Source organism: Lygodium microphyllum, chromosome 29 (genome assembly GCF_053477565.2).
Source record: "Lygodium microphyllum isolate KBCC chromosome 29, Lygodium_microphyllum_v1.1.10, whole genome shotgun sequence".
Classification (NCBI taxonomy): Eukaryota; Viridiplantae; Streptophyta; class Polypodiopsida; order Schizaeales; family Lygodiaceae; genus Lygodium; species Lygodium microphyllum.
The window spans coordinates 71208874-71261151 of NC_141163.1; the positions used below are offsets into that span (position 1 = coordinate 71208874).

Genomic DNA, 52278 nt, shown 5'->3' on the forward strand with positions numbered 1-52278 from the left:
TTGTAGTTTAGCAAATTTGTCTTATTCCTGTGTTTTATTTGCAGATGTCGCATCGTGATTCATCTAGCAATGACCCAGATTTGGAGCGCATGAATGATACATTAGTCTTGTTCAGCAGAGGGGTCAATGCTTTTTTTGAAAGTTTTCCTAGTAAGGAAGACTTCATGGGAGAGATGACTAGACACCTTGGCTGCTCTTCTAGACGAGGTGTTCAACGTTATGTCTGGAACGCCTCTGACGTCTTTGCTTGGCACTGCTTTCCAAACACCAAATGTCCAAACCTCAATTGCAGGTACTCCACGTGCAGCGCCTGTACATGCATCGGCTGAAGCACAAGCGTCAGCCCACGCACGTGCATTTGCGGAAGCACGTCCATCCAGCGAGGCAGAGGGTAGTCGATAGAGAGGGAGGAGGGAGAGTCGAGGGGGAGGACTAGGCTTGTGTGGGGGTTGCCTAGGAGGTGGCAAGCGATCACCCTCACCGGAAGATCACGTAGAGGAGCCTGTATGCCAGTACTATAGAGTTACAGATACTGGTGGCATCTTCCATGATAATGAAGGAAGGGATGTAATGGCATACATGAGGAGCGTCGTGCATGCGACATATAAAGATTGTTTCATTTACTTTAAGAATCAAAAAAGCGGCTTGTGGCAGGAGGTGCTGAGGGCAGTCCATAGGAGGTACCTAAATGTTGAGGGTCAGCAATTCTCGGATGATTGGGGATGCACAAAAGTGAGGGATTTGCTTCACAACAAAAGATCCCACCTCATGACACACTCCAGGGAGTCATTGCGGAGACAAGAGGAGGGGCGTGGAGCCTATAGCCAACCACCTATGTGCCACCGCATAGAGTGAAAGAAAGCAACAAAGAAAGTGAAGAGTCGCCAGCACACAGAGGCCCGACGCATCCAAATGGAAACTATAGGATCGTCGCATTATAGATCGAGCGATAGAGAGTCGTGGGAGGCAGAGTTTGTAAGTATATTTTGATTTCTAGCTTTTTAAAATTTATATTTTTTCAATTCTTTATATAATTTATTCTAATACATTGTGTCTCATAATTGTTTGTATATCATAATTGTTTTGCAGACTACTATCGTTGATAGAATACCTACTCCTAGAGAGGTAGGTTACCATTGAGGCCATAACCGCGCAGCCACATGGCTTCACTTCTATGAGGAGGGTCTCATCACTGAAGAGCAATACAACCAGGCTATGAGGATTTGACAGTCAGAGGAGATATATTTTTCTTACTTTCCTATTAAAAGTATGGCTAGTTATAACTTTTTCTTTGCAATTGTACGTAAGCAACCTTGATCTTTTGTGTGTGTAAGCGAACCCCGATGTGGAGCATAGCGAGGAGGGGAATAGTGATGCCAGTAGCGATGGTGGTGCTAGCGAAGATGTTTCTTCTTCAGATTCGTAGAGGAGCACCATATCTCCTCTATGGCCTTGTTTCCTTATTTTTCTATTATCCATCTTTGAGCCTGCTGCTTGCGGGCACGCTTTAAGTCGAAAGCACTTAAACTCCCCATGTAAATGTGTTTTATATATAATGAATACATGAATTTTTGTTTTCAATTCTTGTGCCTTCAAATCCATTGTGTTTTTCCCAAATGCACAATTTGATGTATGGGAGGGAGAAAAAAAAACCAGAGATCTTTCGTTTTTTTTTCAATTCTGTGCTTCGCGTCTATTTGCGCTTCTAAATTGCAGAAAATGCGCGTCTATACTCGCGTCTAGAATGCAAAGTACATGCGCCCATAGGCATGCTATATAATTTAAATTAATCAAAATAAATAAATTATATATATATATATATATATATATATATAATGAGATTTTTGGTTTTGAGGTCGCGTCTACTAGCGCATGTAAAAGCGCGTCTATGTATGTGTCCATGTGTCCATCTAATTAGGATATACCCAAGAAATTTCCAAGTTTGATATCAGAATACAAAGGTTTGAAGGAGCGTAGAGAGAATTTAGAATGCAAGAGCCTCAAACATTATATGAAGATATGCTATTATAGCCAAATTTTATAATGTTATGGATTTAAAGATATTACAATATGAGTTTTTTCTTTTAGATATAGAATCATTTAAAGTGAATGTATAAGTTTCATGAACTAAGACCTTAAAAGAGTCACCACTAACTAGGTGTGGTTTAATAACTTGATCTAATACCATACAGTAATAAGTCTAGATAACCTATGATGTGATGGTTCTTTTTTTTTTTAAACCAACAGACACAATTATGTTAAATAATTTCTCACCCCATTTACATTTTTTGTATGTATATGTATATAAAAATATCTTTTGTTTAAAAGTTCCATCTATCTTAACAATATGTGGACAAGATGGATATTGGCTTTGGCCAAAATCAACTAGCTTAACACTTTGAATACTAAATGAACTTTCATATCATAAAACGAAGTTTTATGTACCAAGCTAGAAGTTTATGATTCTTCTAAGACCAAAGATTTAACCTTTGACGAATGGTTTGCGTTTCCAAAAAAAATAGACATAAATAGTATTATATTTAAAGACTTATTTGTTAGCTAGATATAAAGTACAAAATTGGACTTAAACCACTTCATAAGAAATTTCAACACAATTAACTAATGTTCCTGAAATAATAAAAAACATTAAGTAGATTCGATCTCTCATTGATATTGGTGGTGTTTAAAAACACCAAGGTGACTACATAAAACAATTTAAATTTCTAACAAGCATATATTTCATAGCCATGCAAAAGCCCTTAATATAAGGGATATATTTATCATGGGAGTCAAAATTAGTCCATATAGAGTCACTACCTTGTTACATAATGTATATTAGAAAATTACAACTTTTGTAGTTTTTATATAAAACTTTTAGCTGCACTACCATTTATGAAATGTTTGTGATATCCTAACTGATATGCAAGTTGCATTGCTTCCATATCTTTCAAAGTAGAGACTAAAGGAGTCTGCTTTAACTTTGATAATTGCAAGTTATTCGATGTAAGAGATGGATAACATGAGGCATTTGTTGAGGATGTTTATATAATAGATGGTTTCTTAAAGAAAGACATGATTGAAGGTTGAATATATCTTCCATCTTTATCAATCATGGTCTCGCAGTGCTGATGATGAAGATGAAATATCATCATTCTCTAATCTAGTCCATTCATCAATGACAACCTTGAATTGTGCATACAATTCATGTCCATATTGAATTGGCACTTGTCCATATCGATCAAACTTGATGACTTAACATGCATCATGGTATTTTCTTAAGCAAGTCAAGTATGGTAGAAGTTCTTTGATCAAGATAGAGTCTCCACAATCAATATCAAATGTTTTTGGATAAATGCAGTTCTCAATAGGATTTGGACATCCTTTGTGAGGGCATTCATCTATGAGAATAGTCTTGGTATGCTGACAAACATCTTCATATTAATCCCATACATACTTTAGATGCTTGAACATTGCTTTTACTCGCATCTTATCTTTGTCTATATATGATTTTGAGTGGATGTCTATGACATTGTTCTTCTTAGTCCCAAATCATGAAGAAATGATATTTCCTTTTTGCATTCAAGAAAATCCATACATCTTGGTCAAAAAACAAGCCATTGCTTTCCCATTTGAAAACTTTGAAACTTTTTAGACTTAGCAAAGCATCATTGTAAAATAAGACCATTGAGATTAAGTATTATACATAATTATGTTGCATTTATTATCAAGGACACATCAATCACACCATCATGCTCTACTATTGTTGAATCTGTTAGATATGCAACTATACATTTCTTAATTGAAGTTATAAAGAAGAAAAAGAAGCACGTTAGATTCATTTATTTCCTCATCATTCTACTTAATGTTTGAGCTATAAGCTAGCATAGAACACTAAATTTAACTTCATATTGACAAATACATGCATATGCACTAGTTAATAAATGATGTCTTAAGAAAAGAGACATTTGACCATGTGGACAAATCTAACCAAGAGTAATATCATGAGGTAAAGAAAATATATATAATGATTTCTTTGAGGTAAAATCTATTTTAATAAAGTCATTTTTCCATACCTACTTTTTATCACTAATTATAAGTATACTTAAGTTACTAACAATAGAGGATTGTGATTAGTTACAAAAATTATCTTGTTATTATAATATTAAACATACTTAAATTCTAAAAAGGCCATCAAAATGGCATGTACAAAAAATGTGTCTATTAGTCCTAATTATTAAAATAAAATTTAAACATGATACATTTGACCATGTGACCAAAACTACAATCACATATAAGTGACATATGATAATTTAATTGGGATAGCTTATACTCTATTTGGATAAATTTTTCATAGTTTCTTCTTAAGGACTAAGCATTCTATTTTTGAACTAGTTATATCCCATAGATATTTAAACTGATGAATTGTAACAAGCATTTTATCTTAATATTCCGTACACACATCTCAAAAGACACATTGGAGGTGAAATATTTGTTATAATATTTTCTAGTGAGGTCAAACTCCTTTTGGGGGTGCAGTGAAAATTTTTTGGGATATACAATATATTCTTGGCTCTCTTATCCTAAGGTACATTCATAGATATACACTAGTGATGTAGTAAAAGAGATTATAAGATATAAGAGATTTAACCATGTGGACAAATCTAACCAAAACTAACATGACAAGATTATTACACAACACATATATGAGAGTTTAATTGAGATAATATCTAAAATAAACTTAATTAAATTTTGCATAGCTAGCTCAAACTTTTCATTGTGATAAGTATTCTTACACACTAGATTATAATATCTCCTTTAAACAATTGTCCTCACAAAAGATGATATATTTTAATGATCTCTTTAATACTATTTTAGCAAAAGATTTACTTACATATATTTTTTAAACTAAACATGCTTGGTACCTTTTGCAAAAAATTAAAAAAAATAGAGACAGTTTCTTTAAGCAATATCACCAAATAAAGAAATTATCACAAATGCTAATGGAGGTAACGTTTGAAGAAAAAACCAAAATTACATCAATGTGTCTTCCTTGATGAAAGGAGAAGGAACGAAGTTTGAACACTTGAAGTAGCCTTTAATTTCTCTTTCATAATTAGACTTGCTAAATCTTGGCTCGATTCCTCTACGCCCTTGGGTGGTACTTCAAGAACTTGAACTTTAGTAGGAGGAATCTCTTGGGCATTTTAATTTTGTTGGGCACTCTCATGGACTCTCCACAATTGTGCTTCAACCTCTCTTTTCTCTTAATTGTTGCAAACCACTGTAATAGTCTTCATGTGATTTATCAATGCCACCTTAGATGTAAGTCCACTTGCATATACATCAAATACAACCCCATGAGCATCATTCATTGCTTTGATTGTAGTTCTCATAACTTTCTTTTCTTTCTCAAAATGGCATTTTCAATCCTCTAGTCTTCTTCAAGGTCTTCATCATTGCACTCCTTGTCCAAGCCTTCAAAGTCCAAAATGGAAGGCTTGTTGATATTGTTTATATATCACTCAAAATTGATGAATCTTTTTTTCATGGTCGCTAATGTCAAAATCACAAAGGAATCTATAGATCCAAAAGCAAAGGTTCTATCCATTGGTAGGTAGTCAATACTACCAACTAGCATGTGATACTTATAAGAAATGCTTTCAATAGCATTTTTCAAAGCTACCATTTTCTTTCGATCAAGAAATGATAATAGCATGAATAGTTTAGGTTCACATGTCATTTTTAGTAGAGTGGATACAACCTTTCCAAGCTTTATAGAGTCCCATTTCATTCCCTCATCTCCATGTGCTACATCTAGAATAAAAACCCCAATGGTAATTGGATCTTTGTACATATTATGTACAAGATCAAAGGTTTCTAGGTTGCATCCAACAACATATACACGTCAAAGTAAACTAGTGGAGGATTGAAGAGGATTTTATTTTTTTCCAATTAGGAAGTTTACAATATATTTTTCTCTATTTGGTAGGGACCCAGCTCCACACGTGAGCTTCTTTGATACCCATTCATTGCAAATGCCTAAAGTCTTTGTGTAGACTTAATCATTGATATCACAATCATCAGCAAGCTCTTCCCAAGTCTTCATCACACCACTACTTTCTAGAACTAAGGCATTGAAAAGAGTAACTAATTCATCCTTTAGGACCCTATCTCGGTTGATTTGCTTAGCCCTTGTTTTCATGTCAATCATATCTTCCTTATCCTATTTGTTTCTAAGAAAAAGGATATTCATTGAACTCCTCTTGTAGTGTAAGGATGTCTCCATCCTTTAGACCCATAAGGCAACAAAATGCAGTAGGAGAAGGTTACCTTCCCTTCTTTCTCTCTTCTCTTGGGATATAAGCTCACCTCTACACTATCTCTTCATGATTTTGATCCAACTATCAAATATTTCTTAGGAGCTGACAATTATATGGCAATCTCTAGATGTGCAATTTTTTCCAATGTATGCCACAAATCTCTACAAAATATCAAATCAGTGAGTATAGAACAAAAGAAAGAACATCGCACTAATCTTCATAAAAAGTGAAGGTAAGCTTATATGTGATTACCTGTGACATTACTCTTTAAGAGCTTGTCTTAGGAAGCCCTTATTGGGTTTTTGGTGGAGAACCAAATGCTATCCGCTAATCTCTTAATTTTTTAAGTTGCTCAACATAAGGGACATTATTTATAACATTATGTGATTCTATATTTCTCATTTGTGAAAGCTCAATGCACATTTTGACAAGACAATCAAATAATATTCTACCATTTCTTATGGTGTATAAATGCTTGGTTGCTAGACAACGTGTAGTATTACTGTAATGAAGGAGGCCTAGGAGAGAGAAGGAGAGAATGGAGAAAATGTAGAGAGGAGAGAGAAAGAGGAAGAAGATGAGAGAAAAAGAGAGAGAAAGACTAGCTGAAGAGAGAGAAAGACAGGAAAAGAGAGAGAAAGAGGAGGGAAGTCATGAAAGCTAGGAGGAAGGAGAAAAGAGAGACTTGATTATTGATAACTGATGCCCTAATTGGGTCTCTCAACACCTTATATACCCTATCAATATAACTGGGTATTCCCATGCTAACCCGTGTCCTACCCGTCTATCCCCACTCTTTTACATTCCATCCCGACCCCGAAGGTTTTTGCCCTCAAAAACAAAAAGAGGACTTATGGCTCACAACGAAAAAAAAGGGGGGGGGGGGGGGGGGGGGGGTTGCAGAGTACTACTCTGCTCAGCATTACAAGGGAGAATATAGGTATGGGAAAGTACAATCTCATGTGGAATTGGGGCATAGAATTGTGTATATGATGTATATGACATGTGCAAGTTGATAGCATATAAGTTTGGCCTCCAATTCTTGACAATTTGGGGCTGACAAACAGTGGAAAAATATGCAACAAGGATGATTCTGTAACTCCCAATGTCCCTGCGCACAGGCATAAGATGCAATTTCTACAGTAATTTTTCACCGACCTGTAGAACAGTGGTCGCACAGCAAAAAACAGGGCCTTTTCTTGAGTATGTGCGAAAAACTTCCGCCTCCAAAATAGGCATCGAAATGGCCTCGAATCAAAAAAACAGGGCAATCATGGGCTAAAGCCCTCCCCGTAGCATATACTGCCCTCTTGCTACACCGCGAAGGGTCTCTCAATCTGAGACAATGCACTCTTACACTTTTACAAAGACTTGCTCCCAAACTCAAAAAATGAAAGCAACACTGGTCCTCTTACCAGAACACCGCAAACTTGGTTTGCTTTCTTGAGCTCCTTACCATGAACTAGGCTCTAATACCATGTCAAGATTGTGGGAGAGAAGGAATGAGTCTCACTTGTAGCTTTCTTGCTTGCACAATGGGGGAATACACACAGAGGTGGAGGCTGAAAACAGTTTTCCTCTTCTTAGTTGTGTAAGCCAAAAAGAACTCTAGTACATAGAAATGGAAGAACCCTATATATGGGTCTCAAACCAAACTCAACTAACTAAGGTGACATACTAACTGAGCCACGAACTAGAGTAGATAAGGATAGCTGTCATCTAGCTATTATTCATGGGCGGTGTACCAACCGCATCTACAGCTAACAAGTCGGTGACATAAATGCACAACGGTCACCCTGGCATATCACGAGTGGAGCTCGATATCTCAACAAATCCAACCCATAAATGTATTTATGCAGTTTTGCCTCATCACTGGTAGCTTCCACATACATGGATAGGTTCATAAACTGGTCAGTATAATCCCGTCCGGTGAGATTACGCTGGTCAAAATGATACCATTGCCTTGCAAAACTTTCCTTCTCTACCGGGGAGACAAAAACTTGAACCATGTGCATCTTGAAATCTTCCCAATCATGAAATTGTTGGTTTTTCCTTTGAATGTACCTCCACCATGTGTGGGCAAAGCCCTCCAAGTGAAGGGAGGCGAATACAATTTTGGCCTCATCGGTACGGCGGTAAATGAGGAAGTAGGATTTGAGTTTAGAGGTCCATTCCCCTAACTCGGTCAAGGATGAGGATTGCCCATTAAATTTAGTAAAGACAATCTTGTCATGTAATTCATTTGGGCCCTACTGCCCATGCATGCCATGTGTTGCATGCTACCCATATATACCTTGCTACCCACACATGCCTTGCTGACCAAAATGTCCCTGGGCGCCATGCTACCCATGCATTACATGTGGGCCATACTGATTATTAGGGCCTTGCTGTCCAAAATTTCCATGCTGCCCATGCAGTACATGCAAACCAAACTAAACATTGGGGCCTTGTTGTGCCCAAAATTGCCATGTGCATGCTGCCCATGTGCACCCTACATGGTATGCTGCCCAAAATTTGCATTTTGCCCTTGCATATAGCTTCCACTACAAGGGAGCTGTTGTCCCAAGGATGGGTTGGAAGGGTTCGTCATGGGTGAGGGGAGGATGGGTTCATCATGTCGTATAGAGGGCTCACCTAGCTCATAGGTGTTATGGGGAAAACCATGGGTGCTACCAAAACCTTGCTGGTCATGTCTCATCTCCAAGGGGGGAGGGTGGCTGGTCTCACGAGGAGGACCATGCTCCTTGGGCTGAGCCAAGGAGGGTGGGAGGGTGGAGATGAGGGTGCCCATGCACTCTACGAGCAAGTCCATCCTAGCCATCATCTCGCTATGATGCTAATCTTGGTGGTTTTCCATCTCCCTATGCTAGTGTTCCAGCTCTCAATGTCACTCAGCATGATGGGTCTCATGTTGGCACAGTGTGTCATTAAGCATAGCAAAACGGTCCGTCTCGGGGACACTTTCTTGAAGAATGTCTTCACGATCCTCTTGGGCGGAGCTAGGATCATTCATAGATGCACGAGAATCTCTGATCTCACACTGGAAGTCCTCTTGGGCCTTGGCTTTACCCTTATGACCTGCCATACTAGGTGCAATCCACTAGACCCCCTGTCACAAAACTACAATATCTCGAGCTAGGAAGCTTCGATCTTCGAGCTTCTTGATTCGAAACGGAGCCCTTGATTCAAAACGGAGTCCTTGATCTGTAAGAAGCTGGGAATAGCAAATAAGTGTTAATAATGTTGATATTATGCCATGTCACACTGACATTGGTATAAAAGGAGAGAAGATGTAATTTTTCACATCTTTTTGACACATTAATACAATTACAGACTTTCTCTCCCTTCTTGCTCACAGCTTCTATGGCTTCCCCTTCTTTCTTGTCTTTCTCTCTCTAAATCTAGTCTTTCTCTCTCCTCGTCACTCTTATTCTCTCTTCCTACATTCTTTCTCTCTCCTCTGCAGTCTTCTCTCTCCTCTTTCTCTCTCCCTGGTTCTCTCTCTAACAAGTGGTATCAGAGCTTCAGTCTTTGATCCATTATTTTCTTCCATTTTCAGTCCCATTTTCCTATTTCAAAACCAATTTCAGACAAAAATGGTACAAGATAGTGACTAGTGGAGTGCTACAGGGCATCTACAGTTAGCAAGAGACTATATCTGGAGATATCCAAGGTCAGATATGGCGGGTAAAGGCTTAAATGGCTGGATGTCATCAAATTTTATGCAAAATTGAAGGTAACTAGGGTAAAGGATGGTTAACTGGGCCTAGTTTGGGAACAAACTGTGGTTACTTAGAAAAAGAGGGATCTCTCTTTCCCCTTTCCTGGAGTTTCCTACAGGTTTCATGGAAGATCAGCCCTAAAGATCAGTTCATCTCTCTCTAAACCTTGAGTTTCTTGGCCAACTATCATATGGAATAGATTCTCCTATTCAAGACCTTCAGTATAAGCATAAGATTGCTCAGGTTTGCTGCATCCATGGAGCCAGAAGCAGCCCCGAAAATTGCGGCGCAATTTTCGGGCTGATTCCAGCCCTGCCTCCTACTCAGCTTGCTTCCCCTCAGCCTTGGCATTGTTCCTGGTCCATTTTAATCATAATCTTCAGCAAGATTAAGGCTCTTAGCTCCATTCAAGGATTCTTCAGCTCTTCCTAAACCCTAGGTGAACAGTCCATGGGCAGCCATGAAAGCTTCAGCCCAAGCTTTCATTTCTTAACAATTTCTTGAAGATTCTTCATCCTTTTGGCCCATGGAATCATCTCAGCAAGGATTCTTCAACAAATTGCAAGGATTAAGCACGGAATGGTTAAAGATTGAAGATCAAGAGCTTCTATGGAGCAAAAATTTGGGGGAAATGGGTTTAATGCTTCAATTTCAAGCATTTGAAGCTTCAAGATTGGTCTCAAGCACCGGATAAGCAAGCCTTATGGATTATTTTACCAACATTGGACAACCGGGGGCTCTATCAAGCATTTGAGAATTGATCAAGTCATCTTCAGCCATGTCAAAGGTACTTCTCTTCAATTCTTAATCTCTCTCATTAATCCAATTGCTGAGCTTAATCCATTTGATTGAGAGATTGACGAATTGAACATTATTCATCAAATTCTCAGCCAACCTTTGCTTGAATCCATCTATTCATGAATGCAATGCTTGCTTAATGCATATTAGTTCCAATCAGTGAATTAGAGGCTTCAATCTGAAATTTCAGCATAACACTTGAATCCTATTGACTGAATACATTGATTGATGCCTTTGTTTACTCTAATCCAATTGATTGGCTGAAATTCTTTTGCCCAAATTGAAATATTGTAAAAGGGTAAGTACTAGCAATCAGTGAGTCACTGAATTGTATCGGTAAGACCCTTCTCCTATCCCAATTTTTCTTATCTCAATCAATTGCATCTCATGAAAGGCTGAATGAATATTTCTGAATTGCATATCATGCTGATTGCTTAGCACACTAGCCTCTGCCATGTTGATATTCCCACCGAGGAAAAAGGTGGATGCCAGGGGGAAATAGTGGGACAAAAGAGAGGTGACCCTCCCTCACTATCAAAGATCCCAAAGGGGTGCAACCAACCAACCCGGGGGAAACTTTGCCCACCTCCCGGTGATTCGGAGCCCTGTAGGGAGCCTGTCATGACATTTTATCCCTCGCACAGATACAGCGAGTGGAGGATTGAAGATTGAAGACTTTCCAAGGACTCAAGTACCTACAGGACCAAAACAGAGTAAAACAGGGAATTACAGGTCACTTACAAGGTATTTACAGGTGGTTACCCTTCATTGCTGAAGCACAGGTGCAGGTACTACAGGGTACCCACATGTCCTATATACCCTTTTGCAAGGTTTGGTAGCCATTTGGGGTTACTATCTTGCATTACAGGGTCAAAACAGGGCACTTACAGGTCTAGACAGGTTGCAGGACTGGACAGTTCAGACTCTGAAATCCAGCTACAGAATTTTCTATCCTAAACCTGTTATAGCGTTCTATAGCTCATCTCGAAGAGGGCATTGTTAGCTTCGATTCGCACAAAAAAGTTCTGAAATCGGAGTTTCCTAGCCAAAGTTATAGCCGTTTTATTGACAGGGGGTACTGCAGGACTGCACTAATATAGCAGGACATAAAGGCAAAAATAAGGTCCAGGAGGATTATGCTCAGCAAATCAGGGATTCCATGATGGATAGCACACTTCAAGAGAACCCTGAAGAGCTTCAACAACAAGGAGAAATTAGTATACTCACTGATACTTTGTGTGCCCATGAACAAAGACATAGGGAACGACATGAGGCCATCTTGTCAAAAATGGAGCAGATGGTTCAATCTACTGATCAGACCAAGGCTTCTATTGATAAGTTGGTAGAATCCCACGACCAACTCATGGCACAAATCTCTAAATTCATACAATTGCAAATGGCATCAAAAGAAGTTAATGAGAAGGCTTGTTCAAACAGTGGCCCTTCAGTCCCACTTCAGCCATCTAACCAAAATGGTCATGGAAATGGGATTATTGGAAGAAGAGGCATTCCAAATAGTCAGTATGAAGTAGGAGAAGCTTCACAAAGGCATGATGACTATTTGGGCAGTTTGAATGGGGCCAATACTCAAGTTTTTGGACTGCATACTCAAAATTCCAGGGGTACTTTACCAACAGGAAGATTACATGGTAATTCTCAGCCACCTGTTGGAAGATTTCAGTCTCAATTTGGAGGTTCTATACTTGGAAATCCTGATCAGCCAATTTTGGGACAGCAACCCCTTCATGAAAGAGATTTCAAGGACAAAATTGTTTTAGCCAAATTTAATGGCCAGTCATCTTCACCATCAGACTTAGAGGAATGGACCTCTAAGATGGAGTCCTACTTTGATATATATCCTAAAACTGATGATATGAAGATTCACTTTGCTTCCTTGCATCTAGAAGGATTTTCCCATACTTGTTGAAGGTATATCAAGAAAGAGAATGTACTTATTGAGAATTGGGAAGCTTTCAAGGCACTTATGGCTGAAGTCTTTGTTTCGCCTCTTGAAAAAGAGAAGCTAGCACGGAGATGGTATGGTTTGGAACAAAGGGGTCTAAGTGTAAGAGAATATACAAACCAATTCCTCAACTTGACCATGTATGTGGAAAGCATCAGTGATGAGGCCAAGCTTCACAAGTTTATGTATGGTTTAGAGCCATCTTTGTCGGCTGATGTTATGGCGCAAAATCCTACTTCACTTTTCAAGGCTATTGAGCTTGCGGAGCACTATGGAAGAAAGTATAGGAAAGAGTCTTCATTTTAGCCAAGTTATGGACAACCAAGGACTGTTTTAAAGCAGGGACAAGTTGGTAACATTTATGGCAGCAATCATATGCCTAGTGGGAGCTTACGGTGTCGAAGAGATCGTGCAAGAGCTGCAGAACACAGGGTTCAAGGTACAGCAAGAAATGAGGCTAACAAGAAGAACGCAAATATTGGATGTCAAAGTTCACTATATTCCTTGTCATAATCATAGAGTTACAACAAAGAAACTGAGCAAACCCATGTTCTTGATATGCTGTCATGAACAGTTTTGGTATTTCAACAAGTGATCCTTTCCTTGGTAACCAAAGATCCTTATATTTTATTTCAATATCCACTCTTCCTTAGGTTTTAATACAGTTTAGGGTGATCTGTAAGCAAGCTGGACAGAATGGTTCTCCTTCTGCAAGCTCTGATTTATCTTCATCAACAACTGCTGTCTTTAACCGCAATACATTTGCGTAGAATTAGACATAGACTCCACATGATTCAGTAGAACATAGCACAATCGGTCCTTCAAAAACAATAAGTGGCCAAAAGCAGCAGCAATTCCCTGATTGTATTTGTCTAAATCCTTCGGCTAAGTGTTGAAGAAGAAATTCAGAATTTCTCTTCAGTCCAGGAAACCAATGAAATCTTGGACTTGGGAATAAGAGCACCAGAGAACAACTGAGTTGACTGTAATTTTGGACCTTGCCAGGACCAGGAAACTAATGAAAGGTATCCAACAAAGTCCAAATTCACTGAGAGGAGCTATTATTGAATTTCTTCCAAAGATATCATACTCTCCAACAGAGATCCAGAGGCCAATGAATAAAGTCTGTAAACATTATTACCAGCACGAATAGGTAAGAAAAATAGATTTATGGAAACAGGCGGTTGTAGGGCACACTTGACCCCAATGACTCTCTCTCTTTTCTCTCTGCTTTGACCAATTTAAGCATGTCCTGAAGATATACTCTGATCTTTAATCTCATACAGCTGTTCACGAATTGCTACAGCAATAGCGGGGCCAACTTCAAGATCTTCAAGTTCAAGATCCCTGCAAAAAGACCTCACAAACTCTTCTAGATTGCTGTCAAAATTTCCAACGTCCTTTAGACAATGTACTTTCTCTCCTATGGTCATCTCAAGGCATTCATAAGAACGGAATTCAGACACTTGTCCCTGAATTGACTGCACAATATGTGGTAAAAATGAGGCAGGAAGATTCAAATCCTTCACCGTGCGCTTTGCAAAAGCTGTAACTTCATAGTCTGGATCTTCGGCATTCCACGTGAAAGAGTCCTTGTATCTTTGCCCTTCCAATTCAAATTCTTTTCCCCTTCGTATCCTGCCGAAACTGCTTAGTTATGTGCTGGAAGGACGCCGATGCACAAGTCGCACGCTTGCGGCGGCATTGATCTGGTTTGGCGAGCTCGAACGCGATTTTCTCTCCGCAGAATGAAGACTTGAAACCCAGCGGGCGGCGAGACGAGAGGGACTGCAGAGGCTCCAGTGTTCACAGGGCACCCTGGGCGGGCATCGCCATGGCCTAGCTCTCTTCGATGCTCCTCCATAGCTTATTCAAGTCTGCAGCAAGTCCTATGGGCCAATTACACTCCAAGAGGAGTATTCACTGAACTTCCACAATGGAGGGCATTGTGAACAAAGATTTGGTCTTGAAAATCATGCACACGAGATGATCGAGGAGCCTCTCGAGTGCCAGAAAATCGTCGATGTGCAGTACGATGACGAAGATTTCAAGTTTCGGAAAGTCCCCTGAGTCCTCTGTACCGGCCAAACTATCATGAAGATGCATACTACCGTAAGAAGGGGCCCCTCTCCTTTCGCCATCTTTCCTCTGGCGTCAGTTCTTCCCTCTATCTTTAGATTCCTATCTTTCCGTTTGTGACTTCCACTTTTCCCCTCCCTGTTCGTGACTTCCTCCGCTTTTTCTCTCCTTTCTCCCCCAATTAGCATCTTCACACCAACTCGACTCTTGAATGTTTCTCCTACGTGCTGAGCCTTTTATGGTTACCCTAGTTTCAGCAGAGCCCCATCCATGGGCGGTTGATCCAGAGGTGGGCAGAAATGCTCGTACAGCACCACTGTATGCAGAAGCATGATCCACTCGTCGCATTGCAGTTGCGGCTCTTGCAATATCTGAAAATACAGCTAAGGCATTCTTGTCAGTCAACCATACGAGTTCACACTCCCCGCCAAAACGGAGAACAAATATACTAATATCTGCGTCTCTCGGAAGGTCAAAGAGACCAACAACTAGCCTCGGATCCATATCCAGCACCGGATTAAAGACAGAAGCCTGTTGTTTCATATCTTTGGCGCCCATGTAAACAACACATTGTAACCCAAAACAAGCACACACTGTAACAGTGATAACTCCATGCTTCTCATAGCACATTTCAATGCTTAGCCTCCTTCTTTCCAACTCCTGGATGTGGAGGGTTATTATCATTAGGTATTTTTGATGTAGCTGGAGAAGGAGAAGACAAAGTCCTAACATGTTCACCAGCATCAGTTGTGCTTTCCATTCAACCTTGCTCAACATAGGCTGAAAGCATCTCATCATATTCGCCACTTTTGTCTCCAACTCCTCCCCACTATACATATACGCATAAAATAAATGTTATCACAACAACTAAGTATGTACAAAGTACCAAATCCCATGCACAACTTTTGGGTGGTTTACACACTTTGAATGCGCAGCAATACGACAACGGGTACCAACTTATCCTCCATTCAATGCTTCTAGGTCTCAAAGTAATTTCAGGGCAGCAAACAGTCCAAAGGTTGAATTTAAGCAGGGTGACAACAAGCCTAACTCCACTTCAACCTAATACAAATCCCAAATCTATTCCCATGGATCTTTACAAGGAAAGGAAGGACAAGGGCTTATGCTTCAAGTGTGGAGAAAAGTATACACCTGATCATGCTTCAAAGTGTGTATACAAAAATGTCAAGCCAAAGCTTCAGAGTATGCTAGTTTTTGAGGACTTTGAAGATAATATAGATGAAGCTAATGCAGTGGCAATCAATGCTGAAAATGAAGATTTTGAGGAGGACGTTGGACAGGAGTACTTTTATGATCCAGCCGACTCTTTTCCTTTTGATCCAGGTGGACATGTTCCGTTTGACCCTGGTGGATCTTGTGATGAGTCGCTTGCTGCCACTAATTGTTCTATCTCTATGGATGCTTGGATGGGATCTAAGAGCCCTAATACACTTCGTATGAAGGGAAGCATATGTGGAAAGCCAGTGTTCATCCTGATAGATAGTGGCAGTACTCACAGTTTTGTCAATAAGTCCATCATGGACAAGTTAAATTGTGTTCCCACAGACTTACAGCAGCCCATTAGAGTACAAGTGGCTAATGGTGAAGAAGAAATCAGCACACAGATTTGCCCATAGGTTTCTTTGCAGTTGGCTGAAAATTTTGAAGTCAAAGTAAACCTGATCACTTTGGAAATGGGACCCATAGATATTGTACTTGGTTGTGATTGGTTGATGACATTAGGGAGGATCACTATGGATTTCTCACAATTATATATGGAGTTTATCTCCAATGGACAGCTTATCCATTTACAGGGAATTCCTAGTAGATCTGATTTTCAGCTTATCACCATTCAACAACTCAAGAGAGAGTACAAGAAGCGCTCACAAATATTTGTTTTGCATTTGAACAAGGAAACACAGGATCAGCCCAATAATTCAGCAAACCATCCAGCCTTAACATCTCTTCTTGAGGAGTATAGAGATTTGTTTGAAGTACCTACTTCATTACCTCCTAAGAGAGCGGTGGATCACCCCATTGATTTGGAGCCCAACTCATAGACAATCAATAAGCCACCTTACAGATTATCAAAATGTGAACGAGAGGACGTAGGCAAGCAAATCAAAGAGCTTCTTGAAATGGGATTCATCGAACCAAGTTCTTCACCTTATGCATCTCCAGTCCTGTTAGTCAAAAAGAAAGATGGATCTTTCAGAATGTGCATTGACTACAGGGACCTCAATAAGATAACAGTGAAGAACAGGTATCCTATACCCAGGATTGATGATTTGCTTGAAGAGCTTAAGGGGGCTCGATTCTTCACGAAGATTGATTTGAGATCAGGGTATCATCAGATTCGTATGCGAGAGGGTGATGAAGTCAAGACTGCTTTTAGGACTGATCGTGGGCTATATCATTTCTTGGTGATGCCATTCGGGCTTACAAACGCTCCAGCTACCTTTCAAAGCTTGATGAATAAGATCTTGCAACCTTTCCTCTTTCAGTTTGTCTTGGTGTTCTTTGATGACATTTTGATCTATAGCAAGACTTTACAGGATCACTTGGCACATATGAGGAAGGTTTTTGATGTGATGAGACATCATAGGCTTTTTGCTAAGGAGAAGAAGTGCTCTTTCATACAGACTGAAGTGGAATACTTGGGACATATAGTCAGTGAAAAAGGAATACATGCTGATCCCAAGAAGGTGCAATGCATAAGAGATTGGCCAACGCCTACTACTACTACCTCTCTTAGAGGATTTCTTGGTCTATCTTCATTCTATCGCCGATTTATAAAGCATTATGCGGCAATTGCAGCTCCTTTGACTGACAGGTTGAACAAAGAGGCTTTCTTTTGGGATGCTCTTACAGATAGCAGCTTCAACCAGTTAAAGGAACTACTTACTTCTGCTCCTATCCTAGTATGCCCGGATTTCTCCAAAGAGTTTACTATACAGTGTGATGCTAGTGGCCATGGCATTGGGGCTGTTTTGCTTCAGGAGCATGGATTAATTGCATTTGAGAGCCGTAAGCTTACAGATAAGGAGATGGCCATGAATGTTTATGACTAGGAAATGTTGGCTATCCTGCATGCAATCAAGAAATGGCACCATTACTTATATGGCAGCCGATTCAGAGTACATAGTGATGATCCCTAATGTGAGGTGCACCACCACACCACACAATATAGCAAAAATTGAACTCTCAATGGCATATATCCACCTAAAATACCTCTGGCAAATTATTACTCTATCCCTAGTGACTTTTTTCTTATAAGCGCAGGTTAGAGGAAGACGCATTGGTTGTCTTTGGAATTTGGAAAATCGGTGTGCTCATACTGCAATGCACATGGATGTAGCAAGTAAGTGATCAATGATCATTATTCTATAACCTCACCAGCTACAACTTAGAAACAAATGCTCCAATAAAACAAAACAAAGAAACAATTAATACATAACAAAATTTATAGAATAAACAAAAAAATGAACCATTATTCAATCATTTAAATTCTTAACTTTCAACATACAAGGAAGTGTAAGTTTTTAAAAACACACATACACATACATATACTATTCTTATATTATTTTGACAATTATGTGCAATTCACAAAATTTAGTCATTTTGATGAGAAACTTTGTCTATTTTGATGAGAAAGTTTCTCATCAAAATTTAGTCATTTTGATGAGAAAGTTTGTCTATTTTTTTATTCATGAGATGTGAAAGAATCATGAAAAAGATAAGTAAACATACAATAAGAATGAGAACATTGATTGCTTTTGTACTTTACTATACACAGACACAAGTAAACATACAATAGTGCTCAGAATATTAATATATTTTATACAACGAGAACATTCACATACACATACATACATATTATGTACACATATATGTATTCTGATATTATATAATTATTCAATAAAAATTTTACATGACTTATAAATAATAAGTATAACATTAAATAATATTTTTAAAATAATGATAAATCAAGACTAATGTACTAATTTTTACCTGTTTAAGGATAATAAAGTCTGAATAATATCAAACAAAATCATACCATGAACTAACATTGCCCAAGCTAGGTTGTTAGCCCATTAAAAGAAATTTACACATTCTTAATTGCTATTGTCTAACCCAATGCTTCATATGTGAGATACATGTGGCCCATGAGAGGACCAAATACCTAAGATATAAAACACTTTGTGATTGCCCCATTGTTTATTTAGAAACAAGAACCAAGACTAGCAAACAATCACACACTACCTTTTGCTATTGTTAAAATAAGTAACCCAATCTTATTTATATACTCCTTGGTTCCTTTTTTTAAAGTATCATTATGCGATGAATGGAATCTGGCTCATCGAAAATATTGTCAAAACCATCTGCTCAAAGCATCGAATACTCTCAAGGTTGTCTTGTAAGTGAGCTCTTCAACTTAGAAGGATGCACTCCCCAAGAGACTCACTTGAAAGCCAAAAAATGTGAGAAATGTGATTGAGGTCATCTATTTATAGTGGATTTTCCAAGGTTTTACCCTTGCCAAGATTTCTTCATAGCCTGGTGATCCCATCAGGCTATTTGTATATCCTCGCAGTCCCATCAGGGTACTACAAAACCCCTCCAAGTTTATCAACAAGTTTTCCCTAGTTAACATTATTAACATAAAATTCAAGAGTTATTTATAAGTTATGCTTATGAGATCATTAGACCATAATCACATTGTCATGGTCCATGTTGTTTACAAATAGCATGGCTTTGAACATTTCTAGTTAAAACTTATTTACAAATGTGGGTATTTCTTGATGATTCATGGTAACATTGACTAGCACATGTGTAAACTAGCTAGCATATAGGTTAGTGTTGACTAGCATACAATATGAATTAGCTAGCACAAAATTAGGGTTAATTACCATATAGGTGTTAATTAGTCAATGTATAGGTTAGTGTTGAGTATAATTCAATTGTTAACTAACTAGCATATAGATTAGTGTAAACTAGTATGCAAGTGTTAACTAGCTAGATAATAAGTTCCCTTAGCATTTATATTAGTATTGACTAATATGTAGATGATTTCTAACCACCATGTAGTTTTATGTTCACTAGCATAGATGTTCATATTAACCAACATGCTAGCATAATTATGATTGTTATCTAGCATATAGATACATGTTGACAAGTATACTAATATACAGATGATTGTCGACTAGCTAAGAGTTGACTATTAACTAGCATATATATAATTATAAATATTTGCATAAGCTATTGTTAAGTAGTATATAGTCAATCATTAACCACTATATAGGCAATTGATCACTAGCATGCTAGCATACATGTGACTATTAATTAGCAAAAATGTAAATATTCACTAGGCAATGTGTACAGTTTTGCTCGATCATCTTTCACTACTCCATAGCTCTCAATCCGATCCACAAGTGCTCAATCTGAAGAGGAAACATGAAGAGGAAGAGAAACAACTCAACCTCTTCTCCAATTCCCCTCTCACCTAAGAAGAGGGAGAAGAAGAGAATATTGTACAGTAAGAGAGAAGCTTCACTTCTCAAGTCCCTCACTCTCTTTATCACTCTCACTCTCCCTCGCTCTCAATATGAAGCACAAGTAGATGTAGTAGAAGCAAGAAGAAGAAGAGTGCTCTCAAGATTGCACACCACAAGGATAAGCATATCTATTCACTTTTCATCTTTAATACATGGGATTTCAGTTAGACTTCCATTGAGGTCAAGCACCCATTGTCATGCCAACTATTGTCCATCGTGTGAAACTCTTGAGTATCATGTGTTGAGTTACTTTCAAGTTTTTGGAGATAAAGAGCAAGTGACATTAGAGGAGTGGTTCAAAATAACACTTTTAGGTCTAGTAAGTAGTATATGCATATAATATTTTGCATTGGTATGCAAAGGTCCATGCAAGAGAATAAGGATGAGGAGTTTGTAGAACCTTGAAGTCCTAGAAGTGTCAATGGAGGATGTTTACTCTAAAGTGCAAAAGATTGGGGAAAATGAAATGAGTATGAGGCATAGTTCAGAAGGCAATGAGGAGAAGAGTCCTACATAAAGGCGAACCAACTCATGTTGCAAAGCTCATATTAGGTGTACTATGCTGGTACTCACGACCTCGTTACTTAGGTTACTTATGAGGTCACCCTTGGTAGTGGATGTGGTGAAGACCTAATCTTGGTGCGTGCTTTTAGTGCATGCAGCTAAAGGGAGGTGAATATGGGAAAAGGGTAACACCATATTAGAGATTTTGGGAATTTTCCAAGTCTCATTTTTAATGAATGCCTTATTTTTGTTAATGAAAGAAAGCACTATGTTTACTTTTGTCTTTAATAGGCACTTTGTATGTTACAAATGTGAGATCACACATTTTGAGAGCTTAAGTGATGAAGTGTAAGCTATGTGGCTATTAGGAGACTTGGATTTCACTCTATCTTTTCTACTATACTAACAAAATGCGATGTTGTATGATGGTGGAAACATTAAGGACTCTTAGTTAGGATATACCCAAGAAATTTCCAAGTTTGATATCAGAATACAAAGGTTTGAAGGAGCGTAGAGAGAATTTAGAATACAAGAGTCTCAAACATTATATGAAGATATGCTATTATAGCCAAATTTTATAATGTTATGGATTTGATGATATTACAATATGAGTTTTTTCTTTTAGATATAGAATCATTTAAAGTGACATGTATAAGTTTCATGAACTAAGACCTTAAAAGAGTCACCACTAACTAGGTGTGGTTTAATAACTTGATCTAATACCATACAGTAATAAGTCTAGATAACCTATGATGTGATGGTTCTTTTTTTTTGTAAACCAATAGACACAATTATGTTAAATAATTGCTCACCGCATTTACATTTTTTGTATGTATATGTATATAAAAATATCTTTTGTTTAAAAGTTCCATCTATCTTAACAATATGTGGACAAGATGGATATTGGCTTTGGCCAAAATCAACTAGCTTAACACTTTGAATACTAAATGAACTTTCATATCATAAAACGAAGTTTTATGTACCAAGCTAGAAGTTTATGATTCTTCTAAGACCAAAGATTTAACCTTTGACGAATGATTTGCGTTTCCAAAAAAATAGACATAAATATTATTATATTTAAAGACTTATTTGTTAGTTAGATATAAAGTACAAAATTGGACTTAAACCACTTCATAAGAAATTTCAACACAATTAACTAATGTTATTGAAATAATAAAAAACATTAAGTAGATTCGATCTCTCATTGATATTGGTGGTGTTTAAAAACACCAAGGTGACTACATAAAACAATTTAAATTTCTAACAAGCATATATTTCATAGCCATGCAAAAGCCCTTAATATAAGGGATATATTTATCATGGGAGTCAAAATTAGTCCATATAGAGTCACTACCTTGTTACATAATGTATATTAGAAAATTACAACTTTTGTAGTTTTTATATAAAACTTTTAGCTGCACTACCATTTATGAAATGTTTGTGATATCCTAACTGATATGCAAGTTGCATTGCTTCCATATCTTTCAAAGTAGAGACTAAAGGAGTCGGCTTTAACTTTGATAATTGCAAGTTATTCGATGTAAGAGATGGATAACATGAGGTATTTGTTGAGGATGTTTATATAATAGATGGTTTCTTAAAGAAAGACATGATTGAAGGTTGAATATATCTTCCATCTTTATCAATCATGGTCTCGCAGTGCTGATGATGAAGATGAAATATCATCATTCTCTAATCTAGTCCATTCATCAATGACAACCTTGAATTGTGCATACAATTCATGTCCATATTGAATTGGCACTTGTCCATATCGATCAAACTTAATGACTTAACATGCATCATGGTATTTTCTTAAGCAAGTCAAGTATGGTAGAAGTTCTTTGATCAAGATAGAGTCTCCATAATCAATATCAAATGTTTTTGGATAAATACAGTTCTCAATAGGATTTGGACATCCTTTGTGAGGGCATTCATCTATGAGAATAGTCTTGGTATGCTGACAAACATCTTCATATTAATCCCATACATACTTTAGATGCTTGAACATTGCTTTTACTCGCATCTTATCTTGCCTATATATGATTTTGAGTGGATGTCTATGACATTGTTCTTCTTAGTCCCAAATCATGAAGAAATGATATTTCCTTTTTGCATTCAAGAAAATCCATATATCCTGGTCAAAAAACAAGCCATTGCTTTCCCATTTGAAAACTTTGAAACTTTTTAGACTTAGCAAAGCATCATTGTAAAATAATACCATTGAGATTAAGTATTATACATAATTATGTTGCATTTATTATCAAGGACACATCAATCACACCATCATGCTCTACTATTGCTGAATCTGTTAGATATGCAACTATACATTTCTTAATTGAAGTTATAAAGAAGAAAAAGAAGCACGTTAGATTCATTTATTTCCTCATCATTTTACTTAATGTTTGAGCTATAAGCTAGCATAGAACACTAAATTTAACTTCATATTGACAAATACATGCATATGCACTAGTTAATAAATGATGTCTTAAGAAAAGAGACATTTGACCATGTGGACAAATCTAACCAAGAGTAATATCATGAGGTAAAGAAAATATATATAATGATTTCTTTGAGGTAAAATCTATTTTAATAAAGTCATTTTTCCATACCTACTTTTTATCACTAATTATAAGTATACTTAAGTTACTAACAATAGAGGATTGTGATTAGTTACAAAAATTATCTTGTTATTATAATATTAAACATACTCAAATTCTAAAAAGGCCATCAAAATGGCATGTACAATAAATGTGTCTATTAGTCTTAATTATTAAAATAAAATTTAAACATGATACATTTGACCATGTGACCAAAACTACAATCACATATAAGTGACATATGATAATTTAATTGGGATAGCTTATACTCTATTTGGATAAATTTTTCATAGTTTCTTCTTAAGGACTAAGCATTCTATTTTTGAACTAGTTATATCCCATAGATATTTAAACTGATGAATTGTAACAAGCATTTTATCTTAATATTCCATATACACATCTCAAAAGACACATTGGAGGTGAAATATTTGTTATAATATTTTCTAGTGAGGTCAAACTCCTTTGGGGGGTGCAGTGAAAATTTTTTGGGATATGCAATATATTCTTGGCTCTCTTATACTAAGGTACATTCATAGATATACACTAGTGATGTAGTAAAAGAGATTATAAGAGATAAGAGATTTAACCATGTGGACAAATCTAACCAAAACTAACATGACAAGATTATTACGCAACACATATATGAGAGTTTAATTGAGATAATATCTTAATTAAATTTTGCATAGCTAGCTCAAACTTTTCATTGTGATAAGTATTCTTACACACTAGATTATAATATCTCCTTTAAACAATTGTCCTCACAAAGGATGATATATTTTAATGATCTCTTTAATACTATTTTAGCAAAAGATTTAGTTACATAGATTTTTTAAACTAAACATGCTTGGTACCTTTTGCAGAAAATTAAAAAAAATAGAGACATTTTCTTTAAGCAATATCACCAAATAAAGAAAATATCACAAATGCTAATGGAGGTAACGTTTGAAGAAAAAACCAAAATTACATCAATGTGTCTTCCTTGATGAAAGGAGAAGGAACGAAGTTTAAACACTTGAAGTAGCCTTTAACTCTTTCATAATTAGACTTGCTAAATCTTGGCTCGATTCCTCTACGCCCTTGGGTGGTACTTCAAGAACTTGAACTTTAGTAGGAGGAATCTCTTGGGCATTTTAATTTTGTTGGGCACTCTCATGGACTCTCCACAATTGTGCTTCAACCTCTCTTTTCTCTTAATTGTTGCAAACCACTGTAATAGTCTTCATGTGATTTATCAATGCCACCTTAGATGTAAGTCCACTTGCATATACATCAAATACAACCCCATGAGCATCATTCAATGCTTTGATTGTAGTTCTCATAACTTTCTTTTCTTTCTCAAAATGGCCTTTGCAATCCTCTAGTCTTCTTCAAGGTCTTCATCATTGCACTCCTTGTCCAAGCCTTCAAAGTCCAAAATGGAAGGCTTGTTGATATTGTTTATATATCACTCAAAATTGATGAATCTTTTTTTCATGGTCGCTAATGTCAAAATCACAAAGGAATCTATAGATCCAAAAGCAAAGGTTCTATCCATTGGTAGGTAGTCAATACTACCAACTAGCATGTGATACTTACAAGAAATGCTTTCAATAGCATTTTTCAAAGCTACCATTTTCTTTCGATCAAGAAATGATAATAGCATGAATTGTTTAGGTTCACATGTCATTTGTAGTAGAGTGGATACAACCTTTCCAAGCTTTATAGAGTCCCATTTCATTCCCTCATCTCCATGTGCTACATCTAGAATAACAACCCCAATGGTAATTGGATCTCTGTACATAAAATGTACAAGATCAAAGGTTTCTAGGTTGCATCCAACAACATATACATGTCAAAGTAAACTAGTGGAGGATTGAAGAGGATTTTATTTTTTTCCAATTAGGAAGTTTACAATATATTTTTCTCTATTTGGTAGGGACCCAGCTCCACACGTGAGCTTCTTTGATACCCATTCATTGCAAATGCCTAAAGTCTTTGTGTAGACTTAATCATTGATATCACAATCATGAACAAGCTCTTCCCAAGTCTTCATCACACCACTACTTTCTAGAACTAAGGCATTGAAAAGAGTAACTAATTCATCCTTTAGGACCCTATCTCGGTTGATTTGCTTAGCCCTTGTTTTCATGTCAATCATATCTCCCTTATCCTATTTGTTTCTAAGAAAAAGGATATTCATTGAACTCCTCTTGTAGTGTAAGGATGTCTCCATCCTTTAGACCCATAAGGCAACAAAATGCAGTAGGAGAAGGTTACCTTCCCTTCTTTCTCTCTTCTCTTGGGATATAAGCTCACCTCTAGACTATCTCTTCATGATTTTGATCCAACTATCAAATATTTCTTAGGAGCTGACAATTATATGGCAATCTCTAGATGTGCAATTTTTTCCAATGTATGCCACAAATCTCTACAAAATATCAAATCAGTGAGTATAGAACAAAAGAAAGAACATCGCACTAATCTTCATAAAAAGTGAAGGTAAGCTTATATGTGATTACCTGTGACATTACTCTTTAAGAGCTTGTCTTAGGAAGCCCTTATTGGGTTTTTGGTGGAGAACCAAATGCTAGCCACTAATCTCTTAATTTTTTAAGTTGCTCAACATAAGGGACATTATTTATAACATTATGTGATTCTATATTTCTCATTTGTGAAAGCTCAATGCACATTTTGACAAGACAATCAAATAATATTCTACCATTTTTTATGGTGTATAAATGCTGATTGCTAGACAACGTGTAGTATTACTTTGAATATATATCTTTGATGCATGAATTGAGTGAAGCCTTGATATAATCCACTAAATATAAGTGTCCAATTTATTAGCATCCACCTCATCACAATGCATGAGTCTCTTCTCATTGTTGTCTTGTCCAAAAGGCATAAGATATGCTGTTGTTGTTGGATTCATGAGATTCTTTATGAAAGATATGGTTATCTTCTCTACATAATCCCAACATAGTGACCTATAAGCATACAAAGGAGGTGCCTCATAGCGCCTATCAATGAGAATAGGAAATTGTGTTGTTGGACCAAATGGGAAGAATTTTGCAAACATGTGAAATCTAGATTCTTCCTTCTTTCCCTTCTTCTTAACTATCTCAAGAGAATCAAATATTCTTTCTACTCCCTTAACCTCAAGAGAAATTATTGGCTTTGCAAGTGCAACTTCATGCATGGAAGGTAAAGTGGCATCATTCTCACTAGTGCTAGCAGCCATACTAACAACTTGAGCTTGTGACAAGGAACTTTATTGAGGTGGGATTTGGTGTATTATTTTCTTCTTGAGGAGCAGGTGAATATCTCGAGTCTGTTTATTTATCTTGGAGCTTCATTCTTTTGTTGGGGCAATCACCTTTTCTTGATAGGGAAAGTAGCTCACTATTTTGGACAACTTGTAATTTTGATATAATGTCCTTTGTGGTCCCTTTACCTTCTCAAATAAGGTCCAACCCATTCTTTTCAAAGATTATTATTCATCCTCTTTAATATTTGTAAAGTAAAATGACAAAGGATCAAGTTTTATACTTCATTTTTTTCTATTGATCTTAAAAGAGTACATGATGTTCCCTCTTTCCCAACACATCCATCCATTAGCTTCTTTATGACACCATCTTGTTGAAAAAATGTAATATCACTCTTTAAAGTAAATAAGAGAACATTGTCAACCCTTTTTCCTTGACTATCATAAACATCCACATACCATGGATACACAAAATCACCCCACTAACTCCATCAATGGTTTGGGTCTCCTTTTTGGATGTATTATCTTTCTTTGCCATTCAATAGTTCCAAAAAGAGGAAAAGTTATCAAAAAAAGGGGATCTACAAATAGTCAAAATTCACAAAACCTAAATAAATGTAGAAGATTTCTAGGTTGAAATTTGAAAATACAACACCACAAGATTTTACAAAATACAAGATAAATATACTCCAAAGGGACTCTTCCATAAAATGAAATATTAAAATTTGAGATTAAGTGTGGTATGAGATCTAACCATTAAAAAATGTGGTTATGTATCAAATATCATGGATTATTTTGGCCCTAAGTTAGCATTAACCGTGTTTTTCTTGCAAGAGTCATATAGTAGAAACATTGCCATGGGCTTTGGGATTTGGTCAAAAGAATAAATTCTATTAATAGTAATATTTGGCCATGGGATTAACCAAATGGTCAAGCGATAATAAAATTTTGACTGTTAGTGTGGTATGAGATATAGTAAAAAATCATTGTGGTTATGTAGAAAAACTCATGGATGATTTTGTCCCTAAGTTAACATTGGATTTCTTCTCCATGTAAGTTTCATATGCAAGGATAGTACTTTAGGAACTTTGCTAAGGTTTTTGGCCATGTAGTCCAAATCCTATTTAATGAAAGAATGAGCTTTAGTTCAATATGAGATCCACCCATATATCAATGTGGTTATGTAGCAATCTCACGACTCCATTTGGCCCAATTTAACATTTCAATTATTGTACATATAAGTTTCTCTTGAAAGGAGTCATTTGTAGGAACATTGCCATTGATTTTCGCTATGTGGTCAAATCCTATTTGGTCATACAACTTATCTATGAGATTAGAAATTTTACCATGGTTTTTAACCATATGGTTTTTAAAGGCTAGTTAAATAGAGGATGTGGTTTATTGTGATATAAAATTCACATATAAATAAATGTTGTCATGAAGCAAATCCCATAGATATCAACATAAGGTAATGTGAAAAACACTTGAAAGGTGGAGATTTGATCTCATGGTGAAACTTACAAGATATCTATATTTTTATAAACTAGTTTTAATCATATGGCCAAATCTAGTTTCATAACCTTATGAAGAAAGTGGTTCATTTGTTGCAAGATGTTGTGAAATTGGATTTGACTATATAGCCAAATATTGTTTTATAGTGGAATGAAAAAAGTGGTCTCATGGTTTGTAAGATTTATGAGATTAGATTTGCCCATATGGCTAAATGAAACAAGAATGGGGAGTTCTTGGATATTAGCATTGATAACAAAACGAAATATTTGACCATATGGCCGATTTTTATTTTATAGTGAAATGGACAAAGTAACTAATTTGTGGCAAAAGGATATGATATTTGTATATGACCGTATGGATAAGAAGTTATAAAAATTTAAAATGAAACAAATAGTTTATAGAAACAAAGTGGTTTTCTTGTTGCGCAAGACAAGTTTTGTCCACATGGCCAAACTTCTTATACTTATAGTAAGTAATTAAGGAGTTCCAAGTAGAATATGGTTTTTCTTTTTTGAGATAATGTAGAAAATATTTGTCTTAGAAGATTTTGCAATACGGCCAAATCTAGTATACCAAAATCTGTGTGATCGAACCCACCATAGATTTAGTCTTAATTCTTCAGGATTAATTCCCAAAAAAGTGGTTTGTTTGTTGCAAGACAAGATTTGACCACATGGCAGAATTATAAAAAGTAAGGAATTCTAAGTAGAAAATAGTCTTCCCTGTTGGAAGTAAGTAAGGGTTGATAATATAAAAAATCATTTGACCAAATGGTGAAATGTCATTCTTGTAGTAGAATGAACAAAGTGATTGATTTATTGAAAGATATTGTGATATTGCAAGAGTCCTTGTTTTGGCCAAGAGATAGCTTATGGAGAAGATGTGGCCACATGGTCAAATCTCATATTGTATTGGATAAAATAAGAAAAAGTACTTCTTATGTTGTAAGAAACTTTTTGACCATATGGTCTAATTTATAAATTTATGAAAGATCATGATATGTGTTGTTAGAAGATCAAAATTTATCCTATGGCAAAATCATATATTGCATTCCATGTAATATGCTTTATTGAGTATTGGTAAGTATTGTATGGCCATATACTTATTGTAAAATCATAAAGAATATAGCAATCAAATATTACAAAAATACTTTTACTGTTAAAAAATAGTATAATAGAGAGTGTTATATAGTAAAGTATAATCTGATTCATAAAAATTTGATAAAATGCTCCAATATTAGTGAATGATGCAAGAAATATAAGACTAGATTTAGCCTTAGTCAAAACCTTAAGGTATATAGCATCACACAATAGAAAGAAAGGTTAGTATTTTGAAAGTCCTCATTGATGAAAGCATTGCACAAATCATTTATTTCATATTCACATCCAAAAGAGTTTTTTTAGTATTATAAAAATCATATATTTAATATTCACAACAAAGAGTATTTTCAATATTGTATAAAATCATGTTTTTTATATCCATAGCAAAGAAGCTATCATTTGCAAGGTAGTGGGCATTAAAAAAAGGCAAGCACTCCAAGAGATCAATCAAGCAATTAGGAAGAATAAAAAGACATTGAATTTCCAAGAGTAAGTGTCTAATCTCATTGCTACAAAAGTAAAGATTACATTTAATTTTCATATGTGATTCTTATTTAGATAATGCTTGTGATGCTTGATCTTAATATCATTCTATACTAATCATATGAAAGATTAGTAGTGAGATTTGTGGTAATTGCATGGATTGAAGTGATCAAGAGAGAGTGTGCATTGGTAGAGATTAGAAAAGAAGTGGAGAATCACTAGTACCAAATCGTTGTAGTTTAACTCAAAATTAGAAATAAAGGAGAGAAGAGTTTAAAACATGTTGTAATTAATAGAAGTAAAAAATCTATGATATTCATAACAACGTAATAGAAATTACCCATGAAGTAGAGCAAACACACATGGAAGTGGTGATCATACCCTACAAAATTGTTGAACATTTGGAGAAAGGTTTCTAATTTGAAGATGCAGACAAAAGTTTTGGTCACAGTACCCAAACTTGAATAACATTTGCACTGCACAATTTGTTTTAATTGATAAAAAGAAACAATAGAGAGTACTCACAGAAGAGCAAGGGAATAGAATTGCCAAAGATTAGGGTGCAAAACTTGTAGTAAGAGAGGGGTGATAGGAGTAAAGATAGAAACACAAAGGACTGGGGATGCAAAACTTGCAATAGTAAAACTACAATAGAGAAAATAGTCAGGTTAGAGAGTTGTATGGAAGAGAGAGGGAGGGGAAGAGAAACTCGTTTTGAAAAACAACATGATTAGTTATAAAGATCGACCTTGTGAAAAGGATCATTTAATGTATCACACTATTCGAATTACCATAATTCATAACAAAATATGAGTAGATTTAGATTTTATTTTGGTAGCTATTTTTTTAATTTTTAAAGATTTTAAATAATGATTTTTTAAAATCATGTAATTGCTATATTGTCACTCACCAAGGTCTAGCTGTAGTCCTCGAACCTCGTCGTTGGGGACGTTGTCCCTAGACCCCTATGTTGGGGGCATTGTCTCTCAAACCCCCTACTAGGAGCGTTGCCCCTAGACCTCCATTGGGGGCAATGCCCCTAGACCCCCTATCCCTTGCGACTACTCTCGCCCGTAGATTGCCACCTGGAGGGGATACCCCTAAAAACCCATGATTGAGATATTGTCTCTATTTCCACAACTAGGGATATTGCCTACACACTCCCTATCCTATCCTGCTAGATATTTTACTCTTGAATTGTTACTAAGATGGCTTCAAAATTTCCAATGACATTATACATTACACATTAGACACTTTAAATATACATAATCTTATAAAATATGATTTAATATATTTTACTAATATTTATTAATTATTTAAAAATAAATTTAAATATTTTTAATACTATATTCTAAGTACATAGTATGATATATTAATATGATATAGTTAAATCTAAAATAGTATATAATATAATATAATATAATATGATACATTTTACTATTATGAATAAGTAGGTACTATAAGATTTATAAATATTTAATCATGATACAAATTATCTTTCCTTCTTAAATAGCTTCTAGTTTATGATGAAATTTTCTCAATCCTTATAGTTTCATGTCATAGGGAATGAAATCTCTTATTCTTTGGAGGTCCTTGTAGTTTCAACATTTAAGCGGAGGTCAATGTTTCTCATAAAATATATTTATCATTGTTGTCATGTGGAACACCTGAAATAAAGGTTTTAATCATTTGATTGAATATTTTCTTTATCCTTGTTGTCATGTGGAATACATACAATAGAGACTTTGACCATTTGGCTAAATATTGTTCTATGGACATCACAAACAATTATTATCCTTGCTATTATCTAGGTTACATATAATACATATTTTGACCATATGGCACATCTTTTCTTTTGAACATCACAAAGTGTTTTAATCCTAACTCTTGTATTAAATACTTACAATAGAGGTTTTGACTATCTGGCTAAAACTTTTCCTATAAAGATCACAATGAATTTTTATGCTTGTTGTATGTATTTTGCTTGAGGTTTTGACCATCTAACTGATGTGATAAACTTTGAATTGTTGGGAGAAGAGAATGATGGTGTGGTGGTAGATAAAGCCCTTGATCAAACCACACAGGAACATATATAGGTGACAACCTCCATTGTGTCACTTTGGAAAGATGGCCTATTAAATATATCACCTTTGATAATGGAACACCGTTGCTACAACAACAATCATACATGTAATTTATCTCTACAAATTCTTATGCCAAAAACATGGAAGATACCAATGAATATTTTGTTTATGCAAAAAAAAAGTTCAAAAAATGATCATATTGTATGGCCAATAGAAATCCTCAAATTTTTTCTCCTAAATGTGCAAACTTGAGAACTTCTATGGACTCCATTTCACAGGTTTCCACAATTAACTGTTGCCAAGAGAAGTATTGTCAATTTACTAATAGAGAAACAATGCAACAATTACATAAATACTTTTAGGAATTGCAATTCAAAGACCACACAAACTATGTTTATAACAAGTTTGAATCATCATTCATGATCGATCATGTGGAAATAAGAAAATACAACTTCATCTTCAATAGACAAGTGGTATGTGGAAGGGTGTGGTATGAGATTCATGGAATCCCCAAGACATCTTTTTACAAGTACAAAATACAATTTGAGCATGGTGTGAGGAGGGCAATGCATGGAAACAAGGTAGTAATAAGAGTAGCTTGGGATCACATAGAGATGGAAAGAGTCATCCTTAGAGACCTTGTCAAGAAGAATGCAAAGGAAATGCCATATAAGAGTAGAATAATGCAAGATGGATCAAGGGAGACACAATTGGTCATCCTAGATGTTTACAAGCATGTAGATATATGGGCAGAAGTAAATGCAACATTGGATGGTAATGGATGTAAGAAAATGTCCTTATCCACCTTCAATCGTATTTGAAACACAGAGTTCAAGAATGTAACCTTAGCAAAGACAAGTGAGTTCTGTAAATGTAGTACTTTCTTAGAGATCAAAGAGTGACTTGCAACAACAAAGTGTCTTTCAAGAGTGAAATGTGCTTCTAAAAAATGTCAATGTCAATGCTACAACAACAAAGTTGTTAGAACATATATTATAGTTGACATTTGGCCTCAACTTTAAATCTACATAAAATCTTGTGAATCATACATGATAAGATGGACCAATAAAAGACAGTTATCCCTAGGTTAAGGCTTCAATCAAAAGAGACTAAAAGATTTTCTCAACTACCAATTTCTTTAATAGTCATGATTACACATGGGCATGGAGAATGTAGATATGGACATTTCTCACTTGATCAATGGCCTCGCGATCCTAACTTCACAATTGCCTTATTGTCCTTGTGCATACAAGGTAAGGGTCAACATGCAAGCAATAGTAACTTTACCACACGGATAGTTGATTGAAGCCAAAGAGCATGATTTGATGGAAATAGATCATGTGCTTCAAATTCCATGGATGCTGGCTTGAAGTGAAACAACATGATTTGATGAATTATCATGTCTTTGAAATCTTACAATTTACACAAATGTATTGGAAACATAACAATCATGTGGCATATGATATCTTTTTTATTAAACATTATAACAGGAACTTGGAGCAACTACATAGGAATGCAAATGGTGATCTACAAGTAGATGGAATGTCGAGATCAACCTCCATTCTCCTAAAATCCCTCAACTCGAGAAAAGCACTAGACCACTATTAAGATGTTGCGCAAAATAAAGCATGCATGGAAGATAATACACCACAGAATGGCCATCATCATTTCAAATGATTGCCAAAGAACTTGCTACTTTAACTTGATGATTGTGGATCAAAAAATGAAAATCACTATGTCTTTGCATACCTATTATTGCTTGTTGCACAAGGAACATTTAAGATGATCCAGCTTGGGTTTCTCATGGTGGGTCATACACATAAAGACATCGATGCAATGTTGAGAAAATTTTTAGAGAAGCTAAGGATGAGCATGGCCTTTACTTTTTCTCATCTTATGCAACATTTTCAATCATTCTAGATGACAAGTCCTGCATCTTTCTTATTGAGACATATACCTAACTTTAAGAGATACATTGAGGGATACGTTTGTGATTCCAAAGACACACTTTTTGGTCACTCAAAACCTCTTCAATTTCGATTTTACATGTAAGGATATACACCTGTCATGTAATACAATATGCATCCAAAGTCCCCATACTAGTTACCAAGAGAAGGTGGCATTGGATTATGGAAGATACACTTTGCAAGAAAGCCTACTTTTCCAAAGGGTGTTCCAATATTGTTGTCCATGTGTTTGAGTACATTAAGGATCATCAAGAAGTAGTAAGTGGAGTTAAAGATAATTTGAAGTATTGGAAAAGATGGTCAAATGTACAAGGACCTGAAGCAGAGTTCATAAAGTTTATAACACCAATAGTTGATTATTGGAAACATATGATCTACACTCTTCAAGCTCCAAACATCCAAGAAGATGTATTTTTCATACATTTTTGGCCAAGAACACAAAGTGATGTAACCAATATATATGTAGATAATACATATGACTTTATTGGATTGGAAGAGTTGAATGATCACTATTGTGGTCCTTTCAGAGCAAATGACCCAAACATGCATTTAAACTAATGCTCGATGTTAAGAAATATAACTTTCTTGTTAGACCTTCAGATCCAGTATATCCAATATGGCTTGTGTTGCACAAAGTAAATACAAATCGAAACTCCACAAACTTCAACAAGGTAGGTATGCATACAATATTGGGTACCAATTTTTAGTCGTCAAAATGTTATAGATGCAGAGGTGTATCTTAATTGTTGGGATAACTATTGGAAATGCAACAAAAAAGATCCTGAACAACAGGAAACAATAGATAACATTGCCTTCTCTTGGATGAAGAAATGTGCAAAATCTCCCAAAAATTTTAAAATTACCTCAAAGGTTGTATTGAAGGCCAAAAAAAGTCTACAAGAATCCACCAACTAAATATTATCTTTGAAGATTTTCAAGGATATTAAAACTAAGGTGTTTATTAACACTACCTTTTTGAGTTTTTTTCAATCTCTTGGAAACAACCATAAGCAATAATAGGTTTCATTGCACCAAGTTCCAAATTAATGAAATTTTCAAAATTCATGAAATCTATTTTAATTTGGAATTTCCATATTGATAGAAAATTCCCAAATTCTTAAACATAGAGTCAGGTAAAAAGGTTTTTGGGATGGAGAGGCACAGAGCGTCAACTTGAGGCATGAGATAAAAAGGGACCCCAAAAAAAATCCACACCCTCCTCTCCCTAGTTTTGGTGTGGATACATGTGCATCTATCTCTTGATGAGAAACATGAAGCTTTTGAGCATTAGCCTATATTCTCAATAGCCTAGCCTTCAAGGCTCAATATTCTTCATATCAAAGCACATTTGTAGGGCTATGAAATCACTAGACTATTCATCAACACAATTGGGTCATCACTGGAGCAGATTGGCTTCATGATTGTGATTGAAAATTGATATATTAAGCGAAGGAGTCGATGCTGATATGCTGATCAATAGCAAGAACATCTGAATATCTGGGACTAGGTCACCATCAATCTAGTAGCATGCAGTAAGTAGTTGCAAGGTGTAAAGCAGAGGCAAAGTTGATCACAACTGAAAGGAGAAACTCACAAAGCATATTGAACCCTTTGATGCCTCTCTCCTTGTGTCTAAATTTCTTGATTCTTGTACTTGCCGTTAAGTATCCTATGAGTACTCCCCTTGGTTCTAGACATCTTATTCTATGAGTTTACCTTGTTTACTCTATGAGTATCCTCATGAATCCTTGTAGTGGTCATGAATAACATGAGTGGAGCTCTAGTGTGAAAGTAATTTAGACCTTGTGCCATCAATGAGAGAAGAGCATGTGCCTCTACAATCTTTATATGCTCTACACAAACCCTTGAGATGTTGTGTGAGTGACCAAGAGTCTGAGTCTGAGATCTCCTAAAAGCAAAAGGCCAGAAGAAGAGTCAAGCTAGTATGGGCTTAGTTACGATCACTCTTGAGAAACAGTCTGCTTGGAAGAAGTGAAAGGCTAATCAGAGTGTGGGATTAGATGCGACCACTCCTAAGCGATAGTATGCTTAGATGACGTGGAGGGCTAACAATCGAGGCTGTTTCTTATGTTTCTCTTATGAGGATGTGAATTGGGTCTAAAGGATTTGACAGGGTGTGAATACTCCAATGTTTTCCTAGCTTTCACAAGTACCAACTCTTACCTTGACGTTGTCGTACTACTGCGCATCCGAGGTGTGGAATCCACCAAAAAGTTGTGTGCGCGACATTTGTTACTTTGTACATATTTAGTCGTTGTGTTTGCATTTTTTTTCTATGTACCGGTATAGTGGAGAGGGGTTTGGAAGTGAATATATTTGTGGGAAGCATAGTGGTGGATATATTTGTGAAGAATGGCAAGAGATTAGGGCCCATGTGATGAAACCCACTTGAAGGTGGACGAGACAGGGTTTTATTTCAAAATCATGGTGTTAGGAAGTGACACATATGGAGCTGAAGGAGAGCTTGGTGCTCTTCTATCTGCTAGGTTTGTTGAACATGATGCCTATATAATGTTTGATGCTTTGATGACTGGGAAAGGTGGGGGAGTCAGAATGGCAGACTACTTTTACCCACAAATGGGTCTACCTCTACCACTGGTCTATCTCCTGTGCTTGAAGCATCTTACTCAATCTATAGAATCCTGGTTGCCGCTGACTTGACACTGTATAACTATCTCATGGAGCTCGGGTTGAGAAAAAGAGACTCCTTCAAATGTTAGATGACAAGAACAAGTTCTAGGTGGGAGGGACTGGGCCGCTTTTCTGGTAAAGAAAAAGGGCCGCTTTTCTGAGCGCAATATATCGGGCCTAGGGGGAAGAAAAAGTAGGGGATCGAATGTTTCTGGGGGCAGAGATCCAGACAATAGAGGCATTCATGTCTACCTCTTTACGCGAGATGCTAATGAGAATCATAGGATTGATCTATCCCATCCTAAGGCAGAATTACGAATCCACGAGCTCAGATCCTTGAGTCTGAAGGAGAAAGGCAACACAAGAACGCCTGGTGTTGTTTGGTTTATGCCAGCAGTCGCTATGCAGGACACTTCATCTTGACAGTTTCGCCTCAGATGCATCAAGCTAAGCGCATGGAGAATTGCAGTTTCCAGAGGCTGCATCATCAGGCATCTTGGCACTTGTAAATATTTTCTTCCACATACTAGCTGGAAAAGCTATTGTCAATGTTCTGGATGGAAGTGGTACTAGTATTGTGCTGATTGAAGGATCGTGGAAGTTCACCGAAATGTAATAGAAGGACTACAGACATCTTCACTTGAGGACTGCAAAGCTGGTTTGTGTCTTTGGGAAGACTATGAATTGGAGGGGTTTTCACCTTTGGTAGCAGCACATGCTGCTCTGGACTTCTCCAAACGGTCTTTTGTGAACACTTCAAATATGGAGAGGGAGAAGCGTATTTTTGTATTACGGTGGAAGAAAGCAATCAGTTCAGCTGCCACAATTGCTTGAAAACATCAGGAGATTCAGAAAAAGGTCAGGAGTAAAAACCAGGAAAAGAAGAAACCAAGTTTAGTAGAGTGGATGTCAGTGAGGAACAAGCAGATTGCTGCCGAGAAGAAGCAACACTAGGTGCTAAATGAAGCAGATAACCAGGCTGCTCCCAATTCTAGAAGCCTGCACGATTCGATCCTGTTTCGTGTTCCTCTATGGAATCAGAGAGGCCTTGCCGACTCTCCCAGTGATATCACATATCCTTTTGTCTTCTTGTTCTTTCTTCATATCAGAGAGGCCTCTTCCATTGTCTTATCCTTGAGTAACTTGTATTGCCCTTGCCTGAATGGATTATATTGCCATCCATATAGATACAACCTATCTAAGCTTGCCTCCACGTCGCAGCTTTTGATCCTGAGCAGGAAGATGATTACCAAGAATTCTGCAGAATGAAGAAGACATCTTACAAGTCTTTTCCAGTTATGAATGAAGGAACTTGGATTTTTGAATTCAAATTTTGTTCAAGACTGTCACTATTGGTTGATGCAGTACCTTGAGAAATTGCTCATTTCTCAATCAGTTATCTTTTCCTTGCTAATACCCTGGTTTAGGTTCAGATGCCTTTGAATCAATTCAAAGAAACATCGACACGGCAATGAAAATGCAGTTGCACAAGTTTGATCTTAACACAGTTCTATTTGGTGGAGAGTAATGTATTTTGGGAGACCTGTGAGACAGAGTTTTGACCGTGCAAGAACTGTGTATATCTGTTATCTTTTCCTTGCTGATGCCTTGGTTTAGGTTCAGATGCCTTTGAATCAGTTCAAAGCAACATCGACACGGCAATGAAAATGCATGTTGCACAAGTTTGATCTTAACACAGTTCTATTTGGTGGAGAGTAATGTATTTTGGGAGACCTGTGACAGAGTTTTGACCGTGCAAGAGCTGTGTATATCTGTGCAAAATTGCACCAGACCTGGTTGGCTGTTACAAAAATTTTATCTGTGCAAGAGAGCTGTATGTATTTGCCAAAAGTATACCATACTTGCTTGGCTAACAGCTGACACAAGTGGGGAGCTTGAGTTGCTTTTTCTGTGGAAGAGAAGCCTAGGAGAGCCACCTGAAATTGAGCTTTCAAATTGAATCTGATCTCAATAGATTGATCTTCTATCTTGAAATTTGTCAAGGTCTTCTGTAGATGCGACTTTGCTTTCGAAAAACCCTTCGACAACGTGCGCCTACTTCAAGGGATTGTCATGCCTGCTTCATGAGACCCTACATCTTCTGGCCATCGCATGCGAAACACTCCGACTCTGTCCCTCCTTTTTAGTGCTCAGCTAGTTTTTTCCACTTTATGTATACAAAATTGGATTACATTGGCCACCAAAAGTGAAGGAAAGCTAGTACAAGTGCCTTTCCAAGTTGTAGGTCTTCATCTTCGAAGAAAATATTCCAAATTGCACTTGCATCAAGCTTGGCTCTCAAGATATTATTATGAATAATTATATGATCATATATGTTCAATGAAAATAATTATATACATGTTAGAATTAGTTTTCAAAATTTTTTTGACATGTCATGTCTTTGTTGGATTTTGTGCTTTTTTTTGCTTTTGGCTACCTTGTAGTGTTCACCTTGTTAGTTTCATCACTCTTTCCATTTTATGATGTCAAACTTGTACCTCACAGCTACACACATGTATAAGGAGAAGTATAGGCACAAAAATCCCAAGCCCAAAACACTATATAAACTCAGTTTTCTTTACAATGGAGAAGTCCCACATTACAAGGTTTCTTTTTCATCGTGATTTGTTATAGGGGAGGAGCAAAGTAATCCATTTACAATATAGCAATATAATACAAAAACCACTTAGAGGGAAAAATTCTCTTTTGCTACAACCTCAATACATATAAGCAACCTCACATGATTACAATTGCAACTATGGGTGACCATATATTTTCAAATAGTGTATAACATCAATGATATTATTAGGAAGACAAGAAAGCATTACAATTTTAACTAAGGGATATAATTAGATAATCCTCTTGAGGGGAGTGGCTAACTCATACAAAAGATCAAAAGGGTTGTTTATTACATAGATAACTCTCCACCCATAACTCCACACACATCACATAGAACATAAAAATTCTTCTTTACAAACCCAAAGGTGCCCCAAGATTTACAAGATCCTATGTTAGTATGACAAGCCCTTTTCCATCACTCTTCAATACTCTAGCCTCAGCATGAGTCACAACCTTCAAAAACATTGAAAAAGTAGCTAAGAGATGTAATCCAAAACATCGTTAAAACCAAAAGGGACTTTCTACTTAACACCTCATGTCAAGCATTCAGATACACCAAGCCTTTGAATAACTCATTCATATTTGTATCTTTGGTAGGTCCATTTTCCATGAGCTCAGGAGAGGTAGGTTCAAAAGGTAGATATATTAGTAGTTTCAAGATTGTATTTTCCCATGTGAATGAGCTCTTGGGTCCCATAAGTCTCAAAGCTTATACCTAAGTCTTAAGTTACTATAAGTAACAGATGATCATTTTTTATGAAAATGAAAAGAAAAAAAGAAGAGATGTCGATTTGGTCTGCTAGTAGCCCTCGGGGGATCCACCTATAAGGCATCATCTATATAACATGCATTTGAAGGATATTAAGAAATACCCTTTATTTACATGCTATAAGGTCTTAAAACGGCCCCCTTTTACTTACTAAACTTACACTTTTATAAATATAATCTCATAAATTTTAGTAAATATAATACCCTTTCTTTTGAACTGGAATAGTATCTTACATATTTTATAAGGTGGACCCCTAGGGCGGTAGCCCTCCTTCACTTGCCCTTCTTATAGGCATCCATTGCCCTTGGTACAATCAATTGCTTCTTTGAAACTCATACATGTCTTTGACATGCATCACCTCCACATATGCATTTAAATCATCAATTATCCCCCCTCATTGTCTCACCATGCTCAACACCTCAAACCTTCTATTCCCAACTTAGTCAATGAATCAAAGTCCTCTTCTTGTACCATGCCATCAATGTGGCCCTACTAGATCACAATCGACTTGATTCCTTCACTAAAGCATTCTTACAAAGGTTAAAAAAACAAACTATAATTAACACAAGACCTTATTCATGCACAAGGCACAAAGAAAACCTTTTTGACTCTTTGTAGGGAATAGCGATATGGCTATTGTGAGGGGAATAGTGGTTATTATTCGAGCTCACTACAAGTGTTGGAGTTGCTTTGGACATTTTATGTCAAGCAAGTCATGGCTGGGATTAGATGGGCTTTTAAGATTGAGATCTATAATTGTAATTAGACTAGTTGGACTTGAATGGAATGGTTGAAATTGTTCATTGTGGAGGATGTTAGTTCAAGGTAGAAATTGCAACCCACTAGATTTATATGTACCTATAAAAGGGAAAACCTTTCATGCTCTCTCCCTAAGGGAATTCTAGTTTATATGCACATGGCATATTAAGGGATTGGGAAGTGGATAGACCTCTAAGCAATCATTGGGTGTTGTTCAAGACTTGAGGATCCAATCCATATGTAGGTTATGGTACAATCACTATAAGTGTGCTATTGCATATTACAAACAACTTGATGGCTTCTTTTGCCAATTATCATGAGGTAAGGCACCAGTTGATGGGTAGATTGTGGAAGTTATAATCATTGCTAAGGCATATCTAAGTGTCAATGTAATCATGAAGGAGAACTTGAGGTAATTGAGTAGTAGAGTGTGACTCAAGGTCATGGATGCCAAGGGGAATGGTTTTTTAGGGTGCATCCTTAAGTATGTATTGCAATGCTTTGTGATATTGCATTATTGGGCGATTCTTGATGTTGCTTCCGATGTCATTTCTTTGGCAATGAGAAAATGGAAAGAATTACATTAGTGACTTAACTAGAAATAATTGTGACTCAATGAGATAGTTTTAACTCGGGCAATTTGAGACTCCATATGTGTGTTATACCCTTGATGTGCACTACGTTTACATGGGAGAACAAGAAGTGGTGTTACGGGATTAGGGATGGAGTCAATCGAGCTAGGTCATTGGGGATATATAACTTTGCCTCGAGATGCAATTCCACTCAGGTAAGTTACTCATAAGTATATGTGTGCATCACGTGGGTTTAAAATAAGCAATTTTTAAAATACCATTTTTACACATTTTATATATATAGAAGGATGTAATATAAAAGGGTTATTTACATATTGAATAGAAAAGGGTTATGTTTTATTTAGGAAAAATTCACAAATAAGGATATTTATAAATAGGCCTTGAACACACATGTTGTAGAGGATATACATATAGTAACTTCCCCAAGCAATTCCATGTCTGTGAGTTGATATTTTTTTCCCTTTTCTCTTTTGTCTCTTTTGATATACAATAAAATACAAGGGGATTTTCAGCCTTTGTGCATGGAATTTGATGATAAGGTTGAAGAGGCTTATTAGAAGGGATGCACTTAGCTAATATAAAATATGTGGTAATTGGGTAATCCTTGGGACTCAAGACAGGTTATCTTGAAGCTTGAGGCCTAAATAATGAAGGAAACTTACATCGTTGATGGAAGTTTTTCTTCTCATTAAAATTGGGCATTGCTTATGGGGAGGGAGAGTAGTTGAGAGATAGTCCATGAAGGTATACTTGTAGATGGTGAGTGATCTTTGTAGATATCATCTTTCAAGTCTCGCTCTAGTGAGGTATTCATTGTCCTAGGTCTCTCTTGTTGGTATTGTACCCAATGGTCTCTTCAAGAGAAATGGTAGCACATGATGCTTTGGGGTGACAAGATTTGTAGATTGATGACTTTTTGGCCCTATATATACTTGTTGAACATGTCAGAGCATCATACAATCAATTATAGTACAAACTTTGGAAAAGTTGAAATAACTTTGCATGCAACCTTGGGAATTGTATATCAAGTTTCTCCACGTATGACATGAACATTGATAAGTACTATAAGCTTGGTTTAGGAGGTGGTCAAACATACATTCAAGATTGTGAAGTGTTTTTGAAATAAATAATAAATAGAATAGTAAACATATTTATTGAATAGTTAACACAAAAAAGATCTTTTATTTACTTATAAGGAGTGGAAGTGTGCTCATTTTCAATTGGCAAGCTTTGTAATAATCATTTGAAAAAGTTAGGATTATATTAAAGAACCATGTAGTGATCCATGTCATAAGTGTACGCTAAGGTGGAATATGTAGGTCATAACTTTAGTTAAGATGTTGTCTGAACCTATCAAACTAGCTACATGCATCTCCTCTTTACTTAAGATTTAGCCCAAATATGAGTGTAACATAATGTGAACTTCCAGAGGCCTGTTGTATATCATCATAAGCACCTAATGGATATAGGAGCAACATAGATTAGATCATACTTAGAGTATACTTATTTTACTTGATTTCTCATTGATGGTTGATTGTTGTCATTATTTGATAGCCTATGCATTCCCACTATGTGCATTGAGTGAACCACTTTTGTAAGAAATGATATTCTTATTGTAGCATATGGTCCTATTCATCTAGGCTTCCTACATCATCTCTAGGCAATTATTTTTTAATGAGGTGATCAAGTAGTCATGTAGCACCTTTTCTTTTGATATCTCATTTGCTATCACTTGCTCTACTATAATGGTGTACTTGGTGGAGATGACTTAATTCTCTTCCCAAGAACATGAAAGGGTCTTAATTGCTTCAAGTAGTTCATCACCCAAGAGACCTACGTTCAATTGATCATAGCTATGAGTGAAAAAAGTGAAGGTGTTATCCGATTTTTTTGTAGGTGACAATATCTTTAATTGTGCTCGTAGTCATATCGACAATCAAAGTTAAGATAGGTCGTCTCTCATATGAAAGGGTGTAGTCCTAAAGATGGTTTCAATTTAGTGCTAGATGCTTTGGAAATTACGATTATTTGATAGCTTTGATGTTGATGATGGACCTTCAATTGACTTTATTTTTTGTCTGTAGTTGTATATTGCTTTCAATGGTTACACACACTGGTCATTTTCAATAGTTTCTATTGTTGGAGGAGCCATTAATAGTTGTTTCTCATATGAAGAGCAAGATAGGATAGCTCCTACTGAGTCTCTCTCACTCTTCTCCTTGTTCACAATGTCATGAATTTTTGTAGTAGCAATAGTTGGTGGGTGTTCTAGTGCCTTTTTCCACACACTCGATGCCTTGTCATCCTACATAGGTGATTGTGGCACTGATTTCTCTATGGTTGATTCATGTAGTGGGGTTGCTTGCTTTTGTTTAGCTCTTGAAATATTAGTGTCCAAAGATTTATTATGTTTGGCCTAAAACCACTGGTGTTCTCACAAGAAGAGTTTACAAAAGAGAGACAAGAATTTTTTGTAGAAGATTTTACAGAAGAGAGACAAGCATTTTTGTAGAAGATTTCAACAAATTCATAAGATATAGAAGAAATCCAAGTGTAAATTATATTCTTTTGGAAGAAGATTTAGCTCAATCCCTATATAGCATATACATTCACTTTCAAATAATCTTTCTAAGACTATGGCTTAGAGAAATTACTAAGACTATGGCTCAGTCAAATCCCAATTATTGAGACCATGGCTCAATTAAATCCCAATTTTGGATACTATGGCTTAGTGAAATCCAAATTTCTAAGAGTATGGTTTAGAAGAAGTTAGATCATGAAGATTGGAGTTCTTTAGAGCAACTGGCATGTCCTTTTTGAGGAACTAGAGGCTCTTGGGGTAGAGATCAAAGCATATATTTTGTACAAAATTTAGGACCTTGATGTTGATGGTTCCTTATATGCCTTAAGGGTAGCAGAGACTCCTTAATGTTTTGGTGCCTTCAACATTTCTAGGCTCTCAATCTCTCCAAAGATTTGTTTACATTGCTACTCCATTGATGTTTCTTCGGCTAGAGTACACTAATTATCACCTTTTTTGTCCTACATTCACTTTATACAACTTGAAGTGCATGCAATTGTTGATTCTAGTTCAAAAATTGAACATTTTTTACTATGGATTAAAGTTTCACCATATTACTTGAGTGATACAAGGGTTGGATTCTTGGGGTGGACATGGATTTTCTATTTAGAAAACTATTTATATACAAGAGTACAACAATTCATTTATTTATATGCAAGGGGTTGGCACTTGAGAAGTTCCAAAGTCAAAAGAACATGGATTAAGAGTTCCACCACTTATATCTGTCTCTTACTCACATAAGAGATATAGGGCGCTTGTGGGGCTATCTCTCATCTTTTTTTTTTAAAGTAATAACTAAGGGTTAGGACATGAGTCTAAGAAGTGTCTTTTGACCTATGCGTAGGCTAGAACTTGGCCATCCTTTGAACATTTTCTCAATGCCTAGTTTGTGGGGGTGCATTTGTGTCAAAGTTGACTACATGCCTAAGCTTTTGCATGCTACTCTTTCTCATGCCATGTAAGCTCCAAGGCATAGAAAAGAGAGTTCTAGAATGGAATTCCTCAACCTAAAATCATCGCATTGTGCACATAGCTCCTCATCTTTATCACAACCTCATTTGTACCCAAGTGCACAACTAAACTTACATTATGTACAACTTGTACACTATAGTACAAGGTTAATCTACTATGGGACAAACCATTTTGAAGAAATCAAGATTATATTGTAATGCAATGTAGGCATGATGAGTTGTATCCTGAGAAGTAATGGTAGATATTTGATGACATCTTGTACCACATCTCCTTGACCTAGTCTATAAGTGATATCCAACCCTTACTCTATAAGGTTTTATCCAGAAGGAGGTGTTGTGGTCACTTGTAAGCACTTGGAGGAATGTGGAACTGTGGTCACAATTTGCAGTTTTGATGGCTCTTCTTTGCTCAACAATGGCCATTTTTTGGTAGCCAATTTTTGCAATGGAAGCCTGGATGGAGTACCATTCCCTTTCAAATAAGCTTCATTCTTTCACTTTGGATTTTACTCCTCCACCTCAACAAAGCTCTTTTGAAAAATCTACATATGGAAAGATGGGATGATTGGGAATACTTGGCTACGTGGTTAGGAATGATCCTTAAATATTCATCCATGATTATGGGGTACTCTATGCAAACGTGTTCATATAATTCCCACATTACTTGAAACACTAGAAATGACTCATATTCCTTTGGCAAAATATCCATATCGGCTTCAGGGTAAGCGCAAGCAAGGGACTTAATTATAGCATCAAGATCTTGAGAATGGTGCAAGGTTAGTGCATCTAACAACATTGGAGATTGAAGGCAACTGCTCAATTTGATTTTGGGCTAAGTCTCTTGTAGCTTTAGGATATTAAGTATCAAGTTTGGGCTTATCTTTTGAGCAACTGTGAGGGGCTATTGCTATTCTAATTGAACTTGTGGTATGGGAGTTGTGAGACTACAACTTCTATAGGCTTGGTCGTGTCGATAGTCAAGGATGATCATTTGCTTAGATCTATGGGTTGATTGGAAGTACTCTTGGGTTTAAAGTGTTTGGTGCTACTCTTGGCTACAACCCCCACTTTGTGTTGTTAGTATTTTAATGCTTCTTTCCCCTTAAGCTCCATTTCCTAGCTAAGACAATGACACAAGGCTACTACTACTATGTTCCTCTTCCTTGTTAGGTGACTAAGGTTTGGACTTATGAGACGGTGTGGTAAATCAAACTTACAACAACTAAGGCAATTTTTGAGTTCCAACCACCTTAAGTGATTTAATCTAGCATGTGACTAGTTATATGCACCCACATTCTTGCAACATGGTATTAGACCAAATAGCTATCCTATAGCCTAGACTCATGCATTTGCATTATGTATTCGTCCTACACTTAGCAAATAGCATCTTTGTCAAGTTTTCTTCACTAACCTCGCACTAATCACCCTTCTTTTCATTGCTCAAATATAGGAAACCTACTAGCCCCTCAACTTGGACTCATACCTCCCCAAAGAAGCCATAATAGCTCAAGATTTGAACTAGTGAAATCTTCTATAGTTTAGGATGCCTTTGCCTATAGCATGAAACTTTCCAACACTAGGCCACCTATAGCTCCACCTATAGCTCAACATTGTTGATTTTCCCAAAACTTGCATAATTTTCATAGCATGAAATCAACCTTCTCACACTCTCTATAGCCTGCCTTATCTCCAAGCCCATCATAGGGCTTTTATAGCCCATATAGTCCCCTCATATCTTCTCCATCATTTCCAAGAGGGTTTACCAACATTCTTTCTCCACTTGTCAAAATAACCTCTACAAAGTAGTGCACCTCTTATTACAGTAACCATGGCGAGGTTCACTCCAAGCTCATTTTTCTTCATTTTATCCTCTTTCAACCACTCCTTTGGTACTAATCCTTTAAAAACACTTTAATGAGAGATTCTTTAACATTTATTTCTCTTCATTTTAAGATGTTGAGCTCAATGAAATCATCCAACAAAAGACATCTCAAGAAGAAAGAAGCAAACGCTACCATCAAGAAGTGGACCTTTGAGTTTACTAAGAAGTGGAATAGGCAAAATATTATTGAAGCCCAACAAGAATTGAGGCAAGAAAATCCCAACAAGGTTGGCTACTCCAACTTTTTTCTTGACAACTAGAGCTTATATGGCACAAGAGTACCTTTTCAAGACTTTCCATATGGATCACCTTCTAATAATCCAATTTCCATTTATTAAAATCCTATTGTGTGATGGTTACGTTTATAATTTGGCCATCTGCTCCATTTTGTATTCTCAGGATCAACTCAACTTTTAGAAGTCGCTTTTTGTTTTAGTTTAGTTTATCATGGATCTTAAGTCTTGGATGTTAGAGAGAACCAAGAAACTCTAAACACTATAGATGTTTGTTTTTGCCTTATAATCCTAGATGTTGGAGGGAACCAAGAAAATTCCAAACACTCCACATGTCTACTTTGTTTTAGAAATCCTAAATGGTGGAGAGAACCAAGAAACTCCATCCATTTCAAATTTTGATTTTAGTTTGATTTTGGAGTGAGTGCCAACATAGCCATCTCTATTTTTTCTAGCATGTTTTTGTGCCATGGAGGGTGTTGAAATATGACCCTTCAAACAAGCTCATAGGAACAAACACTCTGTTGGAAGAGAAGGATGTGATCTCATTGTTGATGCAAGATAAAAATGATATCATCTATGATGTGATTATCCCACTTATATCAACCGATATCTATGATGTAATTATCCCACTTATACCTTTCTATATAAGAGGTATTGATGTAGCTCACTTTGAGCAAGTGTGAGCATGTGAGTTTGGTGTAAGGGCATGTGAGTTGAATGATAGTTGTATGAACTTCAAGATCAATATGATATTCATTTTCTTTTATTCTTCATACAAACTTTTTCATTTGGTCTAGATTTACTTTGCATCTCTCATGCATTAATGTGGTGGCTATTTTTGAGTTCCAACCACCTTAATTGATTTAGTCAGGCATGTAACTAGTTGAATGCACCCACATTCTTCCACCAAGTTTCTCCTTTTTCTTTAGTTAAATTGGTTGCATTTCCCAATTTGCAAGAACCCATGCTAAGTGTCTTTTGGCTCTCATTTTGTGCCCTAAGTAGCCCCTCAAGCACCTTCTCACTCCCCTTACCAACCATGATGTCTAATTAAGAGATCAATTTCTTGCCATTTCATTGGGAATTAGCTAGGCCGCCTTTATTGAAGGCTATAATTATCTTGATGTTTGGTAGGGTAGAGTATATCTAATGTGCTTCATAGTCCACTTCGCATCTTGTTGCATGCTTGAAAGTTCTCCTTCTTCCTAGCACGGCTTCGTTCCCCATGTCATCATGGTTCATAAGCATGTGAAACATGATAGGCAACTTCTATGGTCATGAGGACTTTGCATTTACCTAAAAGGACATATTGCATTCCTCCATAATGACAACTGATCATTGTAGTTGTTGGTATAATCTTTGATTGTCCTATCTCATTCCATGTGTCATAAGTTAAGATGTTGAAGTCTTCTCTCTCGTCCATGACAACATCAATGATACGCTCTCTCTTTGCATCCTGGGGGTTCACTATAGATGTTGTATGGTATCACGTGAGTGTAAGGGAGAGGGGTTTTTGGAAGGGGACACTTAAGCGTATACATTAGAGGTAGACACCTCTTAATTTCCTATATTGAACTTAAATTTAAGGAGAGGATAGAGGGAAAAAAGAAGCGGGGGGGATGCATTTGATCACCTCTCTCCATAGATTGGTTTCTCCATGGCATACAAGAGACCTTGACAAGTAAGGTTAAAACCCTAAACCCTCACATAGTACGGTTTTTGAATTAATCATAGTGTGGGAGGGGGGGAGTTGGCACTCTCCCATGGTTTTGGTAGAGAGATTCAACTCCCCTTCTTCCAAAGAGAGCTTGGTGTCCACTTGGTGTAGTCACCTTAAGTATAAAGGGGTTCGATTTCCCTACTCTCTCTCCTCATGTGGTAAGGGGGCATGGACACTCAAAAACATTGCGACACATACTTCGATGGTATCTAAGTGCCACTACATAAATCACTTCATTATATGACCATTTTGATACTTTTAACTGCTTAGGATAATTCCAACTTTTAAAAAGAAAGTTATTATATGCTCTATGAAGACTTACATTTAAGAAAGGGGATACATAAAAATTCATACATGTATATATCTTATAAGCTTAAATAGGGGGATATATTAGTCTTACAAGCTTCATAAATAGGGATTCTTTTAGAAGTCCTTGCACGCAAGTGACATGTCTTCTTTACTATGAGTGAACCCCCTGTGCTTTGCATTAAGCTTTACCCTAAGGTACCCATGTAATATTAGAACCTCATCTTCAAGGCCAATATTTGTGGCATTCTCCATACACGACTCTATGACACCACTTTGCATGCATCAAGAGGCCACCAATGCAAGACACTCTTCTTTTACATGAGTATTATAGCCTTCACTTGAGTTAGTGGGCTTGTTGAGTCTGATTTCTACCATCTAATCTGCTGATTTGGCCATTTGGATTACTAGCTCTCTTATTTTTCCCAAAAGATCCATCTTCATACTCCTTCCTCTCACATCAGTGCCTTGTTGGCTGTGGTGATGGTCGATGCAAGATTAAATAGTCAAAGCATACAAACAAGGCTACCTTCCCATCCATTTCCCATTTAGGGCTTGGCTATGTAGACGTGTTGGTATTCCTTCAAATTTCTATTGCAATTTTCGAGTTATAGAGATGACCCTCTCCCTTCCTCAACACTATAAGTGCTTTCTTTTTCTCTATTTCACCTTCCTACCTGTTTGAGTAACCCACTAAAAGGCACATTCGTTCTCTTCTCTATTTTGTTGAGCCTATGTGATGTTAAGCTTGGGGTTGAAGCTCAACATATGCATCTACTCAAGTTTGTCCCATGGTGAACACTTCAAGTCGAGAGGTTTTCACTTCAAGTGTGGTTGGGTTGATGGCACTCGAGTATTTAGTGGGATGTGCAAGCTATTGAGTGCTAATGGCAATCACTCCCTGGCAAGTAACAAATTGAGAATCAAAGCAAGGTCACTTGAGTTGAGTCTAGATGACCTTAAATTAGGTGGTTGCTCTCGAGTCTAGCTCTTCATTTGAGTCTTCCCTAACACTCAAGGCAATCTTAATCTTGAAGCTACTTTCAATTCTTCTTTTGCCCTTTAGTCATTTCCTCTTGACTTGACATGCCTATTTGGTGGTGGTGTATTAAATAAGCCTTTTATTCGCACCACAACACAACAACTTGGGGAGGTCTTGTGGCTACAGAGTTATCAAAACAACAAGCTCTTGCAAGTCAGAAATTTGAATTTTTTCTACAAGAATCATATCATGAGCTTCAAGAGAAGCTTGACGATTTCCTAGAGGATTAGACTACAGAGACATGTCTTAAAACAGAGTGGAGGCATGTTAAGGAAGTTGTTACTGCACTGGTGAAAAAGCATAGAAGAAGAGAAAGATTGCATGTATCTAGCTTCCCCACTATTACGGGCAAAACAGTTGATATATCTAGTAAGCCACCTACTTCTATGGCTAATCCTATGGTTGCACCTGATGTCCCCACTGTTAGAGAAGATGTATTAGATGAATTGGTCAAAGGCATGCAGGATCTTCAATTGAAGGTCACAAAATTGGATGAGAAAGGACAAGAGGAAAGGAGACAGGAAACAACCCCTAAACCAAGGAAAAGATGTATGTGGTGTGATAGTTTGCATCATAAAAGGAAGGATTTTTCTGCTTATGAGGAGGCCTTTGCATGACAGCTCATGTTTTGGAAAGATGGCAAGATCCATGAACAAGAAACAGGATTGCCTCTTACTTTGAATTTTGGAAAGGAAAGTATGCAAAAGTTGTTGGAAGACTTGGCTGTCTGAAATGCTTATGCAGTTGTACATGCTTCTACTTTTGGTCTGCAGTTGGATAGAATGCATGGCCAAGTGATCATTGGTCCTCCGAAGGCTGCAATATGGACACACGCTTTGCATGCAGCTGAAAATAGGAAAGTTACTGATAGTGAAATGTCTCATGCAGGGCAAGTCATTCGTGACATAACTGGTTGGGAATCACCTCTGTAGATGCATATTCAGTATATGCATATTTAGCAAAGGTATCAAACACAAATGTACTTGTGGAATCGAGCATGTTATGGAAGAGGTTGGTCAAGAGAAAAAACAAGATAGCAAACAAGAGGGCAAAAAGAAGGGCAAGCAGCCAAGATATAAGCTCTGTAGTTTGATATTGAGGCAGCCACAAATCTTAAGAAGGTTTTTGAAGAATGGATCTTAAACAGTCAAGTGGAATTCACCTTGGGAGAGGTGCTTGGCATTGCCAAGCAGGGATTTCGTGACAAAAACATTGACATAACTAAGAGGGAGTATCAATTTCTCGGTGATACCACTAGTGCATTGTTGCAATTTGAAGAAAAAACTGGTTTATTGGGTATTCGGGCTGAATATGAGCATGATGTAAGTGTCAGTTTATCTATACAGGATGCTACTAATCAGTGGACAACATGTGGAAAAGAGAAGAATGTGGCTAAAAATGCATTGTCTTATAGCAATATGCATGGTGAACTAAGGCGGCAAATGCAACAATATGGGGAAGAAAATCTAGGATTGACTTCTCAAAGTCATTACATAAGAAATCGTTGGGCCAGGGCTACCACTGAAATTGTAGTGAAAATTGGGGAGCGTGAAACTCCTTGTGTTGCTTTGCTTGACCACGGGTCTGAGAGTAATGTCACTAAGCATGGATTGTATGAGAATGGTGCATGGCATGTGGACAGTAATCATGGTTGGCATATAAGGGCTGCAAATAATTCTTTGGGGGAGCTCTATGCTGCATGTCCTAATGTAAAAGTGGCGATTGGTGATGTATAAGAAGAGCAACACTCCTTTTGCAAGATAATTCCTCATATGCAGTGATTTTGGGACAACCCTATATTACAGGAGTGCACATGGAAACAAAAGTGCTTGATGATGGTTCTACTTATGCAAGAGTCAAAAGCAAGGATGGGAGGAAAGAAATCCAATTTCTTATCGTTTGTGTTAATCATCCCAAGAATCGAGATATGCTTCGAGAGTCTCTTTTGCCTCCAAATGCAAGGGAATTCAAAGACCCGGATTTTCATTAAGCATTGGTGTAACGCGGAGCTAGAATAGTGATGTTCAAAGGATGTACTCATCTTTTGATGGAATGAATCATGTATTTACTATTGGTTATTCTCAGTTTATAGCAAATAGTTCATGTTGGTTTAAGCCGATGGAAGCTATGTGCAAGGTTGAACACATATCTATGAAACAAGCTACTAAAGAACTAAGAACACTAGGGTTATTAGCTAAAAATAAAGGCATTTCAAGCATC

The 52278-nt window shown here is 36.7% G+C and overlaps 2 pseudogenes; both read right to left on the reverse strand.

The window, feature by feature from the left end:
* Nucleotides 1-5036: 5036 nt before the first annotated feature.
* On the reverse strand, nt 5037-5791 carry LOC148010773 (uncharacterized; annotated as a pseudogene).
* Nucleotides 5792-24542: 18751 nt separating this feature from the next.
* On the reverse strand, nt 24543-25255 carry LOC148010774 (uncharacterized; annotated as a pseudogene).
* Nucleotides 25256-52278: the final 27023 nt, after the last annotated feature.